This window comes from Pelobates fuscus, chromosome 8 (assembly GCF_036172605.1).
Source record: "Pelobates fuscus isolate aPelFus1 chromosome 8, aPelFus1.pri, whole genome shotgun sequence".
NCBI classification, from domain to species: Eukaryota; Metazoa; Chordata; class Amphibia; order Anura; family Pelobatidae; genus Pelobates; species Pelobates fuscus.
Window position 1 is genome coordinate 17,747,612 of NC_086324.1, and position 72,089 is coordinate 17,819,700.

The window sequence follows — 72,089 nt, forward strand, 5'->3', positions numbered from 1 at the left end:
ACCTGTAAAGCTCTGAGTACACCTGTTAGCGCTATATAAATATAATATACATACACAGTATACCTACTGCACTTACTGTACCTCCCTCTACTGTAATGTAACCTGTAAAGCTCTGAGTACACCTGTTAGCGCTATATAAATATAATATACATACACAGTATACCTACTGCACTTACTGTACCTCCCTCTACTGTAATGTAACCTGTAAAGCTCTGAGTACACCTGTTAGCGCTATATAAATAAAATATACATACACTGTATACCTTCTGCACTTACTGTACCTCCCTCTACTGTAATGTAACCTGTTAGCGCTATATAAATAAAATATACATACACTGTATACCTACTGCACTCACTGTACCTCCCTCTACTGTAATGTAACCTGTAAAGCTCTGAGTACACCTGTTAGCGCTATATAAATAAAATATACATACACTGTATACCTACTGCACTCACTGTACCTCCCTCTACTATAATGTAACCTGTAAAGCTCTGAGTACACCTGTTAGCACTATATAAATATAATATACATACACTGTATACCTACTGCACTCACTGTACCTCCCTCTACTGTAATGTAACCTGTAAAGCTCTGAGTACACCTGTTAGCGCTATATAAATATAATATACATACACAGTATACCTACTGAACTTAAATTTCCTCCCTCTACTGTAATGTAACCTGTAAAGCTCTGAGTACACCTGTTAGTGCTATATAAATAAAATATACATACACTGTATACCTACTGCACTCACTGTACCTCCCTCTACTGTAATGTAACCTGTAAAGCTCTGAGTACACCTGTTAGCGCTATATAAATATAATATACATACACAGTATACCTACTGAACTTAAATTTCCTCCCTCTACTGTAATGTAACCTGTAAAGCTCTGAGTACACCTGTTAGCGCTATATAAATAAAATATACATACACTATATACCTACTGCACTTACTGTACCTTTTTCTACTGTAATGTAACCTGTTAGCGCTATATAAATATAATATACATACACTGTATACCTTCTGCACTTACTGTACCTCCCTCTACTGTAATGTAACCTGTAAAGCTCTGAGTACACCTGTTAGCGCTATATAAATATAATATACATACACAGTATACCTACTGCACTTACTGTACCTCCCTCTACAGTAATGTAACCTGTAAAGCACTGAGTACACCTGTTAGTGCTATATAAATAAAATATACATACACTATATACCTACTGCACTTACTGTACCTTTTTCTACTGTAATGTAACCTGTTAGCGCTATATAAATAAAATATACATACACTGTATACCTTCTGCACTTACTGTACCTCCCTCTACTGTAATGTAACCTGTAAAGCTCTGAGTACACCTGTTAGCGCTATATAAATAAAATATACATACACTGTATACCTTCTGCACTTACTGTACCTCCCTCTACTGTAATGTAACCTGTAAAGCTCTGAGTACACCTGTTAGCGCTATATAAATATAATATACATACACAGTATACCTACTGCACTTACTGTACCTCCCTCTACTGTAATGTAACCTGTAAAGCTCTGAGTACACCTGTTAGCGCTATATAAATATAATATACATACACAGTATACCTACTGCACTTACTGTACCTCCCTCTACTGTAATGTAACCTGTAAAGCTCTGAGTACACCTGTTAGCGCTATATAAATATAATATACATACACAGTATACCTACTGCACTTACTGTACCTCCCTCTACAGTAATGTAACCTGTAAAGCACTGAGTACACCTGTTAGTGCTATATAAATAAAATATACATACACTGTATACCTTCTGCACTTACTGTACCTCCCTCTACTGTAATGTAACCTGTTAGCGCTATATAAATAAAATATACATACACTGTATACCTACTGCACTCACTGTACCTCCCTCTACTGTAATGTAACCTGTAAAGCTCTGAGTACACCTGTTAGCGCTATATAAATAAAATATACATACACTGTATACCTACTGCACTCACTGTACCTCCCTCTACTATAATGTAACCTGTAAAGCTCTGAGTACACCTGTTAGCACTATATAAATATAATATACATACACTGTATACCTACTGCACTCACTGTACCTCCCTCTACTGTAATGTAACCTGTAAAGCTCTGAGTACACCTGTTAGCGCTATATAAATATAATATACATACACAGTATACCTACTGAACTTAAATTTCCTCCCTCTACTGTAATGTAACCTGTAAAGCTCTGAGTACACCTGTTAGTGCTATATAAATAAAATATACATACACTGTATACCTACTGCACTCACTGTACCTCCCTCTACTGTAATGTAACCTGTAAAGCTCTGAGTACACCTGTTAGCGCTATATAAATATAATATACATACACAGTATACCTACTGAACTTAAATTTCCTCCCTCTACTGTAATGTAACCTGTAAAGCTCTGAGTACACCTGTTAGCGCTATATAAATAAAATATACATACACTATATACCTACTGCACTTACTGTACCTTTTTCTACTGTAATGTAACCTGTTAGCGCTATATAAATATAATATACATACACTGTATACCTTCTGCACTTACTGTACCTCCCTCTACTGTAATGTAACCTGTAAAGCTCTGAGTACACCTGTTAGCGCTATATAAATATAATATACATACACAGTATACCTACTGCACTTACTGTACCTCCCTCTACAGTAATGTAACCTGTAAAGCACTGAGTACACCTGTTAGTGCTATATAAATAAAATATACATACACTATATACCTACTGCACTTACTGTACCTTTTTCTACTGTAATGTAACCTGTTAGCGCTATATAAATAAAATATACATACACTGTATACCTACTGCACTCACTGTACCTCCCTCTACTGTAATGTAACCTGTAAAGCTCTGAGTACACCTGTTAGCGCTATATAAATATAATATACATACACAGTATACCTACTGCACTTAAATTTCCTCCCTCTACTGTAATGTAACCTGTAAAGCACTGAGTACACCTGTTAGTGCTATATAAATAAAATATACATACACTATATACCTACTGCACTTACTGTACCTTTTTCTACTGTAATGTAACCTGTTAGCGCTATATAAATATAATATACATACACTGTATACCTTCTGCACTTACTGTACCTCCCTCTACTGTAATGTAACCTGTAAAGTACTGAGTACACCTGTTAGCGCTATATAAATATAATATACATACACTGTATACCTACTGCACTTACTATACCTCCCTCTACTGTAATGTAACCTGTAAAGTGCTGAGTACACCTGTTAGCGCTATATAAATAAAATATACATACACTGTATACCTACTGCACTCACTGTACCTCCCTCTACTGTAATGTAACCTGTAAAGCTCTGAGTACACCTGTTAGCGCTATATAAATAAAATATACATACACTGTATACCTACTGCACTCACTGTACCTCCCTCTACTGTAATGTAACCTGTAAAGCTCTGAGTACACCTGTTAGCGCTATATAAATATAATATACATACACAGTATACCTACTGAACTTAAATTTCCTCCCTCTACTGTAATGTAACCTGTAAAGCTCTGAGTACACCTGTTAGCGCTATATAAATATAATATACATACACAGTATACCTACTGAACTTAAATTTCCTCCCTCTACTGTAATGTAACCTGTAAAGCTCTGAGTACACCTGTTAGTGCTATATAAATAAAATATACATACACTATATACCTACTGCACTTACTGTACCTTTTTCTACTGTAATGTAACCTGTTAGCGCTATATAAATATAATATACATACACTGTATACCTTCTGCACTTACTGTACCTCCCTCTACTGTAATGTAACCTGTAAAGCTCTGAGTACACCTGTTAGCGCTATATAAATATAATATACATACACAGTATACCTACTGCACTTACTGTACCTCCCTCTACTGTAATGTAACCTGTAAAGCTCTGAGTACACCTGTTAGCGCTATATAAATATAATATACATACACAGTATACCTACTGCACTTACTGTACCTCCCTCTACAGTAATGTAACCTGTAAAGCACTGAGTACACCTGTTAGCGCTATATAAATATAATATACATACACTATATACCTACTGCACTTACTGTACCTTTTTCTACTGTAATGTAACCTGTTAGCGCTATATAAATAAAATATACATACACTGTATACCTACTGCACTCACTGTACCTCCCTCTACTGTAATGTAACCTGTAAAGCTCTGAGTACACCTGTTAGCGCTATATAAATATAATATACATACACAGTATACCTACTGCACTTAAATTTCCTCCCTCTACTGTAATGTAACCTGTAAAGCACTGAGTACACCTGTTAGTGCTATATAAATAAAATATACATACACTATATACCTACTGCACTTACTGTACCTCCCTCTACTGTAATGTAACCTGTTAGCGCTATATAAATAAAATATACATACACTGTATACCTACTGCACTCACTGTACCTCCCTCTACTGTAATGTAACCTGTAAAGCTCTGAGTACACCTGTTAGCGCTATATAAATATAATATACATACACAGTATACCTACTGCACTTAAATTTCCTCCCTCTACTGTAATGTAACCTGTAAAGCACTGAGTACACCTGTTAGTGCTATATAAATAAAATATACATACACTATATACCTACTGCACTTACTGTACCTTTTTCTACTGTAATGTAACCTGTTAGCGCTATATAAATATAATATACATACACTGTATACCTTCTGCACTTACTGTACCTCCCTCTACTGTAATGTAACCTGTAAAGTACTGAGTACACCTGTTAGCGCTATATAAATATAATATACATACACTGTATACCTTCTGCACTTACTGTACCTCCCTCTACTGTAATGTAACCTGTAAAGTACTGAGTACACCTGTGTCAGGATTGGGACAGGGATCCAACACGCAGAGTACAAAGAGTGGAAAGGTACGTATACCGGGCCTTAGAATGGCCGGACTAACGTACCGAGAGTAATAGAGAATAGTCAGAGACAAGCCGAGGTCGAGGGAACGAGAAGACAGATGAGCGAGAGACAAGCCGGGTCAAGGGAGAACAGAGAAGCAGGGAAGTACAACAAGCCGAGTCAAAACCAAATAGAGCAAACTAGAATACCAGAGCACTGAGTGACTAGACAAGCTAGAACCACGACAGGGCAATGAGCTGAAGAGAGAAGTAAGCTTAAATACCCTGGCTCCGGATGGTAAGCACGCCTCTGACAAGTGCCGATTGGATATCGGACACTTGAGTGGCAGGTCGCTCGTGATAGCGTCATGACGTCACGTATTGAGCGTCCTGCTAGAAAAGGACGTGGATTCCTCGCGGCCGGTGTTTAAGTGGCTGGATGAACCGCGAGGAACGGAGGAAACAGCTCGCCTGGACGGATAAACCACCAAGTCTCTACCTCCCTTAGAGGTAGAGGCCTCAGGTACCCTGACAGTACCCCCCCTCTCAGATACGCCCACCGGGCGGAAGGAACCGGGGCGAGATGGGAAGCGGAGGTGAAATGCTCTGCGAAGGCGAGAAGCATGAACGTCCTCCTGAGGTACCCAACTCCTCTCCTCAGGACCATATCCCCTCCAGTTGACCAGATATTGCAATTTTCCCCTTGAAATTCTGGAATCAACGATGGAGCTGACCTCGTACTCCTCCCGACCCTCCACCTGAACAGGACGAGGCGAGGAGACCTTAGAGGAGAATTTGTTGCAAATAAGAGGTTTCAACAAGGAGACATGAAAAGAGTTAGGAATGCGTAAGGCAGGTGGCAGAGCAAGGCGATACGCAACCGGATTGATACGAGTGAGAACCCTGTAAGGACCTATGTAGCGAGGAGCAAATTTCATAGATGGAACTTTTAGTCGAATGTTCTTAGTACTTAACCATACCCTATCCCCAGGAACAAAAACAGGAGCCGCTCTTCTATGCTTGTCAGCGTGTTTCTTGAACAACGAGGAACTATGTAACAGAATTTGCCGAGTCTGATCCCATAATTTCTTCAGGTTGGCGACATGATCATCAACCGACGGTATCCCCTGAGAAGAGGAAACCGAAGGAAAAATCGAAGGATGAAAGCCATAGTTCATGAAGAAAGGGCTAGAGCGAGTTGAATCGCAAACAAGGTTATTGTGTGCGAACTCCGCCCAAGGAATCAGACCGACCCAATCGTCCTGGTGTTCGGAAACAAAGCAACGCAGATACTGTTCGATCTTTTGATTGGTACGTTCAGCAGCTCCGTTAGACTGAGGGTGATAGGCCGAGGAGAAGTTCAATTTGATGCCCATTTGAGAACAAAAGGATCTCCAGAAACGTGAGACAAATTGAGAGCCTCTATCAGAGACAATCTCCGAAGGAATCCCATGTAGGCGAAAAACCTCTCTTGCAAAAATCTCCGCCAATTCAGGAGAAGTCGGAAGTTTAGGTAATGGCACGAAATGGGCCATCTTAGTAAATCTATCCACCACCGTGAGAATAACAGTCTGTCTCTTGGAAGCAGGCAAATCAACGATAAAGTCTATGGACAAACAGGACCAAGGTTTCTCAGGAATGTCCAAGGGGTGTAACAGGCCACATGGAGATGCATGAGGTAGTTTAGTCTTGGCACAAGTTTCACAAGCTGCGACGAACTCCTCAATATCTTTTCGCAGTGAAGACCACCAGAAATCCTTGGATATCAAAGAGTATGTCTTGCGAATACCAGGATGACCAGCTATTTTACTTTCGTGAAAACATTGTAAGAGCTCCAGTTGAAGTTCAGGAGGAACAAAGTTTCTTCCCTCAGGAGTGTTTCCGGGAGCTAGATGTTGTGACTTCAAGATCTGGTCAAGTAGCGGAGAATGAATTTTGAGACTGGTATTAGCAATAATATTGCATTTGGGTACAATGGAGGACATAAGTGGTTCAACTGAAGCAGAGGGCTCATATTGGCGAGATAGCGCATCGGCTTTAGAATTCTTTGACCCAGGTCTGTAAGTCAGAACGTAATTGAAATGGGTAAGAAACAACGACCAACGAGCCTGCCTGGAGGACAACCGCTTAGCCTCTCCGATATAAGACAAATTTTTGTGGTCAGTTAGAATGGTAACAGGATGTAATGTACCTTCCAATAAATGTCTCCACTCTTTCAAAGCCTTGATAACCGCTAGTAATTCTCTGTCACCAATGTCATATCTGCTTTCAGTACCGGTCAATTTTTTAGAGAAAAATCCACATGGATGTAATGGTTTATCAACCCCCAACCTTTGAGATAGAACAGCACCTAAACCAGTCTCTGATGCGTCTACCTCAAGTAGAAAAGGCAGAGAAGTGTCGGGGTGAACTAAAATTGGAGCGGAAGCGAAAAGCTCCTTGAGGGTTTTGAACGCAAGGAGAGCTTCAGTAGTCCAATTCTTAGTATCAGCCCCCTGTTTGGTCATATTAGTGATAGGTGCGATAATGGAAGAATAGCCCTTAATAAAGCGCCTATAATAATTAGAAAAACCAATAAATCTCTGTACGGCTTTAAGACCTTTGGGTAAAGGCCACTCTAGAATGGATTGGAGCTTATCCGGATCCATCTTAAATCCCTCCCCAGAGATCACATAGCCGAGAAAGGTTACCTGGGTTTGATCAAAGCTACATTTCTCCAACTTGCAGTACAAGCCATGCTGGAGAAGCTTGTGCAAAACCCTCCTGACTTGCTTGTGATGAGTCTCAATCTCACTAGAATGAATGAGTATATCATCTAGGTATACAATGACGCAATCTTGCTGAAATTCCCTAAGAACCTCATTTATCAGATCCTGGAATACAGCTGGCGCATTGCATAACCCAAAAGGCATAACAGTATATTCATAGTGACCATATCGAGTATTGAATGCCGTCATCCACTCATGTCCCTGCTGGATTCTCACCAAGTTATATGCCCCTCTGAGGTCTAACTTGGTGAAAATTGTAGAGCCCTTCAAACGATCGAAGAGTTCGGTGATCAAGGGAATCGGGTAGGCATTTTTAATGGTTATCTTATTCAAGCCTCGATAATCAATACAAGGTCTCAAAGAACCATCTTTCTTTTTAACAAAAAAAAATCCAGCCCCGGCAGGGGAGGAGGACCTCCTGATGAATCCCTTGTCTAAATTCTCGTGAATATACTCCTCTAGAACTGAGTTCTCTTTAGTAGATAATGGGTATACATGACCTCTGGGAGGCATGGTACCAGGGAGTAGGTTAATTTTGCAATCAAAGGACCTGTGTGGGGGTAAGGTATCGGCTTTCTTTTTGTCAAATACTGCCTTTAAATCTAGATACTGAGGCGGAATTTGTGTCTCTGTAGGATTGTCAGAGGTAGTCGATGTGTTAGTTAATCCGAGAGGTAAGACCTTCCGCAAGCATTTTTCTTGACAATTCTTTCCCCACGAAACTATCTCCCCAGACTCCCAATTAATAATAGGGTTGTGTCTCCTCAACCAGGAGTACCCCAGGACTATGGGAATAGACGGAGAAGAAATGAGCATTAAGGATATATCCTCTTTATGTAGGATGCCAACAGTTAAGTTAATCGGTATGGTCTCATGGAAAATAACAGGCTCAAGTAACGGTCTACCATCGATGGCCTCAACAGCCAGTGGTGTCTCTTTTAACTGGGATGGGATAGCATGCTTGGCAACAAAACCCTGATCTATAAAGCTCTCAGCAGCTCCAGAATCGATTAGTGCCATAGTCTTTACTACTCCCTTCTCCCACCTCAAAGAAACGGGTAACAGAAGCCTGAACTCTTTGTAGTTGTGAATAGAGGACAAAGTAGAAACACCCAAGGCCTGTCCTCTAGAGAAACTTAGGTGCGAGCGTTTCCCGAACGATTAGGACAATTTAGGCGTAAATGTCCTCTGACTCCACAATACATACATAAACCCTCCCTTCTTCTGTACTGTCTCTCTCTCTCTGTGAGATGAGTACTGCCTATCTGCATAGGTTCAGAAATACGTAAGTCCTCGAACTCAGAATTTTGAAAGGTAGGCGCTAGTTTAAAGGAGGGTCTACGGTTCCTATCTCGAGTGTTCTGCCTCTCTCTTATGCGTTCATCAATACGAGATATAAAAGAAATTAAATCCTCCAAATTCTCAGGGAGTTCTCTAGTAGCGACCTCGTCAAGAATTACATCTGATAACCCATTCAGAAACACATCTATATAAGCCTGTTCGTTCCACTTAACTTCTGCCGCCAAGGACCTGAACTCTAGTGCATAGTCCACAAGTGTTCGATTGTCCTGTCTAAGGCGCAACAGTAATCTAGCTGCATTGACCTTTCTACCAGGAGGGTCAAAAGTTCTTCTAAACGCAGCTACAAAGGCATTATAATTATAGACTAGTGGATTATCATTCTCCCATAAAGGATTGGCCCATCTCAGAGCTTTCTCAATGAGTAAAGTAATAACAAATCCAACCTTCGCTCTATCTGTAGGATAAGAGCGGGGTTGTAATTCGAAATGGATGCTAATCTGGTTCAGAAAACCACGGCACTTCTCCGGTGACCCGCCATAGCGTACTGGTGGGGTAATACGGGAAGAAGCACCTACAGTGGCTACCTCTAGACCTGAGACTGCAGGAGAAATAGAAGGAGTACGTGTCTCCTCAGGTGGGTTACTAGCACGAGACAAAAGTGCCTGTAGTGCTAATGCCATCTGATCCATCCTATGTTCCATGGCGTCAAACCTGGGATCAGAAGAACCAAGCTGACTGTTTGTACCTGCAGGATCCATTGGCCCTGTCGTAATGTCAGGATTGGGACAGGGATCCAACACGCAGAGTACAAAGAGTGGAAAGGTACGTATACCGGGCCTTAGAATGGCCGGACTAACGTACCGAGAGTAATAGAGAATAGTCAGAGACAAGCCGAGGTCGAGGGAACGAGAAGACAGATGAGCGAGAGACAAGCCGGGTCAAGGGAGAACAGAGAAGCAGGGAAGTACAACAAGCCGAGTCAAAACCAAATAGAGCAAACTAGAATACCAGAGCACTGAGTGACTAGACAAGCTAGAACCACGACAGGGCAATGAGCTGAAGAGAGAAGTAAGCTTAAATACCCTGGCTCCGGATGGTAAGCACGCCTCTGACAAGTGCCGATTGGATATCGGACACTTGAGTGGCAGGTCGCTCGTGATAGCGTCATGACGTCACGTATTGAGCGTCCTGCTAGAAAAGGACGTGGATTCCTCGCGGCCGGTGTTTAAGTGGCTGGATGAACCGCGAGGAACGGAGGAAACAGCTCGCCTGGACGGATAAACCACCAAGTCTCTACCTCCCTTAGAGGTAGAGGCCTCAGGTACCCTGACAACCTGTTAGCGCTATATAAATATAATATACATACACTGTATACCTTCTGCACTTACTGTACCTCCCTCTACTGTAATGTAACCTGTAAAGTGCTGAGTACACCTGTTAGCACTATATAAATATAATATACATACACTGTATACCTTCTGCACTTACTGTACCTCCCTCTACAGTAATGTAACCTGTAAAGTGCTGAGTACACCTGTTAGTGCTATATAAATATAATATACATACACTGTATACCTACTGCACTTACTGTACCTCTCTCTACAGTAAGTACACCTTTTAGCACTATACATATATCTATTTGTCTCGAGTTATACATTACCCTTTAAAAGGTTCTGAAATGTTACTTTTATTCCGAACACGACATCATTAGTAATCCTGAGTCTTGCTTCACATTACCAGGAAACCTATTCATATTATCCACTAGAGATATTCTGTAGAAATCTATTTACAGACTGCCACGATATTTGTAATAATAAATTGTGATTGGTACATTTTCACATAAGGCAGTTGTTTTATTTTTGTCCTGGAGACCTGCTTTGTGCCTCCTGCAGACGGCACGGGACGGGGGTCTCTGCCCCTTCTGCCAGATGTAAGTTTAATAATTTGTGCTGTAAATGACTGGTGCTTTAACACAATCTACCAATAAAAGACTTTGAGACACAAACGTTGTCCTAATTCCTGTAGGTGAAGTAGTATCTGAAGTTATCGAATGACATTATCAGTGCGGAGTCAGTGACGCTTTCATAGTGCATCATGTCCTTAAATTAGTTTGAATACAGAGAGCAATTAATCCATGGAAGAAACTGGAGTGGGTGGGGGGAGGGAGGGACAGTTGTGCCCACCCTTATCAACCAATTATTTGGCATAGAGTCTAACAATTGATTGACAGCTGGGTCGGAAAAAAAACAGCCACTATTTTTTTAAATAAGTGTTTTCCTAAACCTGCTAATAAAACTGCTAGCACAATGTATAGTTGAAATCTGATGCTCTTTAACCCCTTAAGGAACAAACCTCTGGAATAAAAGGGAATCATGACATGTCACACGTCATGTGTCCTTAAGGGGTTAAAAATAACACATACAAAAAAGCACTAAACTAGTTTTGCCCATGACAGGTTCCCCATAAAATATATTGAATTCTGTAAAGGCTATGCAGAGGAGCCAGGTGTTCAGGGGTGATATGTGTAAGAATGGTGTATCCAATCATGTCTACACCGGTTAATACACACAATAAAGGGTGGGGTTGGTGGTAGCTCGATGTGTGGGAAGCCGGCAAGCAGCCATGACACATAACAAGTTGCCCAAGAAATTGGAAAAGGTTCAGGAATGCAAAAAGAGGGAAAAAGAGCATAATGCATATACATTGGGCTTATTTTGACCTCGGCTCTGAATAGAATAGGGTTCTGTTTTGCTTACTCCTCATGTATCAATAAACCATTGAAAAAATGACAAGGGCGCTCAGGAGAACCTAGGGCATGCCTGTCTTCGATGTATCTCACACGGTATTCCAGAGTGATGGGATTTGCATCCACAGCAGCTTGAAGCTTAATAAACAAAGATTTTAAAAGCTTTTGTCACAGCCGTAAACATATCCCTAATACATTTAGAGCTAAATTTTTTTTATTTTTTTTAAATAGAAAACCATTTTACCCATTTTTATGACCAATCATAATCGCACGCATTGGTTCAGTGTATAGTACATTTATTTTTCACATGTCCGCCATAACACAGGGTACGGCTCTAATTTACCCCTTACTTAACCTGCTATGGTAACAAGTTGTGTGCGATAGCACTCATTACTCACAGAGACTTTGTGTGGCTGAGAACCTCCAGTAGATGCATAAACTTTAATCTGATAGATATTCTCCCAGCTTAATGCGGACACAATGAATTATGTGAATTCCAGTTCACACTATACTGAGTGCAGTATAATGTTCTAATAATAGTAATGTTCTACTTAAAGGTATACGCTAAAGGGCTTTAAGGGTTAATTGTGCGTTCCTTATTTTAATTCATAAAAGTAAAGATTTCAAGTGAAATCAGCACTTTTATGGATTTGAGACAGTTTGGGAACAGCCCTGGCACTGAATTTTACAACCAGGAGGGCGTCCTGATTCACTGCACTTCTATGATTGAAGCAGAAGCGTGAGGTCTGTGGGAAAGCATTAGCCAATGGTTCCCTATGAGAAGCATTTTATTTGGTGATCGCCCCAATCTGGCGCATTAGCAGCAAATTCTGTGCATTCGCCAATTTTCAAAGAGAGGGGCGGTGGTAAGAAAAGATAGATGAAATGGTGAGTAACCTCTGTTTTCAGTTTGAGGGCCACCTGGCATGTAATGTGTTAAAGGAACACACCAAACATTACAACCCAATATCCGTTTTAACATTGCAGTACCCCTTTAACTACCCAAAGTAATCCTCCAAACATGGGTTCTAACTTACCGATATGATTAAAGGCCTCAGTTCTATGTTAAATGGATCCTGCCAGAGAACGGACACCCAGGTAGTAGACATTTTAGTGCTATGAATTTAACCAACCACCCAAGGCCACTGAGTCAATAAAGCCCACTGCGAAATGTCCAGGATTCATTTTTAATGACCTTTTTACACAGGTTAACACTGACGTCTCACCCAGCCATCTGCGTCCTTTCACACGTGTGGAAATCAGACAGATGGAAGGTAGTATCTCATCTGTCATTTCATTACAATGTGTCAATCCTTTAACCCCTTAAGGACCAACCTGCTGGAATAAAATAGAATCATGACATGTCACACATGTCATGTGTCCTTAAGGGGTTAAACTCTCACAGTCACAGCAGCAAAAACCATCCAGTAAAACATTAAATGCAACCGAACAAAACGAAGGAGGAGGCACTAAAGGGGGCTTTACAACTTTCTTTCCCTATCACAATATTTTCCCCTTAAATCCAGTGTCTATGTGCAGGGGAAAAGTGACTAGGTTATGATGCCAAGCTCCAGCATGCACGGTCACATCTAGAATAAATGCAGCACTATACGCACAGGGTTATTCACCCATAAGGTGGCATAGTCTTGGAGCAGGCACCCTCCCCACCATACATACAGGTCTCAGACACACACACACACACACACACACACACACACGAGTCCAGAGCTTTTAAACGGGTGGCCCAATTTGGCATCCTAACCAGGGCCCTGGGATGCAAAGAATTCAACAAGATTTCAAAGTGAATTAAACATTTTGGCTACAATAGCATACTAGACAAAACCTCTCCAGATCAGGTAATTTTCAATAAATTCCTGTTGATTCACTCTTGAATGAATAACCCCGACAGACCATTCTCCTTAACTTGGACTCATAGGGCTCGGTCTGTTATTCTTGGGTAGAGAGATCATGATGTGTTGTAATCATCATTACCAAGTCTCGTTTGGGAGGTTTTGTTTGTGTTAAATAGCTCCCAATCCTTTTACCACCATTTGACAACTTACCTGTGGTCTGGCAAACACTAATCATTTCCTTTCCACAAAGTGTCTGTTCTTTCCCCTTAACTAAATCCTACCGTACAGGGCTTGGCAATAACTCAACGCTTAGCCAAGTCTTTTATCACCAGGCTTAGTTTAAAATGCAGAGCGCGTCCAGCTCTCACAGACGTGATTAGTGCTCTGTATTGGTTATGGTGTTTGAAATGTTCCTTTAAAGGGACACTCTAGACCCCTGTAGCACTTTAGCTTGCTGAATTGCTTTATCTTTTTTTCATTGTACAAACAGTGTAGATTTTAATTGGCATGTTTATAAATTAACCTTGTTACACCACCCTGGCTGTCAATCAGACAACAGGTTCTGTTACTTCCTGGTTCGGTTAGCTCAGTGGAACTAAACTCAAGAGGCAGCAATTGCCCAGAGTACCTGCCTTGTAAGGCTTCTCAATGAGCTGCATTGGGAAGTCTGTGATTGGACAGCCACAGAAATCCTTGGCGGGGCTAGAAGGGGAGGGCTTGCAAAGGCTTCAGATAAGAGATCTGCAGCGTTTGCTAGCTTACCTTTAATGAAAAATACATAATTAAATGTATGCATGTTTTCTGTGGGGGAATGGGGAGTGTTCCTTTAATTAAAAAAATGTTTAAAAAAAAAATCTTTAAATATGTTGTTCTACTTAAAGGGAAGCTGAAAGTACTAGGAAAACAAAGTTGTTTACCTAGTACTATAGAGAAATACAATATCCCCCCCCCCGCCGCAATGTTGCTTGGCACTTGGTCAGGCTTCGCCTCTTCTGACTTCAGCCAGCAGACGCTCCAGCCACTAAAGGTGGAGTTAACCCTGCAGGTAATTATTGCAGTTTATCAATAATTTCAATACAATTGCTGGGGTCAAGGGGCCTGTAGTACTGCACCCAGACCACTTCAATGAGCTGAAGTGGTCTGGGTGCCTATAGTGTCCCTTAATTTTGTGGCACAATTAGAAGTGACTTTACATTGGGTTTTTCCCCATCTTCTTTCGGATCAACTGCATGATCAGTAAGTGTGAAAGGGTGGACTTGAGTCTTGAGTCATTTTACAGAGCAGGAGACAAAAAACTTCTACAATAAGTTAACATCTACTTCAAAATGCAATATTTTCTAATAACGCAGGATGTGGGAGTCACAGCTAGGGGAGGTGTGGTTAGGCTTACAGAAACGATATATTTAACTCCTTAATTGCACAGAATTGAGTAGTGAGACTGCAGCGGTATGATCTATACTACACGTGCTTCATTAATAAGTTTTGGTGACTAGTGTCCCTTTAACCCCTTAAGGACCAAACTTCTGGAATAAAATAGAATCATGACATGTCACACATGTCATGTGTCCTTAAGGGGTTAATGAATACATAGTACATTTAATTTATATTAGGATTTGCCCACTTTAACATTGACACTTCCAGTTCCAATAAACTAATTCATGTAAACCAATTACAGTTTTACATTTACATGAATATTCTTACTGTTTATGACTAAATTTACATTCGATTTTTGTGCGTGATTTTTTTTTTATACAAGGATTTTATTTAACAGAAGAGTGGTTAATTTGACATTTGTTGAATTTCTATTTCCTCCCCTCCCTATAGGTGGCTCTTTACGGTAACTGTCGTGACAAGACCAGAGTCGATGTATCTCTAAATACATTATGTATAAACAAAATGTGTAAGAATGCACCAATATGCTTCTTTGGCATGCAAGGTATTTTATCAGATACACGAATAATAAGTTACTGGAATAGATGTCAGAATTACACACATACTACATAGGGGTTCTTTAATCTTAGGGCACATTAATTCAGAGGAGTTTAAATTAATGGCAGCAGTTGCTGTCCAGAAATTTACCGTATATACTCGAGTATAAGCCGACCCGAATATAAGCCGAGGCCCCTAATTTTATCCCAAAAAACTGGGAAAACTTATTGACTCGAGTATAAGACTAGGGTGGGAAATGCAGCAGCTACTGGTAAATTTCTAAATAAAATTAGATCCTAAAAAAAATATATTAATTGAATATTTATTTACAGTGTGTGTATAATGAATGCAGTGTGTGCGTGTGTGTGTGTGTATGAGTGCAGCGTGTGTGTGCATGAATGCAGTGTGTGTGCATGAATGCAGTGTGTGAATGTAGTGTGTGCAGGGCCGGTGCAAGGATATTTGCCGCCGTAGGCAAAAAAAATGTTTGCCGCCCCCTCCCCCCCCCATATGTCCTTATATCCCCCCCTCCCTCCCTCCCTCCCTCCCATAGTGGTCCTTATATCCCCCCCCCCCTCCCTCCCTCCCTCCCATAGTGGTCCTTATATCCCCCCCCTCCCTCCCTCCCTCCCATAGTGGTCCTTATATCCCCCCCCTCCCTCCCTCCCTCCCTCCCTCCCATAGTGGTCCTTATATCCCCCCCCTCCCTCCCTCCCTCCCTCCCATAGTGGTCCTTATATCCCCCCCCTCCCTCCCTCCCTCCCTCCCATAGTGGTCCTTATATCCCCCCCCTCCCTCCCTCCCATAGTGGTCCTTATATCCCCTCCCTCCCTCCCTCCCATAGTGGTCCTTATATCCCCCCCCTCCCTCCCTCCCTCCCATAGTGGTCCTTATATCCCCCCCCTCCCTCCCATAGTGGTCCTTATATCCCCCCCCTCCCTCCCTCCCATAGTGGTCCTTATATCCCCCCCCTCCCTCCCATAGTGGTCCTTATATCCCCCCCCTCCCTCCCATAGTGGTCCTTATATCCCCCCCTCCCTCCCTCCCATAGTGGTCCTTATATCCCCCCCCTCCCTCCCTCCCTCCCTCCCATAGTGGTCCTTATATCCCCCCCCCTCCCTCCCTCCCATAGTGGTCCTTATACCCCCTTTTTTTGTTATTATTAATTTTTTATTATTATTATTATTTTTTTATTATTATTTCTTATTTTTTTTATATTTTTTTTTCGTCCCCCCTCCCTGCTTGATATATGGCAGGGAGGGGGGCTCTCCTTCCCTGGTGGTCCAGTGGCAGTTCAGTGGGGGGGAGAGGGGGGCTGGCAGAGCTGTAACTTACCTTTCCTGCAGCTCCTGTCAGCTCTCTCCTCCTCTGCGCCGTCCGTTCTGCTCTTCTGTCAGCTTACACTGTAAGTCTCGCGAGAGCCGCGGCTCTCGCGAGATTTACACTGGGAGCTGACCGAGGTGCTGACCGGACGGCGCAGAGGAGGAGAGAGCTGACAGGAGCTGCAGGAAAGGTAAGTTACAGCTCTGCCAGCCCCCCTCTCCCCCAGTCTGTATTATGGCAATGCAAATTGCCATAATACAGACCTTGACTCGAGTATAAGCAGAGTTGGGGTTTTTCAGCCCAAAAAATGGGCTGAAAAACTCTGCTTATACTCGAGTATATACGGTAACTCCCTTACCTCATGCATATATACCGATGAAGGCAATACAAGGTTGGTGCAAATTTCTGGAAAGCTGCCTTCTATTCGTTCAATTGCTCTTATTTAAATAGAAACATAGAATGTGACGGCAGATGAGAACCATTCGGCCCATCTAGTCTGCCCAATTTTCTAAATACTTCCATTAGTCCCTGGCCTCATCTTATAGCTAGTATAGCCTTATGTCTGTCCCACACATGCTTAAAGGGACACTATAGTCACCAAAACAACTACAGCTTATTGAATTTGTTCTGGTGAGTAGAATCATTACCTTCAGGCATTTTGCTGTAAACACTGTCTTTTCAGAGAAAATGCAGTGTTTACATTACAGCCTAGTGATAACTTCACTGGCCACTCCTCAGATAGCTGTTACAGATCGTTCCTGGGTCATGGCTGCCTAAAATGCATCCAAACATTCAGTGTCTCTACCCTCATGCATGCAGACACTGAACTTTCCTCATAGAGATTCACTGATTCAATTCATCTCTATGAGGAGATGCTGATTGGCCAGGGCTATGTTTGTATTGTGCTGGCTCTGCCCCTGATCTGCCTCCTTGTCAGTCTCAGCCCATGCTATGGGGAAGCATTGTGATTGGATCAGGCTACCACGTCTATGATGTCAGCAGGCAGTGAGCAGTTCTAAAGGAAAGAGCCAGAGATAGCGGCTCCAGACTTGAATACAAGTAATATTTTGCTATTTTTAGGGAGGCATGAGGGGACCAGATGGTGGTTGTATACATGTTTGTGTTTCTGACCCTATAGTACTCCTTTAAACTCCTTTACTTAGTTAATCTCAACCACTTCAGCTGGAAGGCTATTCCATGCATCCACTACCCTCTCAGTAAAGTAATACTTCCTGATATTTTTAAATCTTAGCCCCTCTAATTTAAGGGTCCTCTTGTTGTGGTAGTTTTTCTTCTTTTAAATATAGTCTCCTCCTTTACGGTGTTGATTCCTTTATGTATTTAAAGGTTTCTATCATATCCCCCCGTCTCGTCTTTCCTTCAAGCTATGCACACTCCCATGGTGCCATGCAAATCATGTAAATTAGCACACAGCATTGATTCCCGTACCACGTATATGTAGTTACCATTAAAATAGCATGTTCTAAATAATTTTTTTTTTCATATTTTTTTTTTTAAATACTCCCAGAATGGCAACAATATGCAAACAAGTTACTTCTTTAAAAAATAGATTTACAAAATGAACAAAAAACACAAACAAGTTTGTACAAAGTTCAGCAAACATGCAAGTATTAATGTACTTTTATTTCACATCTTAAAGAATTTTGCAGGAAATACAGCCACAGTTTTTTTTGAATTTTTTTTATTGTTATATGTATAAAAAACAAATTCCAGTACCATGAAATAGTCAGTTAAAAATAAAATAAAATGGTATACATATAATATATAAAAAAAAAACCTTCCATACAAACTAACATCCCATAATACAAATAAGAAATGAGAGGAGGTTCTGAGATGAGTAAGACTTTGAGTGACCAGTTTAGGAGAGATTAACCGCTTCATTACAGTCCTGCGCAGTACACACATTTAAACTGGAAAAATGTGAGAGACGCAGTCAGGAATCTAAATCAAGTGTTCAATGCCTAGACCCAAGCTAGTCCTTTAACCGCCAGAAACTGTCACATGAATGGAACAGAGGCTCAAATTTAAACAAAAAAATGCTATAAATAACACCCCCCCCCAACCTTTAGATAAGTGGTCAGTTTGAGCATTTGGAAGGAAAGGGGGTGATCAATGGAATGTGCAGGTAACCAATTTACTGGGAAACTGGTAATCAACAAAAAATATCCAGAACAGAAGGAAATCAAGTATTTCCCACTTGTAAATTGGAATGATACATTTTAGCCCTTTAAATACATCAGTGAAGGGAGGCACCACTTGTCAACAAATAAGAGTAACAAAAAAGGCTGCGATGGAATGTTTGAAATGTTCCAAACAAGAAGGAAGTGGAAAATACGTATTCCCCCTCCCCCCGTGTGTTCATCTTCCAAGCCACGTCGTCCAGATGCCAGTCAGCACAGCAGACAAACATGGCATTTCTCTTGTAGATAGTAAAAATCAAGGCACGCAGAGATACAAAAAAAAAAAAAGTTAATAAACAATACAAATAAACAAATAAAAAAAGTTACAACAGCTTTGCGACAGAATCCAGAAATGTATGGTTCCGTTCCCTTATTAACCTCTTAACAGCCAAAATGGCAAACAGTGGCTGGAGTGGATTTTGCCTCCAACATTACGGCTTGAGCAGCCTGGAACGGTTATCATGCAACTCCTATCAGCCTCAGCCAGCCATTGGTGATAGGAGTTGCAGTCCAACAGCAGCCACAAGTTTGCAAAACAATGCTCTACTCTTTAGTACCGCAACCTATCATTTATATACAATCCCAGAGTACCGACACATTGTAAACTTCTCCACAAAAGAGAGCGTAAACCTAACAAGGGCTTTGGTAAATGTGGGATTTTTCTTTACACACATAACAGTCAAAATCCCAATTTCTCACTTTTCCTGCAGTGAAAGAATCTTCATTTTGCACAAAGTCACAGGAGGCAAATCAGCAGGAGCAGTGAAACCCGTGACTTGTTAACCTTAAACTTTAAAAGTCAAACAGCTGAAATTTTCAGTCCTACACATGAAAAAGGACCACTTTTAGACCTAAACAAAATGACTAAGCCAGTAAGAATTCTACACAAAGAAAAGGGCTATTTAATTACCTAGTGTTTATGGGAGGGGAAAAAAAATGTTTAAAGAAACACTCTAGACACCATAAACACTTCACGTTGACATGTTGGTGATGCCTGTAGTCTCCTGGGGCCATTTCACTGTTCAATGTTAAATACTTTTTGATCAGTTTAATATTGAATGATGGTCCCTGAGCCCCGCAGCATGGACCCTCTCTGCTGCTTAAGCTAATGGTACTGTGACAGTGTGATAGCAGAGAGCTGGTATGAATTGGGATATTTACAATCCACCTTAAACATACTTCAAGCAAGGGAAGGGGTAAACCTTAGGATCCTTATTCAGTGTTCAGGTATTTAAAATGGATGATGACCATGAGACAGTGACAGGGTTCTCCAGGCATCACAATCCCTTCAATGAGATGAAGTGGTTATGGTGGCCAGACTATTCCTTTATGCATTCCAGAAAGGAATTTAATATAAAAGGATTTTATGGCTTTACAAAAAAAAAAATACAAAAACTGATTCTCCAACTCTGAACTAAACTTAAAATATATTTTTTTTTTTTTAAATTTAAAATATATAAAAAAAAGTTACAAATAAGGGAAAAAAAAAGCAGGAAAAGGACTGCCTTATTCTAAATGAAAATTCATAGTTCATTCTATGCATTTTTTTTTTGTTTTTTTCAACCACTGCTTGAGAAAGCTACAAACATTGACCGGAGTAAATTAAAAAATGTCTAAACTAAAAAAAAAATATATATATATAAAATAAAAGTTAATGCTAGAGACAAAATTCCCGTAATGAGCAGCCCATGTAAACCAGTGGCATCTTCCTTCTCCACTGTTGGCAGCGAGCGGCAGCAGTGAGTCGGGTAACAGAAGATATTACACAAAGAAAAAAAAAAATTTCCAAGACGCGGCACAGCCTGAGCTGTCAGTCCGCTAAACAGAGGTTCATTCACAAACCCAGCCCTCCCCAAATGTTCCCTTTTTCTCCAGCCATTGTACGGCTTCCCTGCTAGGAGAGGGCCAGGACCTCTTGGTAACGCAATTCCAGTCTAATTCCAGTCGTGTTGTAGAGCTTGCAAAAAAAATCCAAATCTTACCCTTCCCCCACCCCATCATCCAAAGATCACAAACCTGTGAAAGAGAGAGAGAGACAAACCTGGTTAGAAACTTTATCTTCAACAAGAAAACAACAATATAACGCAATTAAAGACTATAACTATATATAATAATTTATATAAAATTTAATTTTACTATACACTACAAAACTGCAGAAATCATTAAATCACGTCTGAGAGAGCCATCTCTGATTTAACACCGCAAAAAAAACAAATAACTTATTTACTTGTGTAATTATTAACACATCCTTCTTGAGTGGAAGAATAGGAGACTAAACCTGATTAAGCTTTTTATACGAAGAGACAGATAATTTGTGAGTTTATACAGTTTGCTCAACATTCCAAAAACCCAAAAGATCTTTATGGCTTTTTTTAAGGAAGACTTTGCGGAAGTCATTGTAACAGCTCAGTGGCGCTTACTCACGCCGAGTTATAAATGATCCAAATGGGTTTAGTGAAGAGACCATATGCGGCTTATAATGACCAAGTGGAGACAGCCGCCACGTTAAACACTTGGACTGGGCATTATCATGTGTTAACGGGAAGCAGGATAGATACAGTACCTAAATCATTGTTCTAAGAAATAAGAACTCGGTAACCTAATAAAAGTGAATATTGATGAATCATGACTTTCATGGCATTCAGTCCTTTCAGATCACTTCAAAACAGACGCCATCATAGATTTTATAAGGTCCGCCTGAAGCCCAGGATCCAAATTGAGAGATTTCCATTATGATATTGATAGTAAATTTAGCTTTTTTTATGGTTTGTGATTAGAAACATCTTGAATTAGCACACTTCGGCTGGCCTTACGTTATTCACTAAATATGTCGGAGGGTTTACTGTGATCCATTCACAATAGAAAAATTATCTAGGACACTGGAACGGCGTTTGACAACATTTCCCAATACGTGCTGCACCCCCCTCTTAATATGTGGTCAGAAACAATGTCAAAGGTCAGCCATCATCGTTCTAGATCCCAGGTGACTGCAACACTAATGGGTCCGATGGCAGCTAAGCATTATCTGGAGCATTAGCTTGCAAGACAGCCACTAGAGGTGGATATAACTTTGCAATGGAAACTATATCAAAAATATCAGTGTTTTGCATGTAGGGCAAGGAGGACCGAGACACTGCACTCGTGATATGAAATGGTCTGGGTGTCTATGGAGTCCCTGTAAGACAATTAGCATGACTCTCCCATAATGCATGTATTTCTGAAACTTTGACTAAGCAACAGCATTGGGTAAATATTATTCTAAAATCTGGATTTTGAAGAGAAACCGCAGCATCATGCACACAAAAAGGACAGGCTAGGCTCCCCAATCACTATATTAATGAAGTTATTTTGGGGGATAGATGTAATAAACCATGTGCCTGCCATATAACCACAGTGATTTCCCATAAAAACACATTTGATGTGACACAAGGCATGAATGTTGATCACGTCAGAGTATGAGGATTGGGCTGTCTTGGTACTGGATTAGCCATATTGTAAAAAGAATAGCGTAATATATAAAATCTACATAAAATAGTCCTTATACACTTCTTCCATTGCGCACAACTTACCAGATTTCTCGTGGTTCCCTACTCCTTTCTCCTGAGCAAAATTTAGTCTATTCTGTTCTGCTGCGATGCTGTTGGCTTCAGGGCTGCTGCTCCGAGACGCGTGGGCAGTGTCCGATGGATTCATCTGGAAGGCTAGGTCGAGATGTTCCTGAGCCAACTTGAGGTGCTGCCGGAGTCTGTCAAGTTCATGCTGACCAGAATGCATCGCCGGCATCTCAAAAGCCTCAGCAGCTTCAACGTGTGAGTACAGTTTTCCATTGGGCATCTTTCCTTTTTTCAATACAGAGTGGTAGTGTGGAGGAGCACTGGGGGATTTTTTTGCTAACTCTGCCTCCCGAGATGCCTGGCTCTTGGAACGGAGGGAGTCACGGATGCCACCAACTCCGAGATGAAACAGTTCACATATATTCAACAGAAGGCAGAGGCCACTGACAGCATACATGATGAGTAGGAAGATTGTCTTTTCAGTTGGTCGAGAGACAAAGCAATCCACAGTGTGAGGGCATGGACTCCGGGTACACACGTAGGATGGGATCACCTCGAACCCATACAATATATACTGTCCCATCAGGAAGCCAACTTCAAAGGCAGAGCGGAAAAGCAGCTGTAACACATAGACCTTCATCAGGCCATCTTGCTTGATGCGACGGCGACCATCATGTTTCTTTTTATCACTATCTCCATCTTTCTCTTGTTCCACCTCTTCACAGATCATGGGATCCTCCTCATTATTATCCTCTTTTTCCTCATAATCCCTCATAGCGCCCCGGTGCACTACAGGGGCTCTCTTCTTGCGGCTCGTATTTTTTAACTGTTGCTGCTTGTATTGCTCTGGACGGCGAGCAATGCGGTGCATGGCAAAACCCAAGTACATTATCGATGGGGTAGTGATGAGGATAATCTGGAAGACCCAGAACCGGACGTGAGACAGCGGTGCAAAGGCATCGTAGCACACATTCTCACACCCAGGCTGTTGCGTGTTACACACAAACTTGCTCTGTTCATCATAGTATATAGACTCCCCACCAACAGCGGTCAGGACAATTCGGAATATGATCAGGACCGTCAACCAAACCTTTCCCACAAAGGTAGAATGGTTGTTGATCTCTTCAAGGAGACGTGTTAAGAAACTCCAACTCATTCTGAGCCCCGATCAGCTCTGGAGAAAGGGTGAGAAAAAAAAAAAATCATTAGGAACAGCCTACAATTAGTCAAAGTAACCAGACAGAACATGTTAAAACAAACAGATGTGAGTGCTACTGAAAGGCTTGCATTTTTAAACATTGAATACATCAATTTAAAGAAAAATGAGGAAAAACTAAAAAAAAAAAAAAATCTCCACCCCACAAAAACAAACACATGTATTATTTAAAATCACTATTTAATGCATCAGTCAAGAAATGGTCAGTGTCACACTGACACCATTAGTAACACAATGGGTAACAAGAAATGGGTCTCCAAGGAGTTTAAACTGGGTATTTTAAACAAAATAATAATTATGACTCAGTTACATTTAAGAGACTAAATAACAAATCCACAGGCATACTCACTAAACTGTGAACTGAAAAATGGAATAGCAACATTCAAGCCAAATTAATTGGTTTCAAAATCAAAAAAAAAAAAAAAAAAAAAATAGATAAAACAAAAAACAACAACAGCAACTGTGGAGTGGAGTAACGCCGCCCCCCCCCCCCCCCCCCCAAAAAAACCAAACAAATACCTCTAGTGCAATCAGCTTAGATCACAGGGCTATTTATGAATGCATGTTTTAAGCCAAACACCATTAAAGAGAACAGTTTTAATAAAAAAAATAAAAAAAATAAAAAAAATTTATGATGAACAGATTCCAATTTCACTAATGATTTCATCACCCTTCGGACCGAATTTCTGATCAGCGTCTTAACATGTTACCAGGTGTCTGACAGACACACACCCTTATAACTTTTATTCCGCGTATACAGAGGAGCACTAATAAATGGACTCATTATGAAATTACCAGATTCTCAGTAACTTAAATGTACACTTCTTGCTATGATCACAACATCCACAGACCTTACAAATTGAAGGGGGGGGGGGGGGGCCAGAATTCAGCCCAGAATTAGAACATTAACGCTTTAATGCAAAGATTAGAATGCATAGCACTAAAGGCAGAGTTATTTCATTTCCATAGAGACTGTCTCGGTAAATACGAACTAGTTGACAGCGCAACCTGGTCGCACAAAGTTATACAGCAGTTAGGAATGATTGAGAACGTTAATGCAGGTTTCGGAGGCAGATAGTCACGTTACATACTTCACATAGTTTGTTAGAGAGAAGTATATATATAATATCAGGTTTAAAGGGGCTGCATGTACCATCATGTACCAGACACAGTTTTCCGTGGGCTCAGTGATGTGTTAATGGATTGTAACGGAGTACCACGAGTTATCTCTTGGTATTCACAGACATACAGGTTCTGTTAACAAGCACCAAATAAGCCCAGTCCGCACTGGATTACAAATAGTTTCTTCAAATCCCAATGTTCTTTTGAGAAGGATATGCAGGGAGTGACCCATTTCCTCATTCGGGCGGTCGAGTCGGGGCCTAGATTTACTGACCAGAGAAAAGATTAACTCTTGTCAATGACGAAAGTAAAAAAAAAAAAAAAAAAAAATGTTCCTAATGACTTAAACAGTAACACGAATCTCTGGGGTCTCAAAATCCAGCAATTCAACCTTATAATGTAAAACCTCCCACGGTAGGATTCACTCACAGAACGTTACGCTACCCACAAATGGTTCCCATCACACCAGGAGCAGGTAATAGCGTGTGGTCACAGTATAAAAGAAGCTGCCTTAGGGAATTGGGTTGAAAGTGTCAGGAAATCGGGAAGGAATCGGACACGTGCAGAAAGCACGTCCATTGTGCAGTCCTGACTGCTTTCCCTGTGCGTGTGACAATTGTAAGAGACATGTCTCAAGATCAAAGTGTCAATAAGGTTTTTATAGTGGCAGCAGCGTTTACGCTGCCTACATACAGTACATCACCACTACACACCTTGTATCACCACTGTCTCCATGGAAACCAGCAGGCACATAGCATTAGTAACTGGACCCCTTTTGCATTTTTGCACTATTTTCATAACAGATTTTTTTTATACATAAACCCCATTCCTGTGTGTGCCCTCTCTATGCCAACTACCAGGTGCAAGGTCAGAGCTAATAACAATGACTGACAGGGAGCCAAGATGGAGGCGCCCAGTACCAGAGATAAATACATTCACTTTTTAGATCTTACCAAAATTTTTAGTTGGAATCCCTACACCCATTTGCCTGCCAGAGTGATTTTGAAAGGTAAAAAACACAAACAAGGTATTAACCCCTTAAGGACCAAACTTCTGGAATAAAAGGGAATCATGACGTGTCACACATGTCATGTGTCCTTAAGGGGTTAAAGTGAGAGTTACCTGGAATAAAAAAATAAATAAAAAAATTTTGGTTTGGCTACATTGGCATTAAATTTGTGTAGCAAATAACCCTGAGTTCCTGACAGTTCTCAATTTAGCAAATAACCCTGTAACTTGGAAGGCCCTGAAGTGGCTGTTGACGTGACTGGCTCTCCTCTATTTAAAAGGTTTTTTATTTTTTTTTATTATTTTACTGCCCTTTTTTTCCCCCACACACACTGAACCCGTTTTGCAGCATCTGGTTCTGCTTTCGTGGCTGAGATAAATCTTGACCATCTCAGCCAATCTAATGTTTTCCCTTAGGAAAGAATTGGGAGGCTACTGTGCATGCGCTGAAAGAGGTCACACTGCGCCAATCAGCACCTTCTCATAGAGATGCATTTACACTGTTCAGCATTGAGATAGGCAACACCTCTAGTGGAAGTCAATTGGTTTACATTGTAAAGGGACATCCTATAGCCACCAGAACCACTACATGGAAGACTATCTCCCTCATTAGAGGCCAAATAAACTCCTGACATCACCAATTACAGCTGACAGTCATTGATTAATTATGGGATGGACATAGCAGGACTCAAATAAATATAAGTGGCCGCTAGGCATCATTGCTCCCCAGCATGGAAGTAAGTGCTTATGGTGGTGGTGTGTACAGAAATGGTTTGGATTAAAACAATTGAAACAAATTCTACAACAATACAGTGTTACTTGGCAACCGAGCTTGCAGCAAAACAATTACTATGGCTTCCTTAGAAAGACGGAAGCATTAGGGCAGTAAGTTCACGGCGGTCAGAAGTCCCTCTCTGTGTTGGTCTACCCCCTTCCCCACCCCTCAAAAAGGAGGGAAAACGTTAGAAAAATTAAAAATTAAATTGCAGTTTGGTGCCAATATTGAACAGAATTGACAGCCAACCAGAACTAATGGCGCTGCCGCAGGTGGAGTTACACCGCTGTCAGCTAAAGGGTAAATCTTTGTATGTGCAGTCTTCATTGCAAACCAGTGCGCATGCAAATTCCAGGCAAGCACCACGACCACTTCAAATAACGAATGGTGCTTCTAGTAATCCTTTAACCAATTTCTGGTAGAATCTTAGAATATGTCTCCTAGGAGCTGTAGTAAAGGACAGCCCGCCACCCTAAACAATATTTAGAGTTTGATCCTTCATAGCCGGGCAGAATTTATGGGGATACATAAAAAAAAAAAAAAAATAGGGAATCATTAGAGCATCTTTACCAGGTACTAAAACTCTTTATATAGCCATTTGTGAAGCGGTCACCTCCAATCCATCAATCTTCATGTAAAACACCTTATAACACCCTGAATTAAAACAAACCACACGTACAAGTCTCAGTAACTCCTTAGAACACCCACTGGATGAGTTGTTCGGCTTGCTGCACCGCACCTTAGAACAGGCAAGTCCACACTAGGTCTTGGCTTACAACATGGGCTGGGGAATTCCTAGCAACCAATTTCCACATAAATGTGGAAGCCAGGCAGGTAGATATTTTGGGGGTTTCAGCCTTACTGCAGGAGAGCATGGGAGAAGGGGTGAGGGAGTGTGTAGACTGCAGCTCTGTCACCGTTTCCTTGCATTCTGGCATGTACTGAGGTGCCAGAACGCAGGATGGCAATACTGGCAGCTTCACTGAGTCACTGAGCACGGTGGTCCATTTGCCATCACTAAACGTTGATGGCAAATGGACCACCAGGAACCAAATCTCCACTCCCTACAGACAAGGTAAGCAGGAGGAGGCAAAACATCACGTTCACATACAAAACAGACAGCCAACACACACACACACACGCACACACACACACACACAGCCTGCACACATATTGGGGAGGGTGAGACATTTGCTCGCTAAACTCCAAATTAAATCCAAATCAAGAAACAGAGCCAAAACGTTGTGACTCCAGTTGGAGGTTATTTTTGCCCTGTTTCACTGGTTTAGTCCTGTGGTAAGTATGCAAATAGAATTGGAAGAATTGTTCCTCACAGCAGTTTTTTTTCCAGCCAAGCCAGTTTGAGCCTAAAATGTGCTGTTCTCCTGTCAACTCTCCACAATTCTCCTGTTAAGTGAACAGCGCCAGTAAGATTTAAAGGGACAGTTTAGGGACCATAAGAGCTTTTCTAAATTAAGTTCTGATGCCTTATGGTGCCAGAGGCTGCTGGGCACACACCAAGTTACCTCCAGTGGGGATCTCAACTACCCCCTGCGGCATGCCGCTTCTAAAATTGCAGTGCTGCCGGGCAGGGATTTTGGCTGAGATGAAGTTGTTATGGTGCCTGGAGTGTTTCTTTAATGCATACCATATACATGTGGTCTAGGCAACAGCCTTTATGTCTTTTTATAATTAGAAAACGCTGCAGTATAGTTTGGCGCTATACTATTAATAAGCTTCCCCCCCCCCCAGCTTTATAGCGGTACCTCCAGAGTCAAGGAGAACAGCACCTCGTCCTCCCCAACATTTATATGGTGTCCCATTGAAGGAACGCTACAAGTACCATAACCACTACATCACTAAACCGCTTCCACAGATATTGGCAGTTCAATTCTGCTTTGCCATCTTACAATAGTTTGGAGTGCCTTTTAGACACCCCTAATCAGGTATATAATTAAGCTTTACAGACCACATCTGGCAGGAGAGGAAGAAACTTTTTTTCCCCCTCCCCCTGAGATTATCTCACTTTCGCATTATTACACCATTTACTTATGGAAAATAAGAATAAAGCGTCGCACTTCCTGTCTCTGCTGCACGCCAGTTCCGTGCATTGCTACGTGGATGGCGTGAAACCCAGACAAAATATTATGCTTACATCATTATTGGCAGATAACCAAACGGAAAATCTGGAACGATTTAGGAAGACAAATATAGATATTTCATTTAGGAAACACGGCTAAAGTTATTTGGAGGAATCAGATCTGTACCATTACACAGAACATGAACAAACTTTAAGTCCACCCCAAAAACTATCATATGGGGGAGAACCGGATGGAGAGGGCATGGCCTTTGTTCCTTTCAAACCGATTATTTAAAAAAAAAAAAAAAATTTAAATAAGGAGTGGACATTAGAGATACAGTGTCATCGACTGGCAGGAGCAGAATGCTTTCATCATTCAGATATGAGAAAAGTAAAGGAGCTGTTTGGGCAAAATAACCACTAATTGCTGGTCTCGTGGTAATTGTGCTACAAGGCCGCAGGACATCAAATGGTTTGACCAAGAACTGGTGCAGCCTAACAGTAAAAGGTCACAGTGGTTATGGTGTTTAGACTGCCCATTCTAAAAAGTTATTTGCATCATGATATAGGAAGGCTAAACATTTCAATTCCTACGCTAGCTGACCGGTCTTAAAAGGTTATTTGCTACTGGAGCCTGTAGGGACCAGGTCACACTCACCAGAAGGGAATTTTTGCTTGCCATTAGCTGAAGGAAATTTGGGGCCCTGTCACATGGTATAAGAAATAATGAAATATATTCAGCAGTCTTTACTGACTGTATATAAAACCTGGACTTCCTCGCAGTACAAACTGTACTTTTACAAGGCAGATCAGATAAACATTGTCTCTTTGCTTCACAATGGGATGCTGGGAGTTAAATGGCGAGTCCAGTTAAACCTCATGCTCTGATTGGCTGCAAACATTACCTACGCATAGCAACCCACTACGGTCACGGAGTGTGAGGAGGCTGGCTAGAAATTACATTTCCACAACAAAACACAAAAAACTGTCAGATCAACAAGAGAAATTACAGCTAAACTTACTACAGCCTAGTTTTAGGAATATAGTATTTAATGGGATTCAGGCGACAGATCCCGACTGCCAGGTTTGGCCAATGATATAATAAATACAGTTATTGAAACGCACTCACAATATTCACATTAACTCCCCAAAAATCTAGTTGTCAAGGAAGCAAGTAAGCTGATACTGTAGGCACCCAGACCACTTCAGATAATTGAAGTGGTTAGGACTAGGTGCAGTGTGCCCTTTGCACTCAGTGCTGCAATGTTAAACAAATGTTTACATGGCAGCACTAAGTCTGCCTCCAGTGGCCGTCTACCAGAGAGCCACTGGATGCGCTTCCTGCAAACAAACGGACCGTGGGTCCTGTAACTGACACTTGACGTCCTCACGCTCTGCAGGGGGACATCCAGCATCAGATTTATCCCCATAGGAAAGCATGGATTCAATGATTTGCTATGTCGAGGTCTAATGCGTTTGTGACATTCGCTGAGAGTGAGGAGTGTCGACCAAGCGCCAAGGGGCATCAGCACTGGAAAAAGGTAACAAAATAAAGGGTTTTTTAACTCTTTATACACCGGTGGGGCGTGCAAGGGAGGGAGGAGGCAGGGGGAGTGATAGCCCCAGGAATACAGTATGTCTTTAAGCAGGAACATTCAATACTCTGGGATTTACATAATTTATTAAATACCGTGACAAGTCACCCATTACGTATTACCCTTTTTTTCAGGGAATGCTCCAATTCCCTTTAAATATATTACAAATTTAGCAGATGACATGAGAACCCAGTTAAGACCAAGGCTCAGCCATTGCAAGTGAGGAAATACCAACATCGCTTTCGATGTGCTGACTGCCAGCTGCAAGGGACAGACTTTATCATAATGATTGACAGGGAGCCGAGATGGCAGCGCCCAGTTACCCAAAAAAAGAGGTAAAGAGGTGGGGATTTCTACATTTAATTTATTTGGTTTACCCCTATCAAAACATAAGGGAAAAACAAACATTACAAGTAATTGGAACTTACAGCTCTCTTTTACTTTAAAAAGGGCTCAGCAGGCACCCAGACCACTTCAAAGGTCCACGCTCCCATCATTTACTATTTTTGGGGGGGGGGGGGGGGTGGGAGGGGGATTTCTATATTTACATAAAAACTATAGCAATAGGAATACGTTTGTTTAAAAAAAAAAAAAAGAAGCTAAATGGTTCTTTAAAAATCCAGTACAAGCAACCATCACCCCTCTGTTGGTGTTTACATTAAGATTGCGGTAACTAGGAGTGTGAATGTGCCATAGAGCAAACATGCCAAAACATCACATCTGGTTTAACTGGTTGGTACAGGGAGGAAGTTCTCATCCCACACATTGAGAGCAAGCTAAACAATGGTAGATATCACCTTTATAAGCCCTGTGTTCCAATGTATTAAACACAGCAGGGAGGGGTGCGCGATGATGCAGCTGTGAAAGTTGTCACGCAGGCACACTCAGTCTATAGGCCATTATTTCAAATAGCTCAACATCTCCGGAGAACAAAGTTAAATTAAATTCCACATGTAACGTATCCGATGTACAGAAACATGTGGGGGCAATGTATGTAAATAAAACACACAAAAAAGAATATTGAACTTCTAGCCTTTATATATTTGATCATGAAATCCTGCAACTGTAACAATGTTTATTGGAAGTAAACGGCCTTGCATTGATTTTTATTTTATCTTTTAGATATACTCACAAAGCAAAAATACATGCGACTTTAGATTGTAAGCTCACGGGCTAACTAGGCACTTTGTATAATAGAGCTTCAACAGCTGGATCTCCGCTCACAGGCGGGGTCCTTTTCACCTTTTGTATTTGTCTGTATATTTTGTACGGGTTTTTTTTCTCCCCAATTGTACAGCGCTGCGGAATTAATCATCATAATAATAAAGTTTACTTTTTTGCCTGCAGCATTTGCAAGTCCTCCCGTCTTTTCCTGACAGGACTTTCAGTCTGAGACCGGGTAATGACCAGAGATCTCTCAATCAGACCCGTAATCACGCACATGTAACTTTCCAATGTGGGGAAGAGAGGCACGCACTCTAGCCCAGCACACCTGCAACTTTTTGTAGCTCCACAGAAGCAGGATCGGTTTCAGAATGCACTTAAAGTGCAGATTTCAATTTATAAATTGTGCCAACAATCAAGTGCTTTGTGTCTCTGAAGTGCTCCTTTGAATGAACAGGCAGGGGACCATAACAATTTCATACAAATAAATTTATCGTGGTGCGAGAAGGCATCTTTCTCACGCTGTGTGTATGTATAGAAAGCTACCAATTGGCTTAGAGTTTCATCAGTGGTGGCCTTTCAGGTAGCTCCACGTAGCTGATTTTGCGAAAGTGGATTTGGACCGGGATAGCCAGGAACAGCTGGAGAGCCAACTTCGGGGCTCAACAGTTCGTAAACATTTTAACCCCTAAAGATAAGGAAGCACAAGAAACCTCCTGGCACTATAACAACTTCATTTTGATGAAGTTGCTATGGAACCATGACAGTTCCTTTAAGTTGAAATCAGTTGTTTATGCGTTAAAGTCTATTTTATTGGGTAATTACAGCTCCCTTTAAAAAAGTCTCATGAAAGCATCGTACTGCAGTCAAATGAATGCAAGGAAGTCCAGTCATAAGAGCATCTCCTGAACATGAATTCCACTCGATCTTCGTAAAAACATTTGGAGACGTTTGCCAGGAGTTACTATTAATAATAGTGTTTAGCAGCTCGATCCGTGTTTATTGTGATTTAAAGTACTCTGTATTTTATGAAACTCACTGAGATCCACTAAACATAGTAGTACTGCACCTCGCATAACCCTCTGTGAAGCAAGGTGCACACATTATGTGTATATTACTCCCATTGAAAACAGTGGAAGTGACCCTAACCACATCACGGTTTCTGCAGAAGCAGCAAATCTTGGGCATTGGCTGCAAACAAGGGGCATTTTCCGATAGTGTTATGTTTTGCTTATTTATCTGCATTTAAAAAAAAATAAAAAAAAATAAAAAAAACAGAGGCACCAGTTCTAGTCCAGCCGTGCGCCCAGTTAGTTTCTCAGAACAAAGTTTATTAAGATTCTTTAACGAAACCGTGGAAAGAATACAACAGTTTGACGCTATACCTTGTCCATTTCTGTACCTGCGCGTGTGACCTCAGGAATTTCATTACCTGAGGCTTGAAAATAAGTTTGTCCGCAGCACATAGAAAGCATACTTCTGGCAGCAGCTCACGAATTCCACTAAAAATCTGTTTTTGTCCCCCTGCCAAATACACGACAGTAAAGATTCAGGAGAGTGTGGGGCTTATTCAGCAAGATCGGATTAGGTACCAAGCACAAACATTCACTAGTGGAAGCATGTAATAGTACATTGATAACTATATACCTACCATTATAACAGCGAGAATAAGCTCAGGGTTGTGGGATTGGTAGTTAAACACAGAGCAGCATAATTTGTCCAAATGCATGAATGAAAAACTACTGTAAACTGTTTAGAACAGAGCTCGTCCTTGGACGTCAGAGGCTCGGTCATAGAAGTTCATGAGGAATCCTGCAAAAGTCATTCACTGCCCCGCATGGCTTGAAAATATTACCATATTTTTACAGAAATTATGGAAGTAAAATTCTTTATTATCTAGGTGGCAGTAAAGAGGCGAGACCAAGTATTTGTTAAACTGCCCAGGCACTGGTTTAAAAAAAAAAAAAAAAAAAAAAAAAAAAAAAAAACACACAAAATAAACCAAATCTGGGGGATTTCCCACACACACTCCTGTAGCATAACCATGACAATAAATTGCACTGTTTATAGTGCTTAACGTGCCAAGGAGAAGAATCCTCTAAAATCCAAAGAGAAGGGTATAGAAGATGTAAAATAAGGGCCATTATCATGTAAGTGTATTTAAAACCCAAATTGGGAGCGTCTTCAAACTTCACAAGGAAATCCGCAGATTATGTTACTTAACACAGTATGTAAATTTAGGCTTTTGTGGATAGACAAAAAAAAAAAAACTAATTTACACCTCAACAAAAGCCACCAGCCACAACTAACAGGGCAAATATTACCGGAGCAAAAGCTACGGTCTAGTTAGTTTTAACAGGAAAATTCCACATCCAGAGTCGTTCTTTATTCTGTTGGAAGGAGAGTGTAAAAACAGTTGGTCTTGCAGCCTTTTAGACAAAACCCATAAAGGAGGAGGGATATTAACATCTTAAAGAAAGGTGGGAAATGTAAAGAACAGGCAAATGGTAAGCAATGATCACAAACATCAACGAAAACACACGGTTTTGGAAAAACAAAAATGCAGCTTAGAGACAGCATGAAACCTCAGCTCTTCAACAGCTGGGGGACAGGGGGGGGCGAGGGGGGAATCTACCTTTTGGGCATCACCGCTACAGAGTAACAGCTGGGTAGAGTATTCATTATTAGCATACAGACCGTGTCTGCCCGTCACAATTAGCTCAACAAGACTTTGATTTTATAACACGGTTTTATTTCACCATTATGTCAGAGTTCTGATGTTAAAATTCAAACAACATTAGAGACGTGAAACTTTCCAAACGGCCTCTAAATTTCACCTGATACGACAGTATCTGAATAATATTTAATTTGTTATCACTAAACACACAATAACTGGGGATAAAACAAAAAATCTCCTTGACAGAGTCTGGAGCGAACCTATACATGCATTGGCCACATCTCAGGCATATAAATCATTTGTGAAGTCGAACGCTCACTTCTCTGAAAGTTAAACTGAAGACTTTGTACCATAGATACAGTGAAGATTTATGGTGCAAATACCCAACAAATTGTAGAGTATGGCTAGGTTTTCCAACCTTCCTACAGGCATGTGTCCTTTTCATCAGAGTCTGGACTGAATGGAGTACCATTTTACTCAATTATTCACACTTCTCAGAGAGTGACAGTTCTGCCTTCGCTCATCCCAATAAACACAGTATAAAGTCTTTACTAGATAACGCGGCGATAAAAAAAAATACATTTACCTCCACAACATGTCAATGCCCAAAGTGATACTATTTCTCAAATACCTGCTAGGGCGTCTGGATAAAAACGCCCGAGTGCACATGCTCACTAAAGACTTTTTTTTAAAGGCAAATTGTCATACGTGCGCAAAAGCATGTAGGGTTAAATTAAATTGACAAGGTATGGCCTGACTATGCTATTGCAGACAGGCAAACAAAGCAAGTTATTTTTAGAATATTAAAAAATAAAAATGGTTTTGATTGTTACAGTAAAATAAATAGCATAGTCTACAGTGAACCTTTAGTTATCTAGTTGAACCTAACTCCCACAAGTGACATTCGTTCTCTTTAAACCACGGCAAAACAGAAAAGATTGCCAATCTGTCTGGTGGTAGCCACATTTGTGTACCCCCACTCAATTTCTAATGACCGACTAAGTAGTGGTGATTCAGCAGAGAGGTTCTAACTATTAAAGTTAACATGACTTCTCACCAAGAAACCTGAATAGGGGATCTGGCTAGGGTCCCTTTTCTTAATTCCATTAAAAATAAATAGAAAATTAAATCCGTTAAATGGTGCAGGGTGTAGCAAGTCATCAAACAGCGCAAAGGAGATGATCCACACTGAAATACACAGACAAAAAGATCAAGGAGTCTTAGAGTACATGCCATTTTATTATCAGACAATGAGTTACTTTGTTTAGCCATGAAGAATAGCGTAATTAACGACTGGCACAGGATCAAGGTTACTCCAGATTCGGAGAAGCACCTGGGATGCAGGATTCAGGAGCCCCGTTGGACTAATCATGACATAGCATTGGACTCAGAAGCATTTCTGCAATCAGGTATCCTTAAAGGGAGACTGTAGTCACTGTACCACCATATTGAAGTGGTTATAGTGCCTGGAGTCCCCTGGTTCCATTCTCCCATGCATTGTTAAACTGTTTCTATATGTTTTAATACTAAACAAAAGTCCCCAGCGGCCAATCCCCAATATGTTGCTTGGGTTAATGAGGAAGCAATGGGAGGCTGTGATGTCAGAGTGTCAACTGACCTCTTTCAGCCTATGAGAAGGCCATACTATTGGTATAAATTGGTATGGCTAGAAGGAAGTGTGTAATCTCTGCTTTAGCCACACCGGTTGGGGCCGGACTGCATGCAGCCAGGGACCCTCATTTAGTGCTAAACTGCTCAAAAATGGTTTAACACTGAAGGGAGGGACAGTGCCGGGGGACTCTAGACACTATAATCAAATTCAATGATATTAAATTCTTATAGTGCCTACAATACCCCTTTAAATGACTTCAAATCTCACTATACGCAAGAGTTATTCTTTACATTTTATTTTTAGTGAATACTCAAAGTAATAATTTGCAGATTAGCCACCACACAGAGTCAATCAAGTTGGGACAGACTGGAATTTAGTGAATAAGCCCTTTACCAGCTCACATTAAAGATCTTTTAACTAAAAGGATTCCGTAACAATGATGGTGCAAAACGATAAGATACAAAGAACACATTCACACAGAGATGTGTAACATTTAGATAATGTGCACATCTTGCTATTTTCACTTCTGCATTTAAAGGTCCATCACCAGTCTGAACTGCCTTCTACTGACCTCTATTAACGCTTATTTAAACTCGAGTGCAGAGGGCACACTGTACACACTGAGCATCGTTGGTTAAAGTTCTTTAAGGTAAACGTGACCTGACGGCATTTAAAAAGAGTTTGGATGAAAGTTACCTAAGCAGGTCTGGTTGTTAAGAGGTGCGTTTAAATATTTTGGTAGCCTGGAGGCACGGAATTTAAAGAACTGAAGAAAAGAAATAGCTCTAAAAACAATGTCCTGTGGTGACAGAGGAGGGGTGATCAATGAAAGGGGGAAGGGGGAGGTAAGAGGAAGGGTTAAAGGTGGCATCTGAGAGTATTTTACACAAATTTACAATCACAAAGCCAGTATTCAAAGAAACTCCAGGCTAGTGGTAAACAATGCATTCAGAGGCAATGAGCGCCTGGGCAGAAGAACTTGCAATCTACTTAACATGATTAAGCAAAGTAAAATAGACCCCCTTCATCATCCTATGCACTAGGCTTGGCTGGTTACTTATGATGGGAGTTGTACTCTGCAGTTGTTTGAATGATAATTTTGTGCCAATTGGTTTCAAGATTTGCTATACCGTACCTCCAAACCATCGTGGGTTTGCAAAGTTCTGTGTGTCTTGGCACCCTGTCCCAACCACAGCGTTAAACACACGGACTACAAATTGATGTAAAATGTTTGGGTCAATGTTCCACTATCAATGGGCAGCGTGTGAAACTGTTTGGATAAGTTCTCTATGCTACACATCACAAACTCCTGCTAAGGTCACAGTGTTTGACCACTTTAGGTCTTCTAGACAATGTCAATATTAGCGTGATCATTTACATCCCTATTAAAGCAGTATTACCTAATCACCAACAATGAAAAGCTGTCACCCAGGTCAGGTGTTTTTACTGCTCATTAGAGAAGGACAGCAGGTAAGAGAGAGGCCAAGTGCAATGTCAGATTAAAGATATTAAAAGGTACAGTGAGATTGGAAGCAAAAGGTGAGGAAAGTGGTTTTATGGTCTTACAATCAAGTTTAATACACAATTTTTTATTTTATATTTAACTTGCAACATAATGACTTTTTAAAACCATTTCCAATATACAGAGATCCATGGGTTTCAAAATCTATCACTATAATGATTCTTAGCTGACAAACTAAATCACATTTTATCTAAAAACTACTGAAAAAAAAATATATAAATAAATAAATAAATAAAAAAAAGTTTCCAGCTCAGCAGTTTTTTATTATTTTTTTGTCCAGGCCGGGATTTTTTCGTTTACTCCCAGTAAAAAGGCTACCACCAGCAGCCAATCTCAAAACAAATTACAAGCAAAGAGCGCCAACATATTCTGTAGCGCTGAATTGCTACCACCCAAAATACTAAATACCAGAAGTGATGACCTCTAAAAAAATTATACAGAATTTTAACTCTTCTAGAACATCCCCATTTTTGACTTTTATATTATTTACCAAAACCCCATAAATATATTTTACCCAAGACTCTGGTGCTTCGAGAGTTCTGACATACTAGCAGGACATTGGTAATTCAGAATGACAATATAGCTTTGTAAGAAATTAGACATGGGCTAAATTATTAATATCAAACAGCACATATGTCAGCCAAGTCCCCAATGACATCCCAGGTATACAAAGAGAACCCCTCAAAACCTTACTCCATATACTGACAAGATATGATGTACCCAAACCCAGGGGTAACCAGCTGGGAAGCTCAAAATAATCATTTAAAGACTGGGTTCAATGCAGATCGGGTTATTTGGTGCTGTAGAACTTGCTAGAAACGTAAAATAATATTGCGGCACATTTACCAACAATATGTGCTAACTCTTCTGCAAAGTGCTAGCTGTTGAGCAGTCACCATGGAAACCAAAATAATGTATCAACTTTTGCTCTGTCACAGAACTGTACCTGATACACACTGCCCTGCCTGTATAATTGTGGTTGGGCAGAGAGGGACCAAGTACATCACCAAAACTACTACCAAGGCTAGAATAAAAGGGGTATTACAGGTTAGGAGAATTTGGGGTGCACGCTTTACAAGTACCTTCAGGGATATTTCTAGTTATTATTCAACTGACAAGCTGTACAGTGCACTAGTATGTGTTGTGAATTAATATAAAATACAATATTAATAAGAGATAGTGGCAGAATATTCTGCTAGATAGATTACCTGTGGTGTCCTATGATCATGGGGGGCACAAGGCTATGAAAACGGTGATATGAGAGGAGGACAAAGCTGCCTAGTTCCGGGCTCATGCACTGACTACTCCTTTATTTAAATAAACAAGAGGTACAACATCCCCAGTAGAGCCATCACTTACTGCAAAGTTGCCAACCCAGCAAGGAAAGAAGCCTTCCTCCCACTCCCAGGGAAACAACTACTACTTTACCCATTAGGAAATAAATCAGGTTAAAAGTAAACAAACTGATAGTTAACGCACCAGTTAAAGGTACACAGAAGCCGTACAACGCCACACTCACTTACCTGACTCTGACTCACTGTTTGTTCACCTCCCTCTGGCTACGTCGGCGATACAAGCGCCAATTCTGAACTGAGACAAAGGCAGCATGGGCTATCACGTGACTAAGCCATCCCGGGTTACTGGGGGATGGGGAGGGGTTGTTTAATACGTGCTGGTCCTCCCTCCCACCAAGTTTGGGATTTAGGAGGTTTAGACAAAAGCAGGTCCTTCCCCCCTCCTGTGATCTTTCTGGTTTTTGTCAAGCACCCATTCAGAAAGTCTGAAACACAAATCCTTCTAAACCCCCACCCTTGTGCCTCCCAAGAGCTAGCAATCTTCTTAGTTCCTTAACAATGCCCTGCTATTAAAAATCACCAACATAGGCCAATGCCATGTACACACTCTAGATGGATAGGACCCAAAGAGCTCCTTTAAATCGTAATGATTTAAAAACATCAGAAGGTGTATTGAAATTACATACTGGGGCTTATTCACTAAAGATTTTTTTTCTCGAATTCTCATTTTGCCTCCTAAACTACAATAAATGCGTTTAGAACTCAGTCTTTAAATAATGTTCTTGTTCTAAATTACATTTCAGTTGCATAAATTATTAGTAATTCCCCTACAGCCCCACCCCTGGCCAAAAGCCCCCAAATTAAAGTGTCCCTCTTTGTCCATTTGTATGCAAAGATATACCCATCCCCCACTAAAGGCTGAAAAAGCATGATAGGAGTTGCACTTCTATAATAACCACTGTGACTTTGTGTGTGCCCCTTTAATTCACCCTCTCCCACCCCACTGAAAAATGGCAGATACATCTTTTTGAGAAGTTCCAAATCTATAGTTTAAAACACATCTTTTATTAAATGGGAGTTGTAGCAGTAATTATACAGAGGATTGCCAATCCCTGGATGTCTCTTACATCTGTTACTTAGATTACAAAGGAGCAATTATGGGATAGAGGAAAAGCATTAGAACAAAGGAAATCCACACTATCTTAAATCAGAAACATTGCAAAAATATATAAATTAATGAAAACAACCTGCAGTTCATCTAAAATCTAACAATTTTGAATGAAAAAAATTGAATCTGATAAACTGGATAACAAAATGTGAAATGCACTTTTTATCCCAGTAAATACTCTACTCCTTCTGTTTATTAATTTATTCCCTGTTATTACTCTTTTTTTCTTCCTGCAGCCTCCCTCATTTTTTCTCCAAAAAAACACCCCTCCCCCTGCTTGCCCCCCTTAACCATACCCTGCCACTTCCTGGGGCCTCTAAACCTGAAATCTTAAACCTGCAAAAAAAAAAAAAAAGAGAGGGAATTCAGGGTAGAAAGGCGCTATAGAGCACCCAGGGACTCGGACAATGTACGTTTTGTAAGCTGTTAACACTATAGTTGCCAGTGTGTTTCGCAATTCCCTGCACACAGTTACGAGTGGCACACTTGGTCACACACTCCTGTAAACTTAGAAAGATATTAGCTAAATGCAGAGTGGACGGCTTACAAAATTTAGATCAAATAGAAGAGTTGGGAAAAAAATAAAATCTCTCGATAACGTTTTCTAAATAGAATTTAAACTATGGCATCATCGTCTGGGCAGACTGGTGCTTTTAATTTTGAAATCGCTCCTCCTACCAACGTCAAAACAAACGACACGTTTTCTATTATCGAAAAAGTGTCAGGATGTGTCTTTTTTTTTTTTTTAGATATCGCCGCCTGCGTCCGTCTCGTGTTCTAGATCTCAGCACTATACGTTCCAGCAAGCTGAGTCACAGTTCACTAAACCTGAGCATCATTTTGTAGATTTTTGTCAACCTTTCTGTGTCCTGTAATTTACTCTCTAATTCTCGAAACTTGCAATTTTACATTTTAGGCCTTTAAATCGTTTGTTTTTTTACATACATTCATCCAAAACAACAAATACTTGCACTGGATTGGACTACTAATAACTTGGCTGAGATATACAGTTATTTATATAGCGCCAACATATTCCGCAGCGCTGCACAATATGTAAACAAGACAAGCATTTCATTCTCACAAACATGTATGATATACGGAAACAGTAGGTGAAGAGGGACCTGCCAAAACTAGCTGATATTGGTCATGGAGCTAGCAATCTAACTAAGACTCAGGGATAAAGTAGGTGAAAGTTCGCCACAAAAAGGAACTCCTTCTGACACAACATAAAATAAAGCACCGCAAAGCAATGACTATATTCCAGTTGCATATTATGATCTGTATTTAATTATATAGATGTAAATATAGCACCTACGCTCACAGCTATAAAAATCAGATTGACTGCAATTCAGAAAAGCTGTGTGATGCTTAAGTAATACACCATCATTATGGCTGATACATTCTAAGGGAGATTTATCAAAGTGTTATGATCTGAAACTTTCCACTAGTGATTTCTCCACTCTGAACATTCCACTAGTGATTTCTAGTGATTACTCCACTCTGAACATTCTTCTAGTGATTTCTCCACTCTGAACATCCCACTAGTGATTACTCCGCTCTGAATACTCCACAAGTGATCTCTAGTAATTTCTCCACTCTGAACATTCCACTAGTGATTTCTCCACTCTGAACATTCCACTAGTGATTTCTAGTGATTATCCCACTCTGAACATTCTTCTAGTGATTTCTCCACTCTGAACATCCCACTAGTGATTACTCCGCTCTAAATACTCCACTAGTGATCTCTAGTAATTTCTCCACTCTGAACATTCCACTAGTGATTTCTCCACTCTGAACATTCCACTAGTGATTTCTAGTAATTTTTCCACTCTGAACATTCCACTAGTGATTTCTAGTGATTACTCCACTCTGAACATTCCACTAGTGATTTCTCCACTCTGAACATCCCACTAGTGATTACTCCGCTCTGAATACACCACTAGTGATTTCTAGTAATTTCTCCACTCTGAACATTCCACTAGTGATTTCTAGTGATTACCGTACTCCACTCTGAACATTCCACTAGTGATTTCTCCACTCTGAACATTCTTCTAGTGATTTCTCCACTCTGAACATCCCACTAGTGATTACTCCGCTCTGAATACACCACTAGTGATTTCTAGTAATTTCTCCACTCTGAACATTCCACTAGTGATTTCTCAACTCTGAACATTCTTCTAGTGATTTCTCCACTCTGAACATCCCACTAGTGATTACTCCGCTCTGAATACGCCACTAGTGATTTCTCCACTCTGAACATTCCACTAGTGATTTCTCCACTCTGAACATTCCACTAGTGATTTCTAGTAATTTCTCCGCTCTGAACATTCCATTAGTGATTACCCCCACTTTTTGGGTTACTGCAGTTCAGGGGTAAAGTAAAACTGTAAAAGCCAATGGAATGTTTCTGCTAACTGATCCACTCTTATAAAAAATACCCTCGAATTTCTCTATAGAAATAACATCTTGAGTCCTGAATGCTTCAGAAATGTCTGATGATGCAATAATGTGCTTGGCAAGCATTTTAACAAAGGACCCTTTCTTAACCAAACCAGATGGATTCTCAATGCATTTCCACTCCTAGAACAATAATTACAAGTGACAAAACTTAAATTCTTTTTTTTACATGTGTGACTTTTTAGTGATACCCAAAATCTGTCACTTAAAATAGAAAAATCGAGTAAGAACTTCCTTGGTTACTTACGTTTCTTACCAAAAACCTCCTAACAACTCTGATTTAGCAGACGATTATTCATTGTAGCAGGGATCTGGTATTAAATTACTCCGATGTTCCACGAGTGACTCACATATACCAACTTTTTAACTTACTGCCCTGGATTTTTGGCTGAGAAAACAAAAAACCAATCACTTTCTTATGACTGTGGCACCACAACTTCCCTTTTTGTGAGTGTCCTACATCCTCTTTTAGATAAGGAGATGAAAGATTATGACGTGGGTTCACTCACTAAATTCAGAATAACGATGAGATTATGAAAAAATAACTGATCTGAAAAAAAAATCTCTATTTTAGCTTCAATTTTGACATTTAGATTCCAGTTCTCTACAATTCAGAGTTTAGTGAATCAATTTCCAAAATCTACAACGACACATAACAAAGATCACATAACAACGACACATAACAAAGATCACATGACAAAGATACAAGTTTAAAAAAGCAACAGAATTCAAACCCGACCCCAAAGCAAGGAGGGGGAAAAGTCACAAAAATCACAAATCAGCAAAAAAAATGTGCACAAAAAAAAAACCATGTAGAAGTGGTGTGTACAGAAAGCTAACATGCTGATGGAACTTTGAGTTTTTGGTCAAGAGGCAGAGTAGAGGGTAGGAAGACACATTGATCTTGAAATCAGTAGTGAGTGGGGTATATTTTACTGTGTATCGGGAAAAAACTGTGAATATTAAACACTCAAAGAATTACTTTTATCTTAATTTATCTTAACTTACCAGAGTTTATTTAGTTCCTTCCAGATGTTTGATTTTCGTCAACACTGGGGTTTAATTGCTAAACTCGTAAAGTTGTGACTGTAGGTGAGTTACATTGTTTTCCAATCAGCATATTTTGCGTAAAATGTTGAGTAACTTACTGAACTCACTATAATTCAGTGTTTAGTGAAAATACTCACAGTGTTAAGGGCATATTTCACTAAACAGTGAGGTCTGACAGGTTCACCAGACAAATCAATAAAGCAGAAATTGAAAATATTTGACGTGGGATAATTTTCCATTTTAAATGTTTTCAGAATTCATTCTAAATTTTTTTTTCAATTCACTGTTTAATATATAACCCCTTTGAGTGGGATTTACTAAGAAATCTGTGATACAATGCCCAAGAAGGGATCCCCCCCCCCCCCCTTGTGGTATGTTTAACGTGAGGGGGTATTCCTGGAGGCACCGTCCGCAGGGCACTTCAATTCCTGTTCAATAAAAGAACTTCATTTTGGAGTTTAACAATTGCTATTTAGAGTGTTTGACGCAAAAAAATCCTGATATCGGAGCTTCTTTACTTGAAACAAAGACTGAGGAATTCTCTATTAAAAAGTATAATTAAAAGTACAAACAACATTATTCCTAACTCTGTCAGTCAGTTTAATTAGGAAATTACGCCCTCCATAAACGAATGCATGTGGCGTTGCTCTCCGCTCTCTCCCCGTACAGCAGAAATTAGGAATGTCCTACCTTACTAACGTGGCAAAATAGTCTGTATCCTGTCAGCGACTCCTCGTGTTAACTCACTCACTTGGAGCAGGTTTTGTAAACTAATAAGTGGGATGTGGTTTCCAGGCACTTTCTTAAAATTTGGGTGGGAGCAGAAATATTGCACCACCTTCCATCCCTCCCTCTTTAAAACTTTCCCTAATCCCTTCCTGTTCCAACCCCCATCCTCAGTTCCCTGTCTACAAAGGTTTGCTCTCTTTGCCTTCCCACTTTATGTCTTTTGCTGTTTATGAAATCACTTTTGGGCAATGACGGGGTTGCCCAAAGACTTGATCTCCGGCTGTTTTCAAACTCCAAATCCCATGATACTTAATGATGAGTAATTCTATCCAATTACCAAATTCTTTATTCCTCATCTGCTTTTGCCTTCTGGTTTGCTCCTACATCTCATTATCTCTCTCTCTGTTTGGGCTTCATTCCAAAGCCACCCCAACGTTCCACCTAAACCTTTTACCCCCACCTCCTCTAGACTGTAAGCTTGTTTGTGCAGGGTCCTAATACACCTATTGTTCCTGTAACATTTTGTAATTATCTCATTTATTGTTAAGTTTTCCCTTTTTATAATATTATAACGCGCGTCTGAATAAATCGGCGCTATATAATTGCCAAAAATAACGATAGGTCACTAAAATGTGGGGTAGCAGTGGTGCAAGTTAATCGGAAGGAGGCATTTAGACTCTATTCTATTCTAAGATCACACATTCTGGGGACTCTATCAGAGTTATTCATTGAAGTGTGAATTCAATGCGAATTGTAAACGTCTGGTCAAATCAGGCAAGATGGAAAAATTCGAGAAAAGTTAACTATCAGCTTCTCTGACCTTAAATTTGAAATTCATTTTGAAAAGGAGACATACTTCTAATTACCTGTAAGTGACTTATTTTCTTGATTTAATAATTTGATCTATGTCTTATCAGATAGGGATATAGGACCTCAGTTTAGCACCCTACATACACAGTTTTTAGTGATAATCAGATTACAGTTTCTGCTAAAATTTCCACCCACATCCCGTAACAAATGAATCTTTATTGAAGGAAATTAGTTAACCATCGTTAAAATAACACGTACTATAACACTGCAACATTACTTTATTGTTACACAATTTTATTGTTCTGAGTCACAACTTGCAGAAAATTTCAAAAGAAATGATTGATTTGTGTAATAATAGTTCCAAGTTTTGAAATCTGCGCCTCCGTGCTCCTCTGGTGCCCTGCCCGCTTGGCGATTCTTACTGGCATTGTCTGAGAACGCCAGGATATGATGTCATATTATTTCACGTTACAGGTGGCATCATCCCATCACATCTTCTGTCACCCTGCTAGTATTATAAATGCCAAGCGTCTTCTCACTTCACCTTCTGGGAACCTCTAGGCAGACATGCAACACAGGGTAACTTTCTAAAAGGGAGGATTCAAAGTATAACAAATTGGTTATGCTTTCCAGTTTACCTGCTTTGTATGGGAAACACCTCACCCTTAAAGCACTTCTGTGAGCCGAAGTGTTTTACAGGTGTGGCGTGGTCCTTTAAATGGGAAATTGACTTTAATTCTCACCTTAGTAAATATTCCTGTAATTCGGTGTATCCGTGACACTGTGCACATGGAGTATAATTAATTTCTCGTTCTATGATTTGGGATGTTTTCTAAGACTACTTTCTTCCTGATGCTGGTGCAGTGTCTTGTTCCCTGACCCCGGAGTGCCCCTGTTGAAGTTTTATCTCCCTCTGACAAATGGTCCTGATTTCTGTAACATCCCAGGAGATATCCTTAGTTACATTCGGCCATCCATAAGATCTGGCAGTGCCCATTATTGCCCCTTTGCTAACTTACTATTATCTGCTGAGATCAGGCATTCCCCGAACTTATCTAATCTTGGCAAGAAAGCAGAGTAAAAAAAGGACATCTGTTTGTCTGTTTGATCCATTTAGATCAGTGATTCACTAGCCAATCATAAGGAGGTTTGGTTCAGAGGTCCGTTTTTTATTCATATCCTCAGTGGAACAATTATTGGTAATACTATCAATAAATGGTAATAGAGAATCCTAGGCTGCCTTTAAAAAACTGCCGCTTAGGTCCCCTGCCCCCTGTCAGAAAGGTAAAAGGTGAGTTTACTTACCTTTTTTCCAGCGCTGCGCAGGTCTCCTCGTGACTGACCCATCCCCGCATCCTTGACTGAGATTATCACATTTGATGATCTCAGCCAATCCAATGCTTTTCTACAGGAAAGCATTGAGAAACTATTGCGCATGCACAGCAAAACACTGCGCTCTGATAATCGGTATCTCCTCATAAAGATGCATTGGATCAAAACATCTCTATTCGGAAAGGCCCTGGGGAGATAGCGCAGCTAAGCGGACAAGGGCACATGTAGGAGTGTGGGGATAGATGCATGGGATTGGTTGGGAAAGAGTCTGTGGGTGGGATTATGTTCTGTGTAAGTTAGTGTGGGGGAGGTCTTACCTCAGTGCCACTTGGGATTCGGGCCAGCAAACAGCTTCCCTCCCGCCCGCCCTATTAGTATATTTAGTCACAGCTATGTCCTTGCCAATTGAGTTTGAGGTTACGTTTAAGTATATGGAATGAGATGAACAAGTTTTTTTAAGGTCTCAAACCTCACCTGCTCCAAAGGTTAATCTTTAGGTTGCCTGAAGTCTCGTGCCCATCGAGCGTGGATAAGGTCGGCTGATGGCAGGCATTGGAAATATATGATTTTTATGACGAGGGGGGAGGTGAGAGGGAGTGGTGATTAGGAACCACTCTGTTTATTGGCAAGGACGGTTGGGTCACTGTATAACACTATGTGTGGAGTTATATACCGTATGTATATATGTTAATTTATGCTTATTTATGTCTAACGTTTTGGTTACAGAAAAGAAGAGATTTAATAAATAAAGTTATGGATGTGTTATGCAGTAATTTAGTTTGTGATAATAAATGCTGTGGCCTGTTTCATCCATACTAAGTGGTCTGTCGTTACTGGGGGGTTGAATAGGGTTAGATTTTGTTCTAGGCTGCATCGCGATTCCCCACTACGTACATACATGGCATTTTATCTCTACAAAAAAAAAAGCCTGCATTGACAGGCTATAGACACCAGAAACACTACATTAAGCTGTAGTTATTCTTGTGACTATAGTGTCCCTTTAAGACTGATTTGAGAAGCATGACGATGTTTTAATATTGTATTTTACTTAGAACCTTGAAGAACATAAAACACAATTGAGCCTCTCCAACTATAGATTTTAATGGGACACTATAGACACCCTGCCCACTTCATCTCAGGCAAGTGATTTGACTGCGAGGTCTCTGTTCACTGGCGTACATACCACAGTCGCCCTGCGACCCAGGTAATTATGTACGCCAGTGCGGCCACATTTTGCCAGCCTCTTCTCGTGGGGGGCCCAGGAGCTGGCTACCTCAGTGCCCCCCGAGGCTGGCAGTGGCGTCACTTTGCCGCAGTGATGCCGGAGCCGGAATATGACGTCACTCCGGCTCCGACATCAGTAAGCTGCACGCAAGGGAGCTGAACCGGAGGATCAGTGCTCCCTTGCCGCCTGCAGGACCGGCCGCCCAGCAGCCCCACTGAACCCCAGGGAAAGCTGGAATCCCCTTAGTACTCCCAAAGGTAGAGAGACTAAGGAATTAAATTTAAAAAAAAAAATGTGAGTGTGTATGTGTGTTAGCGTTAGTGTGTGTGTGTCAGTGAGTGTGTTACTGTGTGTGTCTGTTACTGAGTGTGTTAGTTGTGCTTTAGTTTGTGTGTGTCTGTTATTGAGTGTGTCTGCTAGTGAGTGTCAGTGAGTGTGTTAATTGTTGTGTATCAGTGAGTGTGTGTGTGTCAGTGAGTGGGTTACTGTGTGTGTCTGTTACTGAGTGTGTTAGCTTGTGTGTGTCTGTTACTGAGTGTGTTAGTTTGTGTGTGTCTGTTAGTGAGTCTGTTTGGTGTCTGTTAGTGAGTGTGTGTTTGTCACTGAGAGTGTATGTTTTGTAAGTGAGTGTGTATGTGTGTCTGTCTGCCAGTGAGTGTGCATGTATGTCTGTCACTGAGTGTGTGTCTGTCAGTAAATGTGTGTGTCTGTTAGCTAGTGTGTATGCATCTGTTCGTGAGAGTGTGTGTGTGTGTGGTTAAAAGCCCTTCAGCACTTACCTTTCTCCAGGGCTGGGCTCCCTTGGCGCTGGGGATCTCTCCGCCCTGATCCGCCTCTCAGCTCCAAATGCGCATGCGTGGCAAGAGTCGCTTCTGATGCAATAACTGCTTGAGGATCGCTTCTTCAATCAATGCTTTTCCTAGAGAGCATTTGATTGGAAAAGTGCAGCATTGTGCCATGCAAGCATTTCTTCTGCCCAATGCTTTTCTATGACAAGCATTGGATTGGACGAGAATGCGGAAAAAGTAATCAGGCTATCTGATAAAAAAAAAAAAAAGGCAAGTTAGGTGGCTGCAGCGGCCCCTGGCGTAAGAAACAAAGTGAGTATATTAAGTCTATTTATATATATATATGTATATTTAACGTAACTTTTTAAACATCAATGGGGGGGTGGACAGAGGTCACAGTAATCGAAGGGATATTATCATCCCTCAGTAAGATTAGTATTTTCAGTGCTATAGGTTCCTTGAGTGGTTAAAGCCAGGGTCCAGGACTGACTTTATCATATTGTGAAATGGGTTCAAATAACAGGCAGGACGCACAGAGTATCTTTCCCCATAGAAGGATTCTTTAAACGTTTACCAGAGAACACTTAAAGACTATGCTGCATTTAATTACGAATAAGCTATGTTTATGACAAATTAGAATATTAAGCTGCTGTATTCTATGAGGCAATCAAGCTACTTAGTGAACCCTTACAACAGTTTGTGCTTTTAGCACAGAAACTACATGACCAAATCTTTATGTAAATAGTAGCATTTATTTTATGGCTTAGACACTCATTATCCTGCCATCGTTTGTGGAGCAAGTGTAACCCTTTGGCTTCCAGTGCTGGGAAACGCCATCGTGCACTGTACTGATACAATTACGTTAGTACAACGGGCATTTAGCGTACTTGATAATGAGGGGTTAATAGCTGCCTGCTACATTGTGATTGCTTGTGAGAACCAACGAAGGCGTGAGCCAATCGTATGCCAGGAAATATGACTAGCTACGGCTTCCATCCAATCATCTCCTGGTCCCACTTATGCCCCACACTCACCAGCTAGAACAATGTATTTCATGAACCATTTTTGAGGTGAAGGAGTTTACCTGCATTTCTAGGGTGTTTTAGGTGTAAACTGGATGTTAAGAATGGCGTCGGTCGCTCCTTGAATTTATTCACTAAACTCGGGATTATAGAGAATGTTCAAGGAAAATGCAAATTTTAGGTCACAATAGGTAGAAAAGTTGGGAGATGTTGGTGACTTCTTCATAGCTGGACGGGAAAAGGGATACATTTTTTAATAAAAGGTCATTAAGTTTGTGGATGCAAGGTTCACTTTTTAACTTCTACAGAATTTGTTAATAAAAACAAAAACCTCCCACATACCTTTTTCTCCTTTATTGCAAACAGGGTGGTTGTTTTTGTTTTTTTTTAGTTAGAATTTCCTCTTCTCTGTTTCTAATACACAAGACTTTTCAGGAAACAATAGTGAAATAAAAGCATCACATGTATGTGAACGTATAGTATCACCAACGTGTATTACGCATGCTACATGATATATGTATACATTGCTAGAGTATGATTGATGCCTCCCCCTGCTTTCCCAGGCTCCAATATAGCTAATTGGATGATTGTAGCTTAGGGTCACTCAGTCTAATTCACATCACAGGGAGCTTGGGAGCTGTGCGTGTCAGTTACTGCCCAGGTATGATAGCTGTGCCCAATGTGTGCTGTATTACCTAACCATAATCAAATGGAATCTTCTCTCTGTGTCTGTCGTAGTCCAGTAGAGCATGTTGACAGGAGACAGGAAAATTAGCTATGCCACCGGAAGCACAGCTTTCCAAGTCCCCCATGAGAAGGGGGAACCAACCCCTTAACCCACTCTTATAAATTGAAAGAGCTGAGACCACCTAGCGCTTTATTACACCATTAACGTTGATCAAAACATTTCTCTTTAGTGCCCCAGTGTCTGGTAAGATTTAGGCCCCTGTTTGCAGTAAAAAGCTGAAAAAGAAAGTGCTCCTCCCATGTCACCGCCAGGGTTCTGGTCCATTTCAATGTACCTCACAGAGAAGCATTGGTTATGAGATGTGCATGTACCATGCATGTATCCAGTTAAATGATTCTCGTAGGAAAGGATTGCATTAAATGCATTCGTATGAGCAGTATTTGATGAATGTGGATCATCGCATGACCCAGTTTCACTCGATTGCTGAATCTGGAATACAGCCACTATAGGTTTTCTAAAGTGGTTCTGTCACCATCTGGGGTCCGTGCAGAATTTCCAATGACCCCCCCGATGGTGACATCACTGCTGGCCGGTGGGGGTGCAGTGGAAGATAAGTTATACTTACCTTGCCTTTGGCTGAGATCATCAAATGTGTTACCTTAACTTTTTCCTTGTGTGCAGCCCCATGTTCTGCCATCCAGCCCCTTCTGAAGCCCCAGGAGCTGACATCAGTTGTACAGTCGTTCAGGATCCTCCATAGACAAAGCATTTTCCCCTCAGTTATAACTAGACTCGGCTCATTGTTTTTGTCATGCTTGATAAAGGGCTAACCATGTAATGCAAACATTGCAGCTGGACAAAACAGCAAGGTTTACATTACAGGGTTAAAATGACAGGACCACTGCACCCAGATAACTTCATTGAGATGGTTTGTTCTCGATTACTTTTGTGGTCCTTTTGGTCATATAGCTAAATGGTAAAGATCTGGACAGTTTAAATCTCGCCCCTCTGTACATGTCTGCTCAGGGCTGTTTACAAAGCTAACAAGGCTGTGGGCAAACCTCCATTTGTACGCCCTGTACATACATTAACACAGCTTTCTTTCACAGAGTTTGAGAGTTTATGAGAGCATCGTGAGATAAGTTAACAGATTGCAAGTTTGCGAGAGGATCTATCTAAGATATTGCTTTATTAAAGGTACACTATAGCATTAGGAATACAAATATGTATTCCTCACGATATACAAATATGTATTCCTCACTATATACAAATATGTATTCCTCACGCTACAGAGCCCTAGTCACTGTTTAGGTGACTAGGGCCCCGTTCCGTGGCGAATACTTTTTTTACTTACCCATTTATTTACTTACCTTAATCCAGTGCCGGGATCCCTCGGCACTGGTAACCTCTCCTCCTCCATCGACGTCAGCTGCAGAGTGGAGCCGAATGCGCATTCAAACCCGCCCATAGGAAAGCATTACTTTTGATGCTGGAGGTCCGTGAGGAATGATTTGGGCTTGATACCGCAGCGTCAGCTCGTGAAATGGATGTAGCAGGACATTAATAGGTTGAGGGACCTGCTTCCCAGGGTAATGTTGGTTTGGTCGGAGATTGTGCCACGGCGGCAGTGGCGGCACGTATGTTACCCTATTTCCTCTCTTCTAACATTCCATCCCTAATTCTCGGGGACTTCAATATTCCTATAAACCCACCTTTGACCTCTGCAGCCACTAAACTACTTTCAATTACTTCCTCCCTCGGGCTATCGCAGTGGGCAAATTCTCCCACCCATGTAGCTGGCAATACCCTTGACCTAATCTTCACTTATGCATGTACAGTAACTAATATCTGCAACACTCCATATCCACTCTCTGATCACCACCTCTTATCATTTGCTCTCGTGTACCCCCTCACCCAACAACCTCAGCCTAACCCCCCTCAACTCAGGAGGGACCTTAATTCTCTTGATCTCCAACAGTTGTCAGCTGACATTGATTCACAACTGCTGTCCATCCCTTCCCTCTCCTGTCCTTCACTGGCCATCTCCATATATAACTCTACTCTTACATCTGCCTTGAACACTGCAGCGCCACTCCAAACAAGCACCTCAAGGAGGACCCGCCCCCAATCATGGCATACTAAATCAACGCGCTACCTGCAAAGATGCTCCCGTTGTGCTGAACGCTCCTGGAGGAAGTCTCGTACCCAATCAGACTTTCTCCATTATAGATTCATATTGTGTTCATACAGTGCAGCCCTTGCCCTTGCCAAACAGTCCTATTTTTCCTCTCTCATTAGCTCATGTTCCCGCAACCCCAGGCGTCTCTTTGACACCTTTAATTCTCTTCTTCGCCCTGCTGTGGCCACCCCCAAAACTAACCTTACTGCTGATAACTTTGCATGTTACTTCACTGACAAGATTGAACAGCTAAGGAAAGAATTCTCCCCTCCTTGCCTTTCTGTTTCTCAATCACACATAGATCATGCCTTTCCTACCCTCCAGACATTCTCCCCAGCTACTGACCAAGAGGTGGCTGCTCTTCTTTGCTCCTCTCGCCCCACCACTTGCCCGCTCGATCCTGTCCCATCTCACCTTATCAGATCTCTCTCCACTTGTCTCGTGCCTTCTCTAACACACATCTTCAACTGCTCGCTCTCTTCTGGCATCGTCCCTGCTGACCTTAAACATGCCACTGTAGTACCTATACTAAAAAAAAACATCCCTCGACCCGTCCACCCCCTCTAACTACCGTCCCATATCCCTGCTCCCTTTTTCCTCAAAGCTTCTGGAAAGACTTGTCTTTACCCGTGTGTCTCTTTTCCTCAATTCCAACTCTCTCCTTGACCCCCTTCAATCTGGCTTCCGCCCTTTCCACTCTACAGAGACTGCCCTTATCAAAGTTACTAACAACCTAATCGCAGCTAAATCCAAAGGCCACTACTCCATATTAATTCTTCTTGACCTCTCAGCGGCCTTTGACACCGTTGATCATGCTCTCCTTCTTCAAACTCTTCAATCGCTTGGTCTCTGTGACTCTGTCCTCTCGTGGTTTTCCTCTTATCTCTCCCAACGCTCATTCAGTGTCTCTTTTTCTAATGATACCTCCTCCCCTCGCCCTGTCTCGGTTGGAGTCCCCCAAGGCTCCGTCCTTGGTCCCCTTCTATTTTCTCTTTATACTGCCTCTCTTGGCAAACTTATTACCTCTTTGGATTCCACTACCACCTGTACGCTGATGACACCCAGCTATATCTCTCCTCCCCAGACCTCTCCCCTGCCATCCTGCAACGTGTCACTGCTTGCCTTTCTTCCATCTCTGACTGGATGTCCTCCCGCTTTCTGAAACTCAATCTCTCAAAAACTGAGCTCCTTGTGTTTCCTCTTCCTAATACTGATCCTCCTCTTTCGCTCTCCCTTCAAGTTTGTGGTACCAACATCAGTCCATCCTTGCAAGCGTGCTGTCTTGGCGTCATACTTGACTCTGGTCTCACCTTTGAGCCTCACATCCAGCATGTTGCCAAATCCTGTAGATTCCATCTTAAAAACATAGCCCGCATCCGCCCCTTTCTTGCACCAAATACTACCAAGGAGCTTGTCCATGCTCTAGTAATTTCCCGCATGGATTATTGTAACCCTCTCCTGATTGGTCTTCCCAAAAGCCGTACTGCACCCCTACAGTCCGTAATGAACGCTGCTGCTAGACTGATTTTCCTCTCTAGTCGTTTCTCTCACACCTCACCCCTCTGCCAGTCTTTACATTGGCTTCCTGTATGCTATAGGAGTCAATTCAAGGTACTAACTCACACCTATAAAGCACTGAACAACTCTAGCCCCTCTTATATCTCCTCACAGATCCATAGGTATGTCCCTTCTCGGTCTCTCCGCTCTGCCCGTGACCACCTCCTGTCCGTTGTCCGCACCCGTATGGCCAACTCGCGCTTGCAGGACTTCTCGCCGTGGCTCCCTTCCTATGGAAAAGCCTGCCTACCGCCATCAGACTCTCCCCTAGTCTTGCATCTTTTAAGAAGTGCCTTAAAACCCATCTCTTTAGGAAAGCTTATGGCCTCCAAGACTAACCCCTACCTCACATACCTGTCTCTTGCCCTCTCCTAAAGGGCAGTCCATTTGATTGGCAAATTCCTGTCCTAATGTGTTTTACACCCCACCTCCTATAGAATGTAAGCTCGATTGAGCAGGGTCCTCTTCAACCTATTGTTCCTGTAAGTTTATTTGTAATTGTCCTATTTATAGTTAAATCCCCTCTCATAATATTGTAAAGCGCTACGGAATCTGTTGGTGCTATATAAATGGCAATAATAATAATAATAAATAATACCTGTTAGCTATTGATCTCTGCCGAGGAAAGGTGAATAGCTTGATGGCTAGTTTTGTCAGGAAAGTGGGGGGTGTGGTAGTGAGGCATCAGGAGTTGAAGGCTGGGTTGCCCGGTTACTATCACTCGGATGGAGTTCACCTCTCCGAAGTGGGGTGGGACCTTCTGAGCCTGGGTTAGCAGGAAGGGATGTTTAAAGCGCTGTTTCTTCGGGGTGGCGGAGCTCATACGGCTTAAGGAATCAAGTTCTGAGCTTGTGGCAGGATAGGGAGCGGAAGGATAGGAAATAGGCTCTCTATTTGGATAGTTTGGGAATGGTTTAGATTGTTCTTGGTAAGTTTGGTATCCGGGTATACCCCTACCATTGTTAATTAATAATGTTGACACTTTAATTTATGTTCATGTTAAAATACTGTTATATGTTATGTGTTTATATATGGGTCATTGCCTTTTATATCTAACTGTGGGAATGCGGATGAGGTATGGCAGGGTGTGGGGGCTATTTATTACCAATTCTATATTTATTTAATAAAAGCTGTGGCCAATTTCAAACCATATACCAAAGCGTCTGGGTTGGTATGTGGTTTGTTTGTTAGATTCAGCCTGCCTATGGCGACTATGCACCTGTCACGTGTATACAACTATTACAACCAACTTGCAGCAGGCGTGCAAGCATCGAGGAGGTGATGGGGAGGAAAAATCTGCTCTGAATTAGGGTGTTCTTGGGCCCAACTTTCACACCCCTTGTGTTTTTGAATGCTTAAAATAATGATATGGTGTCTAAGGTAATCAGTAGAATTAGATAAAAACTTTTTTTTATTCTTTTGCCTTCTCTCTCTAACCTAGTTTTCAACCTTATTTACATAGTTCCTATGCATTCTTTTTATATTACAGGTCTCTCCTCTTTATCCAACTAATGTCAAGGCTGGAACTGCCCCGATGAAAGGAATACTTATTACCCGTCCTTAGGGATGCTGGGCTTAGCATATAGTAGTATATAATACAATCTGGGAATAAAAGACAGAGCGTAAGAAGAGACAGGCTGAGGACAATGGATACAGTGTAACGGGAAAAACAGTGAAACAGAGCAGAAGTCAAGAATTCAAATGGTCAGAGTAATAAAAAAGCAGAGTCGAGTCAAAATCCGGATACACACCACAAATCAGAACACACTGTTAGTAACAGAGACCACAAGCTCTGGCAAATAAGACTGGTCAGAGTGACCTTAAATATCCCCAGATCTGTACTTATAGGCTTCCGCCAGTTGTGATGCCAAAAGGTATGCGTTTCGATGTTGCTGAATTGACACGGATCATTGTGGTGCTGAAAAATGACACAAGCAAAACTATGCACTAAAACTTATTTTCTCTATCACCAATGTTCTTCCATCCATGATTCCTTTTACACCATACCCTCTATAATCTTCTAAACTCTGGTTTCCCCTTACATTCATCTTTTACTCAATATCTCTCTTTTCCCAGTCCATCTGCCTATTTAATTTTTTTTTTTTTTTTTTTATTCTTTATTTTTCTCGTGCATGTAAAGACAGTTAACATTTGTTCTTGCGATGGCAAGCTGATTAGTAACATTGGATTTGATACGGGATGCGATTTGACAGCAAATTTGTATATTAATATCAGTCTAAAGTTGGAAAGGTTATGTCACAATAAGAGATTCGGTTTTAAACTGAAAGTTCTGTTAATTCAAGCTTAGTCACATGTTACTTAAAAGTTAATTACAAGCATTTGTATCAGTATATGGTAATGTCGCTTTTAAATCTTGGTAAGCCATGCTAAACAAGACAGCAGTTTTAGGCTCAAATACAGTTGCAAGAAAAAGTATGTGAACCCTTTGGAATGATATGGATTTCGGCACAAATTGTCATAAAATGTGATCTGATCATTATCTAAGTCACAACAATAGACAATCACAGTCTGCTTAAACTAATAACACACAAAGAATGAAATGTTGCCATGTTTTTATTGAACACACCATGTAAACATTCACAGTGCAGGTGGAAAAAGTATGTGAACCCTTGGATTTAATAACTGGTTGAACCTCCTTTGGCAGCAATAACTTCAACCAAACGTTTCCTGTAGTTGCAGATCAGACCTGCACAACGGTCAGGAGTAATTCTTGACCATTCCTCTTTACAGAACTGTTTCAGTTCAGCAATATTCTTGGGATGTCTGGTGTGAATCGCTTTCTTGAGGTCATGCCATAGCATCTCAATCGGGTTGAGGTCAGGACTCTGACAGGGCCACTTCAGAAGGCGTATTTTCTTCTGTTTAAGCCATTCTGTTGTTGATTTACTTCTATGCTTTGGGTCATTAACCTGTTGCAGCACCCATCTTCTGTTGAGTTTCAGCTGGTAGACAGATGGCCTTAAGTTCTCCTGCAAAATGTCTTGATAAACTTGGGAATTCATTTTTCCTTCAATGATAGCAATCCGTCCAGGCCCTGACGCAGCAAAGCAGCCCCAAACCATGATGCCCCCACCACCATACTTCACAGTTGGGATGAGGTTTTCATGTTGGTGTGCTGTGTGCTCCTCTTTTTCGCCACACATTGTGTTGTGTGTTTCTTCCAAACAACTCAACTTTGGTTTCATCTGTCCACAGAATATTTTGCCAGTACTGCTGTGGAACATCCAGGTGCTCTTGTGCAAACTGTAAACGTGCAGCAATGTTTTGTTTTGACAGCAGGGGCTTCCTCTGTGGTATCCTTCCATGAAATCCATTCTTGTTTAGTGTTTTACGTATTGTAGATTCGCTAACAGGGATGTTAGCATTTGCCAGTGACTTTTGTAAGTCTTTAGCTGACACTCTAGGATTCTTCTTCACCTCATTGAGCAGTCTGCGCTGTGCTCTTGCAGTCATCTTTACAGGAAGGCCACTCCTAGGGAGAGTAGCAGCAGTGCTGAACTTTCTCCATTTATAGACAACTTGTCTTACTGTGGACTGATGAACAGCAAGGCTTTTGGAGATACTTTTATAACCCTTTCCAGCTTTATGCAAGTCAACAATTCTTAATCGTAGGTCTTCTGAGAGCTCTTTTGTGCGGGGTATCATTCACATCAGGCAATGCTTCTTGTGAAAAGCAAACCCAGAACTGGTGTGTGTTTTTTATAGGGCAGCGCAGCTGTAACCAACACCTCCAATCTCATCTCATTGATTGGACTCCAGTTGGCTGACATCTCACTCCAATTAGCTCTTGGAGATGTCATTAGTCTAGTGGTTCACATACTTTTTCCACCTGCACTGTGAATGTTTACATGGTGTGTTCAATAAAAACATGGCAACATTTCATTCTTTGTGTGTTATTAGTTTAAGCAGACTGTGATTGTCTATTGTCGTGACTTAGATGATGATCAGATCACATTTTATGACCAATTTGTGCAGAAATCCATATCATTCCAAAGGGTTCACATACTTTTTCTTGCAACTGTATACACAAGTGAGAGGTATGCATTTTAAATACTAACGACAGGTCTGGTTAGAGATAACATAGGTTGGATATAGCTTTAAATCTCATAGTATGCTGGAATAATCTTGTTGCTGGGAATGCATTTATGAATACAGCCCTATTGGGGGGGCGGGGCCTGACCATCATGGCGGTCGGACGAAATCTGTGAGAGCTCCTCCACAATCCGGCGTAATCTGTCTAAAAAGCCTCCGAGGGCACTCTCATCCAGCTCTCACCGGGACTTACCCGTCCTGTGCTGTCACCAGAGAGCCTAGGGTTGGACCTGGGACGAGCCGACGGCCAGCTACACCCGAGACACTAAGGGAGGCCTAGCGGAATCATTGGGCGGGAGAGACGGCCGCTCTCCTTCCCGGTGCGGCTGGGCACGACCTTGGTGCAGAGACCTCCAAGTGCCCTGCTTCCCCCCCCTCTGGACCGGGGGGGTCATCCCGGTTCCCACTTAACCAGCAGACTTACCTGCCTCGCTGCCTCATCGCTGTCGGTCCAGCCACGTGGAACCAACCAAGATGGCGGACACACACTTAAACCAGGGACGAAACCCGAACCCGACCCTGCAGGCCTCTTCAGCGGGCTCTGATCAGAGGCTGGAGGAAATCTTTGCGCGCTTCTGGGCTAAGCTGGAAGCTAAACTTGGTGCCACTCCACAATTGACCCCAACAAATGAGCAAAGAGAAAAGCATGGAGAGGTGAGGCCGGCCCTGGGCGCAGCAACCCTACCAGCACCTAGCAACACTCGACCTAGCCCACCCAGACAGCGGGCCCCAAGAGGTTGTAAGCCAAGGCGTCGACCACACAAGAAGACCATCGCCACCAAAGTTCCCTACTATCCCCTTAACGAGATGGACCGGGCTAATCACACACCTAAAGTTCGTGAGATGAAGGCGCCGGCCAGCATGCATGCCTGGGTTGGAGACTCCGACCTCCCTTGCTCCCGTTACACTGGCTCACAGGCGAGATGCGACTACCCCGCAAAGTCTCTCCTCAGACACCACTCACGGGACACTCTCCTACCACCCAGGGGCATCGGTTGAGCGGGTCTGAGATGGACCAGCAGACTCCATGTTGCTATCCCGGATCTGTGTTATAATTTTATTTTCCTGTGTTTTCAACCAATCTTACGTTCATGACCTATGCAGAGATCTATGGATAGCGATTTATGGATAGCTTACCACATTGTATGCCATAGCGCTTGCATGACAGCCTAGTTAATAGGATATAATAGTTGATTGCTTATATAAACTGCCTGTGTTACACTTAGCCTGACAGGCAACATGTGGAATAGGTAAGCGCTATAACAACCCTTGTTTTATTAACATTTGTAGGCATAGCACAGCTTCATCGCTTAAAATTATCACTGTAACTTGCTTATGGTTTAATAATCACGTAAGGGTAATACTTACTAAAATGTGCCAAACATGAAACCACAACCGCAGGTTAATGAGCCTAACCTTTGTGTTTCTCAGCCATACCGTTTTAATATCATTTTAATCTACTCGGGTCGCCTATATCTACAATGGCTGCTTGGCTTACTCGTCATTGCTTGGTTATGTTTAACTGTTTAACTAACTACAATACCTTGATTACAAAAATTCGTGCTAACCCTCAAATGATGCAAAGTAATATCTTTACCAGTTTTCGATGCTACTCAACATGTATCATTAAATGTTCTGCAACCCTCGCATTCGCTGTTGTGGCGATGCAGGATCCATTGTAACTATATGCACGTGCAAAAATAAAGAATTAAAAAAAAAAAAAAAAAAAAAAAAAAAAAAAAATGAATACAGCCCTATTCTAGTATCGTGTGGCATGGGAGACTTAATGTATGGCTAAATCGAAAATAAAAAAAATGTGAGAAAAGAAAACAGTGAAAAAAGAATTAAGATGCTTGAGTTATGCCAGGAGTGGTATTTGCTTGGAGTGTAAAGGAAGCGTCTCGGCTTATATAAATGACAGGAGGGACCCAAGCCATCCCCACTGACCGCTGCTCAGTCCCGGGGGGGGGGGGACCCCCAGACGATTCAGGCTTATCCGACCCCCGCTCTGCTAAGCCATTGGCATGACAGGGGTGAGTCCTGCACAATGTGTAGAAGTAAGTCCAGTGTGGAGCGTGGTGAGGGGGGTGAGTGCATTCTCCCCTGCCGCTGCCCAGTCCTCTGCAGGAGATAGCTGGAGCGCCAGTGTGTCGGACATGGAGGTAGGGTTGGCAGTGTTACGTGGTAAGGGATCAGGTAGCAGGTACCAGCTTGGGTTCCCACTTGTAAGCGGAGGTGTAGCGGTGTTGAGGCTTCCCTCTGTCTCTCCCCCGTCCGTGCTTCCCCGAGAGTTCTGGCCTGCTGTGCCTTGGTGGTTCTTAGCTATACCGCCATTTCTTTTTTGCCTGCCACAGCCGCCATTTTAGCATAGGGGGTCTTCTTCTATCCGGGCGCCTCAGGTCGCGGGGACAGTCTCCTGGGACCGGGATGACCCCCACCGGTCCAAAGGGGGGGGAAACGGGCCCCTACCGCGTGGCATCAGAGTTCCGAGAGGAAACCGCAGGGCAGGACAGCGAGGCGGCGGCTGTCCACCTCACTCACCACCCGAGTAGGCCTCAGATGTGGCTGTGCCGATGTACCCTTTCCGACGTCAGGATGCTTGTGGTCAGATGGGCCTCAGCACCAGCTTCTCTTTGCCGGCAGGACCTTTGCTTCCAGACTGCAGATAAGTAGTTTTTTATGCTTTTAACCGGACTTTAAGGTAGTTTTTCTGCAGGATCTCGCCTTATGTGCGACCTCTTCGCATGGCGGACCGGCCCCTCCCCCCCATCTGCCTATTTCTAATCACTGATACTATATATCGCCTATAATTCCCTAGTTTTTACCTTTAATTCATTTTCTATATAGCTTCTCCAGTGTGTTTAAACCTCCCAGCATCTTAACTCTTTGTGAGTTTCAAACTCTTCTCCCTGTACGTCTTCACACCAGTTTATGAACCCTTTATTCTAAAAACAACAAACAGACATTTAATGCTCTCATTTCATTCGCTTTACTCCCTCCCCCCTTTTACTTCCCATGTTTTTAAACTTTCTCTGCCAAGTCTCTTAAACCCCCTCTCAAGTCTCTCAATTCACCTCTGTGATCCTAGTCTGTGACCCCTACTGAATGCCTCTGTCCTGGCAAGGTGATCAGAGTCCATGGTGGTGGGACTATGAGATGTGTCCATATTTTATACCTTCCTACCTTTTTTCTTGCTCCCGGAAACCCCTGGTTCCCATGGAACTCTGAGATAATTCCTCCTTCCTTGCAAATTCCATTCACTTTTCTACAAAAATTGATTCATAAATAAACTCCAGCCTTGTGAAGGTTAACGTCCTGATCTAACAGGTGATCAACCTGCGGAAATGAAGGCATTACATAGGTGGTTTAAGCTTTTATTTTCAAATGGATTCAGATGTTTTTATGGTCTGTTAAACTGAGCATCATTAAGGCCAACTCAGAATGAGAGGACACATTCCCACGGTGAATTGTCGTCTTTAGGGTCTCAGCTCTCTGTATGGATGGGCAGATTCTCCAAATTTCAGGGAGAATAGGCTTATTGCAAGGTGGAAATTCCTATAGGAGTACATCATCCCTAGATTTAATACTTAGTTAGAAATGTTAAACAGTAACGTGGTTGGAACCAGACATTTTGTTTTTGAAATTGGTATTAGCCATATACCCACATTATGTATCCAGCATAAGTAGGTTTCAATCCCATTTTATCCCTGAAAACACAGTATATATAACGCAGTACATTATATTAAGGTGTGCGTCTATATATACCATCTGAACGTTACCTTAAAATACTAATTGAAAAAGAGGTACAAAATATAACATTGTTATATTGTTTTGCATTGGTGACCTAGTGTACACAGAGATAGTCATAATTATTTAATTTTTTTTTCAAAGACATACCAAACTAACCCAAATTCATGCAAATGAGTCCTAACCAGATACTGCATTAGGGTGGGCCTTGAAACCCCCACTGATCCATTTCTACCTTTATTTCACTGAGCTAGCTCTGAGGGGAGACCCACCGGGATAGGTGAATCTTAGCAATTGTCTGATTAAAACAACTTTTAATCAGGTAAATAAACATAGCAAGAGTGGTATGTATTTATTATTTAACCAATGTCACATTTTGAGTGTATCTTTAAGTATTCTGGTTTGTCGGTCACTCTGCTCACTCTGTTTACCAACATTGAAAACTTACACGGATGACAATGGCGTTTTAATTAAGAAACCTTAGCAATCAAAGGTGCTGTGACGTGATTTTTTTTGACAATTCCTGTTTTCCAACTAAAGCCGGCTATGAGTCACCTGCCAAACATTAATTGTCTCTGTGCAGTCAGAGGTGTGGCTGCAACTGCCGAGGAGTGATTACGTGCTGGTCCCACAAGCGAGCAGTAACTGAGTGACAATAGCATGTGGATCCAATGTTACAATGTGTTCCCTCACTAAAGCTGGGAGAGTTCCCCTGGAAGTAATGTTCCATTTGACATTGATCTCAGTGGAATGTTTTCTAAACTCCGAAATTCCGTAAAACGTGGGAACCAACAACATCTGGATTATAATGTAACATTACTAGAACTATAACATGGCACTATGAAATGCTAAGCTCCCTTACTAATTTGGGGCGGTTGGTGGTCTTCAACTTGTTTGCAGTTCAGCTCTAGTCATTCAATAGATGATTATCTGAATAGACAGTTACAATGTTGCAGCAGGTATTGCCACAACAACCCCTATTCCTTAATGGTTTAATGACCTATCGGCCTCTGGTTGTACACAATATCTTCAGCTCCACGTCTTGGAAACAAGTTGGTGGTTAATGGTTGGCTTTATCTCCAAATTCCTATTGGCTACTCTAATAATCAACTCCTAATAAGAACGAGTGACCTGGCTGTCCACTTGCATATATGGTCATTTGCAATATACAATTGCTATTTTGCCCGTATTCCTATTTCCATTTCTAACCCTATTAATCAGCATTTTGTGCCATGGTAACTAAGCCTTTCTGAGTTGTCATGTGACTACAGGACACAATCCAGCCCGGCAATAAATAGGAATTTGGTATAATTTATGACTTGATACTTTGTTTCTCTGTTAAATTTGGTTGTATTGATTATGCAAATGTCATTAGAAGTCATAGGATTCAGGCAAGCCCACCTACATGCATACACTGCGGATACAAATATAACAGTCTGTACTGCCTATAATAACGCACAGCCAAAAATGGTGGACTTATATGGTATGCTATATTGACAGGAAATCGAAACCAAAAATGTTACTCTAAGATCAGTGGGAAGTCGTTTCTGGGACTCCACACTGGGCCCAGGCGCAGAGATGACTCGGTTTCCTTATTCCAGCAGTCAGGGGGAAGGTCAGAGGCAGAGCCTTGTCATGCGCCCACCACCAGAGGGATACAGCTCCATCAAGCAGTGCCCAAACAGTATCAAATCAGCCTCAGCGAGGATGGCCATCACTGCTTGTGGCATGTAGGCAAGGAGGTCTGAAACTTCAGCCCCGGGTTGTGAGTTGTCTCCTCAACGACGTGTCATTTTTTGAGGCCCCCATATTACTTTCTTCAATGGCTCATGGTGAGGTAAACCTCAGGACTGATATCTTGACCATTCTTGCAGCAATTCAAAAAATATCGGGTGCAGGGTATACCACATAGCTTACTCCCAACAGTATTGTAGAGTATCAGTCCGTATTAGGCCAGGATAGTGGGGGACTGAGCAGATTTTATGCTCTTAGGCTGCTGAAGATGGCTTCCATGCAGCTCGACGGCCACACCTCGATACTTTGTATCTGTATAGTTTGTGTAACAGAGTGAGCATGATTAGAGAACCTGACCTCCATAAAGTGTATAAGTCGTGATAAAATAAATGTGATACCAGTACGACTGCTGCAAACAGACAAAAGTGGAAACCACCCAGAATACGTATAATAGATAAAATACAAAAGGACAACCTGATATAGGTCAAACTTCCTTAATTGGAATCTGTGTGAAAATTGAAATAACTTTCATAGCGTAAAAAAGTAAATATGAGTAGTGATATAAGTGAGATTAGAAATGCACTCACAAACAAACGATAATTCAGGCCTTTCACCCTCTCAGGGGTAGTGTGATGAGTAAAGATATCCTCCAACACGATATATGTAAATGTAAAAAAATGCAATATAGTGAAGTATGTTAGAAATATACAAATTCACATTTATTCATTGCACTTACAAAATCCCTGAAGAAGTCCGATACTCGATAGGACGAAACGCGTTGGATATAACCGAACTTCCAATGTACTTATATTGCTTTTATTTATTTTTATTTATTTGAATGCTGTATCTTCTTCCTGGCTCTGGACTGTGGATACTCGATTGTCATCACCAGGAGTTCCATATGTATATGGAGAGATGCCTTTTTATGCTGCTATTTTGTAAGTGCAATGAATAAATGTGAATTTGTATATTTCTAACATACTTCACTATATTGCATTTTTTTACATTTACATATATCGTGTTGGAGGATATCTTTACTCATCACACTACCCCTGAGAGGGTGAAAGGCCTGAATTATCGTTTGTTTGTGAGTGCATTTCTAATCTCACTTATATCACTACTCATATTTACTTTTTTACGCTATGAAAGTTATTTCAATTTTCACACAGATTCCAATTAAGGAAATTTGACCTATATCAGGTTGTCCTTTTGTATTTTATCTATTATACGTATTCTGGGTGGTTTCCACTTTTGTCTGTTTGCTGTATATTTCCACAGGTGGTTGTGAAGTTCACCTGGAGCTATCACGGTATACGTGTATTTCTTTAGTGTATATACTTTGTTTTTTTGCTTCAGTACGACTGCTGCACCTGTAGGCTGATCATTAGTTGTATCGTGATCATCTGAGCCATGTTCTATCTCCCAGAATGCAACAGGAAATAGTATAGAGATCAAATAACCCCATAATGCTCCGGGCAGGCATGGATATCTGCAAAGACACACTGTACGCAGCAGTATACACTATCAGGGTTATTTACTAACATGTGAATTGCCAGGAATTCATATTTTCAAACTTTGTGTTTGTACAAGGCGCTTCCTGTCCACACTGTCACTCATTGTAGCGTGGCTGATTTGGACCGTGGCAGAGTCTCTGTATGTTCCTCTGTCCAGTTTGTCACTAGACTGAGCGGTGAGCAGGGTGTGTGGACGGAGTCGGTATATAATCAGTCATCCTCTCTCTCTAGCAATTCGCTCCATGCTGCTCTCAATGTCAGTAACAAACTGGACATAAGACATGTAGAGGTTCTACCACGGTCCTACTAGGCCAGGAATAGGAGACACAGAAGGGTTCGGTAGGGACAGACATGCAAAGAGATCTGACACAGGCACCTCTGCCGAAACCTGTCTGTGTATTTTCTGCTCCATGAGGGATAGAACATACTAGAGTGATATGAACTACAACATATGGATTTAATTCTCAGAATTAAAATGACTCTCTTATTATATATATATTTGTTTTGAATAAGATCTGGGATCTGCGAGCCTCGCTGTATATTTTATTACCCATTTGTTTTGAGACCTGTGAGTCCTGCGTTGTCATTTTTTTATGCTTGATACATTCTCTCCTAATAAATAAAAATTCACAGAGAAAAAAAAATCAATATTTTTATATTTAATAGATTTTTTTTACTGCACCTCCCCTTTTCCGCTTTATTGGTTACTCTTTCTTCCTTGATCTGTGAACCAAATGGTAAGAAAATGCTCCTATTAGTCCCCTGCAAAATATACACATAATATTTATTACACTGCTATATGTATTATGTATATACAGTATTCTGCAGTACATTTGGATTGACCCATTGTTGTATCCTTTTTGGTTCATCCCAGGATATTTTTCCATAGACAATATTTGGCCGAACCATCACATCAACAAGAGTTGGACATCGCGAACAAAATTTCAATTTAGAGAAAAATTATTTAGCTATTTAAACTTTCCTGCCGTATACATGTCTACCACAACATAAATATCGCAATTTATAGACTAAGTCTGAAGTAGCATTGCTTTAAACTACCGTAACTTATTGGGCTTGCACGTTTATCTAGACCTGTTTTACATGAGTCTGTCTGTTTATTTTTGTATAACTCAGCAATTGTCACAGCTTAACTATATTAACCAGCATTTTAAAATTCAGCTTCCAATTAAATTCAGTTCACTATAAATCCCACTTTGTTGAATAAACTTGTTATTAATGGATAGTTTTTAGAAAAAAAATGAGTGCCTTACCTTCCAGTTTACAAACCAAGTAATTGGTGTCTGAGTAATTGATGTTTCCCCAATGGGAACTCCACTGTTAGCCATTGAGGCGTTGCCATTAACAAATCTAATTTGGTTATTATGAGTAAACATTTTACATAAAATTCCTGGTGACTAATAACATGTTTTATAGTTTGAAATAAATTTCCAGTAAATATTTAAATTCTGTGAGTGTCTAACCATAATTTCCTGCTTTGTAAACAAATATTTTCACCCAGGTATATTGTTCTTGAAAGTATAGAGGTTAGGTGATGTGATGTTTTATAGTAGGTTAAGTATATTGTTGTGTTATATTCAAATTATATACACTGTGGTTATTCAATAAACAGAAAACCGTGGAGAAGGGAAAATTAAATTGCAACAAGCAGTCCAAAATAGCCAAATTGTGAAAAATAGATGATGTTTCCCCGATGGGAACTTATAACTTATTTACTTTTTTTAGCTTACATTTTTTAGTTTTTCCATCGTTGTACGAATAACGCTCATTTAAATAAATCACCTTGATAATACATTTACTAAACACAAAGTTGTGTCGATTTAAAAAAAACTATTTTCAAAATTTCAACCAAGAAATCCCTAGTTGGACCAAATTATTAGTTCTAACAGGGTTAGTTGCTAAATTGTGAACAGTCAGGGATTCAGCAGGGAAAGAACTGTAAATTTTAGAACACGTCACCAAACTAGACGAAATCTCCAAATTGATAACATTGAAAGATAATTATATTCTCTAGTACTTGAAGCATAACCGTTTAGTCTCCGTGAAACCTTATCCCAATCACTTGATCCCATTCACTATCAATTATAAAATTGTCAAAGTACCTCATTATATACTCGTCTATAAGTCGATCTCGTCTATAAGTCGAGTGCAGTTTTTGTACCAACAATTGTGAAATATGCTATGACTCGTGGATAAGTCGAGAGAACGACTTTCGAATGGACAAGCATTCTCTGGGTGGCTGCCATTCGTATATACGAATGCACGTGTTCGTCTCCTGAACGCAGGCAGCGGTACATGGTCGTCGACAGCATGGATCTCTGAGTCGGCTATGCAAGCATGCGAACCCCGCTGACACTTGTACTCTTGCCCGTTCGACTTCCCGACCAGCTAGGAGAATGGCGTTCGGGAGTCGAACAGCATTCGGGAGTCGAACCGCGTTTAGGAGTCGGACGGCGTTCAGGTGTCGAACGGCGTTCAGGAGTCGAACGGCGTTCAGGAGTTGACATTGCCCCACATTCAATGTACAACATTCTATCAAAACTAGCACTGACCCATGGATAAGTGGACTTTGCGTTTTAAAATTAAGTTTAGGACAAAAATTTAGTATAATAACTTAGGCCAAAACAACTATTTTGTGCTAAAATTGCTATCCAGAAATACTAAAATAGTAAAAATTATGCAAATGTTCAATAAGTACTTCGCTAAAACTGTCCAATACAGTGCATTGCAGGCTGCTATTGCCGCCTGATTAGAAACCCTATAGTTCTGTTTTATCTCTCCTACCAGGCTGCTATAACTCAACCAATGCAATATATATAGGCCAATGCAATCTATAGACTCTAAGCTTGTTTGAGCAGGGTCCTCTTCAATCTATCGTTCCTGTAAGTTTTCTTGCAATTGTCCTATTTATAGTTAAATATAAATGGTGGTAATAATAATAATAATAATGTAAATTGAACCATACAAGCTCTTGTGTAGTAAGGACGTTGGATTGCATTCCAAGTCCTCTGCCCCATATCCCATCTTAGATCAAAAAATAGTTTTCTAGACCTGGTGAAGGTAAATTTGAAGACGAAAACACCATACTTGGCCAAATCATCCTTCAATTTAACAATGTTCAATGTTAAATATTGTTTTTTATAATTGAATTCAGTTTGGTCCTGTACATAGTAGGATTAAACAATAGGCAACCAGGGCCCTTGAACCATTAAGATATTTGGCTCAATTCACTATCTCTAAATGAAGAGTGAAGAGGGAACCTAAACTGGTAAACTGCCTCGGGCCGGTGGCACCTAAATACTTCTCCGCTTGTATAGTATTTATATGATAATAATAATTTGTTCAGGTGGTAATGCTACAAAGGTTTACTAATTTGTTGTGTGTTTATTTACATGTTTTGTACAATACCGATTTTCCCGTTACCTTTTGTTTAGTGAGAATACATGTTATTATTATTATTATTATTATTTTATTATTTATATAGCGCCAACAAATTCCGTAGCGCTGTACAATGGGTGGACTAACAGACACATAATCAGACCACTGGACGTACAGGAACAGAGGGGGTTGAGGGCCCTGCTCAATGAGCTTACATGCTAGAGGGAGTGGGGTATAGTGACACAAACGGGTTAAAGTACATGTGACATTTCTCTCCCTGCCCCTCCAAACTTTATAGAACCCTAATAATTCTCTATCATAAACGGGTACAGAGAAGCCTGAATATCACACTGACAAAAATAGGACTGCAATTAAAAAATAGTTTTCTTTTAAATTGTGAACTAGTGGAATTGAACTTGAAATCCTTCGGGATCATTTCGATATTAGAAGGTTAAAGAGTATCCGGCTATATAAACAATCTATGTTGTTACACCTGGCTGTTTTGCTGAGAGCTACATTCCAGTCTGCTGGCCGTGGGCCCTGTATCAGCGGGGACATTTAACCCTTCCATGCCGGTGTCTGAGCCTTCCAGTAAAACTCAAGGAAACATCAGGATAAATTATGTATATATATTTGTATGGTTAAAATAGACTAGTAAACATGAACCTGCATGTTAACATCTAGTACAGAGGACACCAAACTGTGCAATCCCAATTTTTAGGGTGACAAAGGCATCACAAGGGTTTATGGGGGTTTGCAAACTGGAGCTGTGTCTACATTTGTGTTGTTTTTCTTATAGTGCGTTAAAACCAAATTCTTACCAATAACATGTTTCATAACCAAAATCACAAAGATGAGTTTTTTTTTTATTTTACAAGTAATCTCCAAGTTTTTGGGGAAGATTGGGCGCTTTGCATTTCTTTCTGGGATATAGTGGGTTAAAGAAATGCAGATGAGAATGTGAGATATTTACAATCATTTGGGAATTATCTAAAACTGGAAACATACTAAATGGGGATTGGGGTGTATACACCCCCTTAAAGGGACACTATAGTCACCCAGACCACTTCAGCTCAATGAAGTAGTCTGGGTGTCAGGTCCCTCTAGGGTTAACCCTGCCTGATGTAAACATAGCAGTTTCTGAGAAACTGCTATGTTTACATCTGGGGTTAAGCCAGCCTCTAGTGGACAGCCACTAGAGGCGCATCGGCAATGATTGAGGCATATTAGCATTGAAAAACGCTTTCCTACGGACACTTTGAATGCGCGCGCGGCAGTGGGAGGAGAGGTAAGGGAGCCCGGTGGGGGAAAAGGGTGAATAGCCGAAGTTTTAACCCCTTCAGCGCCGCGGGGGGGGGGGGGGGGGGGGCGGTACTGTGGGTGGGGGCACCCTCAGGGCACTATAGTGTCAGGAAAACCAAGCGGTTCCAGTTCTGTAGATCTCTGTGATACGTTTATAAGACTGCACGTTACTGTGAGTTTTATTGCTGTGAAGCTGTGACTTACAGAATGCACATGACATGTGCACAGTCGCCTTGTCAGCCTATGCACAAAACCCCCCACCAATACCCATTAAAATAAAAGACACTGACACTAGGGTTTTGGCAAAAGTATATCACAGCTTTTATTTATTATTAACATAAATTATAAAGGTCATTGTAAAGATCAGGCCCACGTTGGCCTGCACAATTACCACAGTAGTTTACAATTTAACCCCTTGACAATGACCCACCCCCACGTAATATAATACACCAACATTGTAACATTTTAACTTAACATTGAAACATGACCATTGCCACCAAAGGGCACCATCCATTGCCACCAAAGGGCACCACAAGTGTAGGGGCATACCGAGACACCCCTACACACCCTGGTTCGGAGTTACCTACGAGCTCGAACCTACCAAACCAGTCCAAAGGCCTACCTATTAGCCCTGAACTCCAAAATTTTCTCCCCCAACTTTACTCTCCATCCCCCGCCTCCGTGACCAAACGGGAAACACCTGAAAGCAAAGGGAGGGTGGGGAAGCTCTGTGACTTGCAGAATGCACATTACTGAGAGTTCTATTTCTGTGATACACTCACACACATATTTATACCTAATAAAAACAACTAATAGAAAGAGTTTGCACCAAGTTTGGAACCAGGGACTGATGCATTTGTCTGCCAATGAATTGACACTCAGCAGGTAAATGACATTTAAAGCGGCACTGTCATGCCGAATCCCGTTTTTTTTTTAACCCCCCTCCCGCCTCCACTACATCCAATTGACCCCCTAGTCACCCCCAAATGCCCCTAAGCCCCCCAGATTACCTATTTTTAAATCTGTATCTTCTGCCCCGATCTTTATTCAGGGCGCCGCCATCTTTGTGTGGGTAGGTGAAGTCCCTGTGGGACACGTCATCTACCCACACTACACAGACTGTGAGATTCCCGCACATGCCCAGTGAAACACCTGGACATGCGAACGGGAATTTCAACTATTCATTCATTCATTCATCAGACAGACGAATGAATGAATAGAAAAAATCAGACGAACAAACTAACACTGAGTATCAGTGTTCGTTTGTTCGATCAGTTTATTACAAGGAGGGAGCCACCGACGTGCAGCTCCCTCCTTGTAATATGTAAAGACAGAAGCGGTGGGGAGCTGTGCTCCCCACCACTTCATAAGCCCCCCAGGTCCCCCCTCACTCTATGGGGGTCAATATGACCCCCATAATAGCACAAGGGAGATTAAAATCTCCCCAATGCCCCTACAAGCTATACCGCGAGTAGGGGCATGTCCACTAAACAGTGAGCAGCCTGTGGCTGCTCACTGTAAAAACATAAATGGTAATAAGGGGGGGGGGACCTACTGCCCTCCCCCCTGGCCCCCACCCCTGCGCGGTGGGTGGGGGCCCTAATAAAACAATAAGGGGGGGGACCTACTGTCCTCCCCCCGGCCCCCACTCCTGCGTGGTGGGTGGGGGCCCTAATAAAACAATAAGGGGGGGGACCTACTGTCCTCCCCCCCCCGGCCCCCACCCCTGCGCGGTGGGTGGGGGCCCTAATAAAACAATAAGGGGGGGGACCTACTGTCCTCCCCCCTGGCCCCCACCCCTGCGCGGTGGGTGAGGGCCCTAATAAAATAATAAGGGGGGGGGACCTACTGTCCTCCCCCCCCTGGCCCCCACCCCTGCGCGGTGGGTGGGGGCCCTAATAAAATAATAAGGGGGGGGACCTACTGTCCTCCCCCCTGGCCCCCACCCCTGAGCGCTGGGTGGGGGCCCTAAATAAAGATAGGGGGGGGACCTACTGTCCTCCCCCCTGGCCCCCACCCCTGAGCGGTGGGTGGGGGCCCTAAATAAAGATAGGGGGGGGACCTACTGTCCTCCCCCCTGGCCCCCACCCCTGCGCGGTGGGTGGGGGCCTTTATAAAACAATAAGGGGGGGACCTACTGTCCTCCCCCCTGGCCCCAACCCCTGAGCGGTGGGTGGGGGCCCTAAATGAACCCCCCCCCATCAAGGTGACTAGGGGTCCCAAGCCCCTAGTCACCCCCCCCACCCCAAAACATTCTAACCCCTACCTACCCCCCTCACCCTAAAAATAGTGAGGGGGGAATAAAATAACTAACCTGTAAAAAAAATAATTAAACTTACCATTTGACGTCTTCTTTTTTCTAAATTCTTCTTTCTTCAGCCCCCAAAAAGGCCAAATAAAAATCCATCGGAGGCGGAGCCTGACCACGAGCCGGAGCGGTCGCAACACAGCACGGCTCCCGACTGAAACCTGCAATAAAGCCTGACTAGAGGGGATTAACACCCCCAATAGACCCACTCCTGACCGGGGGCACCGTCTGGACTCACCCCTGCAACCTCCCATGCCGTTCGTTTACCCGGCACGGGTGAACCGCCGGAAGCACAGA

The 72,089-nt window shown here is 41.6% G+C and overlaps 1 protein-coding gene across 3 annotated transcripts; it reads right to left on the minus strand.

Annotated features, from left to right (window-relative positions):
• Positions 1-20,551: 20,551 nt before the first annotated feature.
• Positions 20,552-44,110, minus strand: LOC134570640 (gap junction gamma-1 protein-like). Of its 3 annotated transcripts, XM_063428572.1 has the most exons (4): positions 44,039-44,105; positions 42,546-42,686; positions 22,623-23,781; positions 20,552-21,069 (listed from the first exon to the last, which is right to left on the minus strand). In XM_063428572.1, the coding sequence occupies exons 3-4, from the start codon at positions 23,761-23,763 to the stop codon at positions 21,062-21,064; spliced, it is 1,149 nt and encodes a 382-aa protein (XP_063284642.1). In that variant the 5' UTR covers positions 23,764-23,781; positions 42,546-42,686; positions 44,039-44,105; the 3' UTR covers positions 20,552-21,061. The 3 variants fall into 3 exon arrangements, with proteins under 3 accessions (XP_063284642.1, XP_063284643.1, XP_063284644.1); XM_063428573.1 differs by lacking the exon at positions 42,546-42,686 and having other exon boundaries at positions 44,039-44,110; XM_063428574.1 differs by lacking the exons at positions 42,546-42,686; positions 44,039-44,105 and adding an exon at positions 38,902-38,969.
• Between the last annotated feature and the right edge of the window lie 27,979 nt (positions 44,111-72,089).

Bases quoted from the DNA above. Each gene is read 5' to 3' on its own strand.
- LOC134570640 (XM_063428573.1), bottom strand. From the start codon at position 23,763: ATGAGTTGGAGTTTCTTAACACGTCTCCTTGAAGAGATCAACAACCAT.